Source organism: Nicotiana tomentosiformis, chromosome 2 (assembly GCF_000390325.3).
Source record: "Nicotiana tomentosiformis chromosome 2, ASM39032v3, whole genome shotgun sequence".
Taxonomy (NCBI): domain Eukaryota; kingdom Viridiplantae; phylum Streptophyta; class Magnoliopsida; order Solanales; family Solanaceae; genus Nicotiana; species Nicotiana tomentosiformis.
Window position 1 is genome coordinate 61,749,670 of NC_090813.1, and position 72,089 is coordinate 61,821,758.

Here is a 72,089-nt window from a genome sequence, read left to right on the forward strand (position 1 = left end):
ATATAGTTGCTCTTCCAAAGCCCTAAATTAATTTTGTACTACCAAATATTGTTATGATACTGGCTTCTTTCATAATTAAATAAGAGAAATATCTCTTATATTTTAATATGGTGTGCGTCGTAGTACAAGAAGGCATATTTCTTCTTTATTATTCATACGGCCAAATGAAAACTGGGAAGTTTTCATATTCTTCATAAAGAAAAAAATACATCATAAGTAATATTGAAAATTTTAAGAACAAAAGAAACTATATTTAGGGAGGTAAATACTAACAATATAAAAAGTTTTATTCAAAATATGAACTTCATAAAATAAAAAGAACAATTATTTTTATCATTTTTCCCAGTAATAAGTATTCAGTTATGATGCTCAAAGAAGTCTCCAGCTTCTAAATGAGTAATATCTGCAAGGCCTTAAAAAATATCCTCTTTATAGGCAAGGTTTGTTTCAACTTTATCATGATTATTCATACGGTCCGCCTCAAAATTATTCTGAAAGGCCAAGTGAGTCTCAACTTTATTTTATTTTCCCTTTTATATAGGCTTGATAAAGTTTGACAAATGTTCAGGCGTACGATAAATTCGTGCCCAATGATTTTTCACACCACATCGGTGACAAATATTACCTTTACCTTTTGAAGGATTATTATGAGAACCCTTATTGTTCTCTTGTTTATAACGATCACCACTATGGAGATTATTATTTCGTCCCTTGCCACGCCCATATATATATTCATACGGTCACGATAATTATTTTATCTTCTTTCAGACTTTTGATCTATCGCTATCACATTCGCTTCAGGGAATGGAGTTGATCCAGTGGGGCAGACTTCATGATTTTTCATTAATAGAACATTATATTTGCCTTAGCCATCATCATGCCATCAATATCATACATTGGGATTCAAACCCAATGTCTTAGCATCATGGTGCGCCAGGACTTAAACTTGGTGTCTTACCCTCATGAAGCGCTGGGACTTGAACCCACCGTCTTACCCTCATATAATATATATCGCAAGCTGTTTCATTCATTTTAAGGAATGTAACATAATTTTGTGTACCATAAATTTAATTTTTGATCAATTCGATACAGTGAAAACTATCATAAATAATCGAATTAATTTACATGATAAAATATTTTTTACAAGTGATAAAGGCATGTAAACAATTATGAATGACTAAACCATAAAGAGATATTCTAACCGTTCGAGACAAATACATCAATTAGTTTAGATAGACATTTATGTCAATATTAAAGAGGTACTGCATCTTTACGTTAGCATACTATAACTATCTTTGCGTTAGCATACTATAACTAAAAGATGAAGAATCTATAAGTATTACTCTAGTGATTGATCAAAGTAAGATGTAATCGTTTTTTATTTTATTTTAGCATATGTAAGCGTGCACATAAAAGTTACTAATTTGAAAGTTCAAATAATTCTAAAACTAAAAGTTACCCCTAATGCAAACAGGAAGCAGAACATGAGATGGCAGCATATTCTATGTAATTATATATATATATATATATATATATATATATATATATATATATATATATATATATATATATATATATGTGTGTGTGTGTGTGTGTTCAGGAGCATTATTGCACGCAATCTTTCAATTTCATAGCAAAGTTAATATTATTATAATTCTCATAGCAAGTCATGGTATAAGCAAATGAAAGTGTACCTGCACTTGAGAGAAGGTTATCTAATACTTTTAGGAAGAAGATAGAACCCGACTTAAACACATAATCTGAGTTGGTAAGAGTGCTGATAACGTGTTAAGAAATGAGAGCAAACTAGAACAATATAGTAATGGAGACAAGATATAAAGGAGGGAGAATGATTTTGTTATTTCTCTTCGTGGGGGTGTTTTACATAGGGTCAAAAGTTCCCTATTTATAAAGGTACAAATATACTCAAAGGTTATAAGTTAATGTACTTTTTAATTAAGTACATGAATAAAAAGTACGTTAAATGGACAGATAAATGCATTTATCTCAATCACGTGCATTCATCTCATAACAATTATGTAATATTTTTTCGAGTACTTGTTTATATTTCTGATTTGTATAATTCTACATTATTTCCAAAAAGAAACATTAATTTGCATTTGACATATATCGCCTAAAAGAATTCTAGAATATTCTCAGGAAGAAATTTAAAGACAATAAACTTAGGCTGGAAAATATAAAAGAAAATTTCCCTGTTGAGGTCTACAATCACGAGGTATCAAGTAGTAGTAAAAGCACCTCCACCCACGACCGTTAGGTCCTGGGTTCGAGTCACGCTGGAGGGAAAGTGTAAAAACACTATAGATCCTCCTAATTTGGGAGGGGTTTAAAAAAAAAAATCAAGTAGTATTATTTTTTATTGTTAGCATATAGATTAGATTGACTCAATAAAATATAAGGCATGAATATGAAATTAGAAAATGTAGAAAGCCCCTCATTAGAAACATACCGCAAATGATAATAAGATTTGCCAGCTGTCTTTATGCCACTGGAGCTATGATAACCCAAAAGGTCATCTTATATTTTAGAACTCGAATGTGCGCTCTTAAGCCTTAAAAATCTCATTTTTACCCTCCTCGATTTGCATGCGCAGTCCAGGCAGGTTTTCGGAAAGCTTTTATGTTGAAAACTAATAAAAATAAGAATTTTTGCCTTAAAAGTTGATTTTAGTTGACTTCGATCAATATTTTTGGTAAATAGGCCCAAATCCGTATTTTGACAGTTCCGGTGGGTCCGTATCGAATTATGAGACCTGGGCATATGCCCGAAATAGAATTCGGAGGTCCCTCGCTCAAGTTATGAATTTTTGATGAAAATTAAAAGTATGAAAATTAATTATTTTTAAGAATTGATTGATGTTTGGCATTGTTAGTACCGGGTCCGTATTTTAGTTCCGGAGCCTCCAGGTTCATTATGATATTTAAGACATGTCTGAGAAATTTGGTGAGAAACGGAGTTGATTTGACGTGATTCGGACCTTCGGTTGAGAAAATAGTAATTTTAAAGTGTTCTTGAGAATTTCATTCGATTTGGTGCTAAATTCGGAGTTTTAGGTGTTATTTTGGCGATTTGATCACGCGAGCAGGTCCGTATGATATTTTTAGACTTGTGTGCATGTTTGGTTTGGAGCCCCGAGGGCTCGGGTGAGATTCGGATAGGCTACGGGGTGATTTGCACTTAGAAAATCTGAGATTTTTGCTGCAGCAGCTATTCTGGTGTGCCCTTCTTCGCGTTCGCGTAGGTAGTGTCGAGAACGCGAAAGGTAAAATGGGGGCAGGGGAAATTTCTTCTTCGCGAACGCAAAGGACTGGTCGCGAACGCGAAGCGATGGGGGTGGTACCCTTCGCGAATGCAATCTGTCTCACGCGAACGTGATAGTTTAAGAGACCTGGAGGGACCTGGGGGAGGGGTCATGTTCTTCTACGCGAACACGTCCACTGGGTTGCGAACGCGAAGGCTTGGGGAGAGCTGCCTTACGCAAATGCGTAGAAAGACTTGCGAACGCGAAGGCCTTAGGCTGATGTGCATCGCGATCGCGACAGGCCTCTCGCGAACACGATGAAGACCTGTCCAGTGACTTAAAACAGACTCCAAACACGGTTTTAAGCCATTACTTCAATATTTTTCAAGAACCAAATGGGTAAAGGCGATTTTCAAGAGACATTTTCTTCCCCAAAGAGTTGGTAAGTAACTCTAAACCATTTTCTTTCAATTACCCATTACATTTCTTGAATTATCAACCTAAAATCTAGAGTTTCATGGTAGAATTAGAGATTAGGGTAGAAACTAGGGATTTCAAAAATTTGAGGATTTAGACCTCAATTTGAGGTCGGATTCCAAACTAATTACATATTCGGGCTCGGGGTGAATGGGTAAAAGAATTTTGGTCCGAACCTCGGGTTTTGACCAAGCGGGCCCATGGTCGATTTTTCGACTTTTTGGAGGAAAATTTAGAAAATTTAATTTATGAAATATAATTGATTCCTTTAGCAATATTTGATATTATTTTTGAATAGATACAAGTGGTTTGGAGGTGAATTTCAAAGGAAAATCTGTGATTGAGAATTAAGTGGCCTTCGGAGCGAGGTAAGTATTGTGTCTAACCCTGACTTGAGGGAATTAGGAACCTTAGATTACTTGCTAAGTGAAATTAATGTGAGCAGCGTATATGTGAGGTGACGAGTACTTATGCGCCGCCAATTTACCTATTTTTCATGTTTCTCTATTTTTTTGTATTGTCTCATTCCTATGCCTAATTGCTACGTGTTATACTAGTGTTGTTCAATTTATCATTCTTATTATGTTTACCGACTTTTTGGTGATAATTGAATTTTTATTTCAAGTTGAGATTGATATTATGGAACCAAATGTTGAAGTAAGGTTTGTACTTGTTATTCTATCTTCCTGTTGTTAATTATGCATTGCATTATGGTAAGGGAAAGTGTTAATGCACGAAGGGTGATGCCGTGCCATATTGTGAGTGTTAATGCACGAAAGGTGATGTCGTTCCATATTGTGAGTGTTAATGCACAAAGGGTGATGCCGTGCCATATTGTGAGTGTTAATGCACGAAGGGTGATTCCGTGCCATGATATGAGAGTTAATGCACGAAGGGTGATGCCGTGCAGTTTCTATTAATTTTATGGTGAGATTGAGAGTAAAAGCACGAAGGGTGATGCCGTGCATATTTTCTTATTGTATTCACTATTCCTATTGATTCATGGTATATTGACTGCTCCGGTGATCATTCTGTTGTAGTTCTTTATCTTGTATTCCCCTCAGTATGTTCCCCTCTCGACAATTCATGTTTAGTTCTTCATTTCTGTTATTTGTATATACACTGTTAAATTGTACAGGTTGATTTGTAGGTGCCTTGCCTTTGCCTCGTCACTACTTCGTCGAGGTTAGGCTCGACACATACCAGTACATGGGGTCGGTTGTACTGATGTTGCACTGTGCACTTTCTGTGCAGATTTTGATACCGGCTCAGGTTGATCGAGATTTTGTTATTGGTCCGCTGTCCGGAGACTCAAGGTAGATTTGTCGGCATTCACATACCTTGAAGTCCTCGTCTATCTTTTATGCCCTACTATTTTCTTTCATTCAGACAGTTGTATTTCTTTGAGACTATTACTTGTAGTAAATTCTAGAATGCTTGTGAATTGTAACTCCAAATCCGGGTGATAGTAATTAATACAGTTTTATGATATTCCGCACTTATTATATTCATCTTAGTTAATTATTGTTATTTACTGAATGGAAATAAGGAATTGGTTTAATGAATTCTCTAATATTGGCTTGCCTGGCAAGTGAAATGTTAGACGCCATCACGGTCCCGTCGGTGGAAAATTTCGGGTCATGACAGTTGGTATCAGAGCGCTAGGTTGCCTAGGTATCACGATTCACGAGAAAACTTAGTAGAGTCTGGAGGATCGGTACGGAGACGTTTGTACTAATCTTCCAGAGGCTATGAAGTTTAGGAACAAGTTTCACTTCTATTCTTCTCTGTCGTGCGATTTTTCTTTCTCAATGCTGATTGAACTCTTCTACTCTTATTCTCTCGCAGATGGCGAGAACACGTACCACTTCCTTAGCTGAGCAGCAGCTAGAGCCTCCAGTGACAGCTCCTACGCGGGGCAGAGGTCGAGGCCGATTTCGTGCCAGAGGCTGAGGTAGGTGCAGGGCTCAGTCTAGGGCCCGAGCAGCAACCCCAGCAGTGGAGTCTCAGATAGAGCTTGACGAGGAGGTTCCAGCCCAAACTGTTCCTATCGGACCAGCTCAGGTTCCGGAGGGGTTCATTGCTACCCCAGTACTTTTGGACGCTTTGGTCCGTTTGGTGGGCCTTATGGAGAGTGTGGCCTAGACTGGCACATTTCCCATGGCACCAGCAGTCTCTCAGGCTGGAGGAGGAGCCCAGACTCCCACCACTCCCGCTCCGGAGCAGATAGCTCTCCAGTATTAGGCTCCAGCAGCTCAGCCAGTCGGATTAGTTCAGTCGGTTATTGCGGCACAGGTCGGAGAAGGGCCAGCTATGTCTTCTGAGGCTTTATGGAGATTGGACAGGTTTACCAAGCTCTTTGCTATTCACTTCAGTGGTGCTCCTTCAGAGGATCCCTAGGACTATCTTGACAGCTGTCACGAGGTTCTACGGAACATGGGTATAGTGGAGACCAATGGGGTCGATTTTGCTGCATTTGAGATGACTGGTTCTGCCAAGAAATGGTGGAGAGATTACTTGTTGACCAGACTAGCTGGGTCGCCTGCTCTTACTTGGGACCAGTTCTCTCAACTCTTCATAGAGAAGTTTCTGTCTATCATATTGAGAGAGGAGCGTCGCCGTCAGTTTGAGCGTCTCCAGCAGGGCAGTATGACTGTTACTCAGTATGAGACCCGTTTTGTGGATTTGGCCCGTCATGCCATTCTTCTGCTTCCCACCGAGAGAGAGAGAGAGAGTGATGAGGTTTATAGATGGACTTACTCAGCCTATCAGATTGCAGATGGCTAAGGAGACTGGGAGTGAGATTTCTTTTCAGGCGGTCGCTAATGTCGCCAGACGAGTCAAAATGGTTCTTACTTAGGGAGGTCAGGGGTCTGACAAGAGACCTCGTCATTCCGGTGAGTTCAGCGGTGCCTTATCTAGAGGCAGGAGTACTTTTGGTAGAGGCCATCCTCCCAAGACGTTTCATTCAGCGCTTCAGGCATCCCACAGTGCCTCAAGTGGTCGTGGCCCTCAGATGCATTATTCCGACCAGCTAGCTTATAGTGCACCACTAGCTCCTATTAGTGCACCTCCACTCCAGAGTTATCAGGGTGGTTATTCAAGTCGACAGGATCAGTTTCAGGGTCAGCAGTCACAGCAGCCGAGGTTATGTTATACTTATGGTGATCCGAGGCACATTGCTAGATTTTGCCCTCGGGAAACGGGCAGCTCACAGCATCAGAGTTCTCGTGCCATGGTACCGGCACCAGTTGCTGCACCACCTACTCAGCCAGCTAGAGGCAGGGATCAGGCAGCCAGAGGTAGGGGCCAGACAGTTCGAGGTGGAGGTCAGGCCGTTAGAGGTGGAGACCAGCCAGTTAGAGGTCATCCCAGGGACGTAGTTCAGGGTGGTGGGGCCCGGGGCCCAGCCTCGGTGTTATGCTTTCCCAGCCAGGCCTGAGTCTGAGTCATCCGACACTGTTATCACTGGTTCTGTTTCAGTTTGCAGTAGAGATGCTTCAGTTCTCTTTGATCCGGGATCTACTTACTCCTATGTGTCATCCTATTTTGCTTTCTATTTGGTTGTGCCTCGTGATTCTTTGAGAGCTCCTGTGTGTGTGTCCACACTAGTGGGAGATGCTATTATTGTAGATCGTGTTTATCGTTCGTGTGTGGTCAACATTAGGAGTTTTGAGACTCGTGTAGATCTTCTACTTCTCGACATGGTTGATTTTGATGTCATACTGGGTATGGATTGGCTGTCACCTTATCATGCTATATTAGATTATCATGCCAAGACGGTGACCTTAGCCTTGCAGGGGTTGCCTCGATTAGAGTGGAGAGGGAATCTTGGTCATTCTGCCAGCAGGGTTATCTCTTACGTGAAGGCTCGGGATATGGTCGAGAAGGGGTGTCTAGCTTATTTGGCTTATGTCCGCGATTCTAGTGCGGAGGTTCCTTTCATAGATTCGATGACGGTTGTTCGTGAGTTTTTAGAGGTGTTTCCTACAGACCTGTCGGGGATGCCACCCGACAGGGATATTGATTTCTGCATTATTTTGGCTCCGGGCACTCATCTTATTTCCATTCCGCCATATCGCATGGCCCCGCCAGAGTTGAAAGAATTGAAGGAGCAGTTGCAATATTTGCTTGATAAGGGCTTCATTAGACATAGTGTCTCGCCCTGGGATGCACCGGTGTTGTTTGTGAAGAAGAAAGATGGATCGATGAGGATGTGAATAGATTATCGGCAGCTGAACAAAGTCACCGTCAAGAACAAGTATCCATTGCCGAGGATTGATGATTTATTTGATTAGCTTCAGGGTGCCAAGGTGTTTTTAAAGATTTATTTAAGATCTTTCTACCATCAGTTGAGGATTAGGGCATCCGATGTTCCTAAGACAGCTTTTCGGACTCGGTATGGGCATTATGAGTTTCTAGTGATGTCATTTGGGCTGACAAATGCCCCAGCAGCATTCATGGATTTGATGAACCGGGTGTTCAAACCCTACTTGGATTCCTTTGTGGTTGTGTTTATTGATCATATATTGATCTACTCCCACAGTCGAGAGGAGCATGAGCAGCACCTTCGGATCATTCTTCAGACTCTGAAAGATAGCTAGTTATATGCTAAGTTCTCAAAATGCGAGTTTTGGTTGAGTTCAGTTGCTTTCTTGGGTCACATTGTATCAGCAGAGGTGTATTCAGGTGGATCCTAAGAAGATTGAGGCAGTCCAGAACTGGCCTAGACCCACATCAGCTACAGAGATCCGTAGTTTCCTGGGTTTGGAGAGCTATTACCGTCGATTTGTGGAGGGGTTTTCATCCATAGCAGCCCCGTTGACCAGATTAACCCAGAAGGGTGCCCCGTTCAGGTGGTCAGATGAGTGTGAAGCGAGCTTTCAGAAGCTCAAGACTGCTTTGACTACGACATCGGTATTTGTGTTACCCACAGGTTCAGGATCTTATACAGTATATTGTGACGCATCTCGTATTGGTCTGGGTGCGGTATTGATGTAGGGTGGCAAGGTTATTGCATATGCTTCATGGCAGCTGAAGGTTCACGAGAAGAATTACCCTGTTCATGATCTAGAGCTGGCAGCTTGCTCACGCGCTGAAGATTTGGAGGCACTATCTTTACGGCGTGCCATGTGAGGTATTCACTGATCATCGGAGCTTGCAGTATTTGTTCAAGTAGAAGGAACTCAATTTGAGGCAGAGGAGGTGGCTGGAGCTATTGAAAGACTATGATATCACCATATTGTATCATCCCAGGAAGGCCGATGTGGTGGCCGATGCTTTGAGTAGAAAGTCAGTCAGTATGGTAGCCTTGCATATATTCCAGTTGGTGAGAGACCGCTTGCATTGGATGTTCAGGCCTTGGCCAACCAGTTCATGAGGTTAGATGTTTCTGAGCCCAGTCGTGTTCTAGCTTGTACAGTTGCTCGGTCTTCTTTGTTTGAGCGCATCAGAGATTGGCAGGATGACGATCTTCATTTACTTATCCTTAGAGACACAGTGTGGAACGGTGGTGCCAAGCAGGTTACTGTTGGAGATGACGGAGTTTTGAGGATGTAGGGTCGTATTTGCGTGCCTAATGTGGATGGACTTCGTGAGTTGATCCTTGAGGAATCCCACAGTTCCCGGTATTCTATTCATCCGGGCGCCGCCAAGATGTATCAGGACTTGAGGCAGCATTATTGGTGGAGGTGAATGAAGAAGGACATAGTTGCCTATGTAGCTCGGTGCCTAAATTGCCAGCAGATAAAGTGTGAGCATCAGAGACCTAGTGGTTTATTTCAGAGGTTAGATATTCCTGAGTGGAAGTGGGAGCGTATCACTATGGATTTTGTTGTAGGACTCCCACGGACTCAGAGGAAGTTCGACGCCGTATGGGTTATTGTGGATAGGCTGACTAAGTCAGCGCACTTCATTCCTGTGGCAGTTACCTATTCCTTGAAGCGCTTAGCAGAGATTTATATTTGTGAGATGGTCCGTCTTCACGGTGTGCCCGTGTCTATCATTTCTGATCGAGGTACGCAGTTTACCTCGCACTTTTGGAGGGCAGTACAATGTGAGTTGGGTATGCAGGTTGAGTTGAGCACAACATTCCATCTTCAGACGGACGGGCAGTCCGAGCGTACTATTCAGATCTTGGAGGATATGCTCCGCGCTTGTGTTATAGACTTCGGAGGATCGTGGGATCAGTTCTTGCCCCTTGCAGAGTTCGCCTATAACAACAGCTACCAGTCGAGCATTCAGATGGCTCCCTATGAGGCATTATATGGTAGGTGGTATCAGTCTCCAGTTGGGTGGTTTGAGCCGGGAGAGGCTCGGTTGTTGGGCACAGACTTAGTAATGGATGCCTTGGATAAGGTCAAGATTATTCAGGATCGACTTCGCACAGCTCAGTCCAGGCAGAAGAGTTATGCCGACCGTAGAGTTCATGATGTTGCATTCATGGTCGGAGAGAGAGTGTTACTTTGGGTATCACCCATGAAAGATGTAATGAGGTTCGGAAAGAAGGTCAAGTTGAGCCCTAGGTATATCGGACCTTTTTAGATTCTAGAGAGAGTGAGAGAGGTGGCTTACAGGCTTGCGTTACCACCTAGTTTAGCAGTTGTTCATCCGATATTCCATGTGTCCATGCTTTGAAAGTATCACGGCGATCCGTCCCATGGGTTAGATTTCAGCTCTGTCCAGTTGGATAAGGAATTGACTTACGAGGAGGAGCCGGTGGCAATTCTAGCCCCGCAAGTTCGTCAGTTGAGATTAAAGAGTTACCCTTCAGTTCGAGTACAGTAGAGAGGTCAGCCTATTGAGGAAGCTACTTGGGAGTCCAAGTCCAATATGCGGAGTAGATATCCCCACCTTTTCACCAGCCCAGGTACTTTTCTATGTCCGTTCGAGGACGAACGATTGTTTTAGAGGTGGAGATTGTGATGACCCAAAAGGTCATCTTATGTTTTAGAACTCGAATCTGTGCTCTTAAGCTTTAAAAATCTCATTTTTACCCTCCTTGATTTCCGTGCGTAATCCGGGCAGGTTTCCGAAAAGCTTTTATGTTGAAAACTAATGAAAATAAGAATATTTTCCTTAAAAGTTGATTTTAGTTGACTTCGGTCAATATTTTTGGTAAACGGGCCCGGATCCATATTTTGACGGTCCCGGTGGGTCCGTATTGAATTATGGGACCTGGGCGTATGCCCGGAATCGAATTCGGAGGTCCCTAGCTCAAGTTATGAATTTTTGATGAAAATTAAAAGTCTGAAATTAATTATTTTTATGAATTGATTGATGTTTGGCATTGTTAGTACCGAGTCCGTATTTTGGTTTCGGAGCCCGGTACAGGTTCATTGTGATATTTAAGACCAGTCTGAGAAATTTGGTGAGAAACGGAGTTTATTTGACGTGATTCGGACCTTCGGGAGAAAATAATAATTTTAAAGTGTTCTTGAGAATTTCATTCGATTTTGTGCTAAATTCGGAGTTCTAGGTGTTATTTTGGTGATTTGATAGTGCGAGCAGGTCCGTATGATGTTTTTAGACTTGTGTGCATGTTTGGTTTGGAGCCCCGAGGGCTCGGGTAAGTTTCGGATAGGCTACGGGGTGATTTGTACTTAGAAAATCTAGGATTTTTTCTGCAGCAGTTGTTCTGGTGTACCCTTCTTCGCGTTCGCGTAGGTAGTGTCGCGAATGTGAAAGGTAAAATGGGGACAGGGGAAATTTCTTCTTCACGAACGTGAAGGACTGGTCGTGAACGGGAAGCGTTGTGGGTTGGTATCCTTCGCGAACGCGATAGTTTAAGGGACCTGGGGGAGGGGGTCATGTTCTTCTACGTGAACGCGTCCACTGGGTCGCGAACGCTAAGGCTTGGCGGGAGCTGCCTTACGCGAACGCGTAGAAAGACTCGCAAACGTGAAGGCCTTAGGCCGGTGTGCATCGCGATCGCGACAGGCCTCTCGCGAACGCGATGAAGGCCTGTCCAGTGACTTATAACAGACTCCAAACACGAGTTTAAGCCATTTCTTCAATAGTTTTCAAGCACCAAATGGGTAGAGGCGATTTTCAAAAGTCATTTTCTTCCCCAAAGTGTTGGTAAGTGATTCTAATCTATTTTCTTTCAATTACCCATTACATTTCTTGAATTATCAACCTAAAATCTAGAGTTTCATGGTAGAATTAGGGGTTAGGGTAGAAACTAGGAATTTCAAAAATTTGAGGATTTAGACCGAGGTCGGATTCCAAACTAATTACATATTCGGTCTCGGGGGTGAATGGGTAAAAGAATTTTGGTCCGAACCTCGAATTTTGACCAAGCGGGCCCGGGGTCGATTTTTCGACTTTTTGGAGGAAAATTTGGGAAATTTAATTTATGAAATATAATTGATTCCTTTAGCAATATTTGATATTATTGAGTCATTTTTGAATAGATACAAGTGGTTTGGAGGTGAATTTCAAAGGAAAAGTTGTGATTGAGAATTAAGTGGTCTTCAGAGCGAGGTAAGTGTTGTGTCTAACCCTGACTTGAGGGAATTAGGAACCTTAAATTAGTTGTTAAGTGAAATTCATGTGAGCAGCATATATGTGAGGTGACGAGTACATATATGCCACCAATTTACCTGTTTTACATGTTTCTCTATTTTTCTTGTATTGTCTCATTCCTATGCCTAATTGCTACGTGTTATACTAGTGTTGTTCAATTTATCGTTCTTATTATGTTTACGTACTTTCTGGTGATAATTAAGTTTTTATTTCAAGTTGAGATTGATATTATGGAACCAAATATTGAAGTAAGGTTTGTACTTATTATTCTATCTCCCTGTTGTTATTTATGCATTGTATTATGGTAAGGGAGAGTGTTAATGCACGAAGGGTGATGTCGTGACATATTGTGAGTGTTAATGCACGAAGGGTGATGCTGTGCCATATTGTGAGTGTTAATGCACGAAGGGTGATGCCGTGCCATATTGTGAGTATTAATGCACGAAGGGTGATGTCGTGCCATGATATGAGAGTTAATGCACGAAGGGTGATGTCGTGCCGTTTCTATTAATTTTATGGTGAGATTGAGAGTAAAAGCACGAAGGGTGATACCGTGCATTTTTCCTTATTGTATTCACTATTCCTGTTGATTCATGGTATATTGACTGCTCTCGTGATCATTCTGTTGTAGTTCTTTATCTTGTATTCCCCTCAGTATGTTCCCCTCCCGACAATTCCTGTTTAGTTCTTCATTTCTATTATCTGTATATACACTATTAAATTTACAGGTTGATTTGTAGGTGCCTTGCCTTAGCCTCGTCACTACTTTGTCGAGATTAGGCTTGACACATACCAGTACATGGGGTCGATTGTACTGATGATGCACTCTGCACTTTCTATAAAGATTTTGATACTGGCTCATGTTGATCGAGATTATGTTATTGGTCCGCTGTCCGGAGACTCAAGGTAGATCTGTCGGCATTCACAGACCTTGAAGTCTCCGTCTATCTTTTATGCCCTACTATTTTCTTTCATTCAGACAATTGTATTTCTTTCAGACTATTACTTGTAGTAAATTATAGAATGCTTGTGAATTGTGACTCCAGATCCGGGTGGTAGTAATTAATATAGTTTTATGATATTCCGCACTTATTATATTTTATCTTAGTTAATTAATGTTATTGACTGAATGGAAATAAGGAATTGGTTTAATGAACTCTCTAACGTTGGCTTACCTAACAAGTGAAATGTTAGGCGCCATCACTGTCCCGTCGGTGGAAAATTTTGGGTCATGACAGTTGGTATCAGAGCACAAGGTTGCCTAGGTCTCACGATTCACGAGAAAACTTAGTAGAGTCTGGAGGATCAGTACGGAGACGTCTGTGCTTATCTTTCAGAGGCTATGAAGTTTAGGAACAAGTTTCACTTTTATTCTTCTCTCTCGTGAGATTTTGCTTTCTCAATACTGATTGAACTCTTCTACTCTTATTCCCTCGCAGATGGCGAGGACACGTACCGCTTCCTTAGCTGAGCAGCATCCAGAGCCTCCAGTGACAGCTCCTACGCGGGGCATAGGTCGAGGCCGAGGACGTTCCAGAGGCTGAGGCAGGGGCAGGGCTCAACCTAGGGCCCGAGCAGCAGCCCCAACAGTGGAGCCTCAGATAGAGCTTGACGAGGAGGTTCTAGCCCAGATTGTTCCTGTCGGACCAGCTCAGGTTCTGGAGGGGTTCATTGCTACCCCAGTACTTTAGGACGCTTTGGTCTGTTTGGTGGGCCTTATGGAGAGTGTGGCCCAGACTGGCGCATTTCCCATGGCACCAGCAGTCTCTCAGGCTGGAGGAGGAGCCCAGACTCCTACCACTCCTGCTCCAGAGCAGATAGCTCCCCAGTATCAGGCTCCAGCAGCTCAGCCAGTCGGATTAGTTCAGCCGGTTATTGCGGCACAGGTCGGAGATGGGCCAGCTACGTCTTCTGAGGCTTTATGGAGATTGGACAGGTTTACCAAGCTCTTTGCTATTCACTTCAGTGGTGCTCCTTCAGAGGATCCCTAGGAGTATCTTGACAGCTATCACGAGGTTCTAAGGAACATACGTATAGTGGAGACCAATGGGGTCAATTTTACTGCATTTGAGATGACTGGTTCCGCCAAGAAATGGTGGAGAGATTAGTTGTTGACCAGACTAGCTGGATCGCCTGCTCTTACTTGGGACCAGTTCTCTCAACTCTTCATAGAGAAGTTTCTGCCTATCACATTGAGAGAGGAGCGTCGCCATCAGTTTGAGCGTCTCCAGCAGGGTAGTATGATTGTTACTCAGTATGAGACCCGTTTTGTGGATTTGGCCCATCATGCCATTCTTCTGCTTCCCACCGAGAGAGAGAGAGGGTGAGGAGGTTTATTGATGGACTTGCTCAGCTTATCAGATTGCAGATGGCTAAGGAGACTGGGAGTGAGATTTCTTTTCAGGCGGTCGCTAATGTTGCCAGACGAGTCGAAATGGTTCTTACTTAGGGAGGTCAGGGGTCTGACAAGAGACCTCGTCATTCCGGTGAGTTCAGCGGTGCCTTATCTAGAGGCAGGAGTACTTTTGGTAGAGGCCATCCTCCCAAGCCGTTTCATTCAGCGCTTCAGGCATCCTACAGTGCCTCAGGTGGTCGTGGCCCTCAGATGCATGATTCCGACCAGCTAGCCTACAGTGCACAACCAGCTCCTATTAGTGCACCTCCACTCCAGAGTTATCAGGGTGGTTATTCAGGTCGACAGGGTCAGTTTCAAGGTCAGCAGTCACAGTAGCCGAGGTTATGTTATACTTGTGGTGATCTGAGGCATATTGCTAGATTTTGCCCTCGGGCAACGGGTAACTCACAGCATCAGAGTTCTCGTGCCATGGTACCGGCACCAGTTGCTGCACCACCTGCTCAGCCAGCCAGAGGTAGGGGTCAGGCAGCCAGAGGTAGGGGCCAGACAGTTAGAGGTAGAGGTCAAGCCGTTATAGGTGAAGACCAGCCAGTTAGAGGTCGTCCCAGGTACGTAGTTCAGGGTGATAGGGCCCAGACCCGGTGTTATGATTTCCCAGCCAGGCCAGAGGCTGAGTCATCTGACGCTGTTATCACGTGTACTGTTTCAGTTTACAGTAGACATGCTTCAGTTCTATTTGATCCGGGATCTACTTACTCTTATGTGTCATCCTATTTTGCTTCCTATTTTGTTGTGCCACGTGATTCTTTGAGTGCTCCTGTGTATGTGTCCACACCAGTAAGTGTTGTGTCTAACCCTGACTTGAGGGAATTAGGAACCTTAGATTACTTGCTAAGTGAAATTCATGTGAGCGGCGTATATGTGAGGTGACGAGTACTTATGCTCCGCCAATTTACCTGTTTTTCATGTTTCTCTATTTTTCTTGTATTGTATCATTCCTATGCCTAATTGCTACGTGTTATACTATTGTTGTTCAATTTATCATTCTTATTATGTTTACGGACTTTCTGGTGATAATTGAGTTTTTATTTCAAGTTGAGATTGATATTATGGAACCAAATGTTGAAGTAAGGTTTGTACTTGTTATTCTATCTCCCTGTTGTTAATTATGCATTGCATTATGGTAAGGGAGAGTGTTAATGCACGAAGGGTGATGTCGTGCCATATTGTGAGTGTTAATGCACGAAGGGTGATGTCGTACCATATTGTGAGTGTTAATGCACGAAGGGTGATGCCGTGCTATATTGTCAGTGTTAATGCACGAAGGGTGATTCCGTGCCATGATATGAGAGTTAATGCACGAAGGGTGATGCCGTGCAGTTTCTATTAATTTTATGGTGAGATTGAGAGTAAAAGCATGAAGGGTGATATCGTGCATTTTTCCTTATTGTATTCACTATTCCTGTTGATTCATGGTATATTGACTGCTCCGGTGATCATTCTGTTGTAGTTTTTTATCTTGTATTCCCCTCAGTATGTTCCCCTCCCGACAATTCATGTTTAGTTCTTCATTTCTGTTATTTGTATATACATTGTTAAATTGTACAGGTTGATTTGTAGGTGTCTTGCCTTAGCCTCGTCACTACTTCGTCGAGGTTAGGATCGACACTTACCAGTACGTGGGGTCGGTTGTACTGATGATGCACTCTGCACTTTCTGTGCAAATTTTGATACCGACTCAGATTGATCGAGATTTTATTATTGGTCCGCTGTCCGGAGACTCAAGGTAGATCTGTTGGCGTTCACAGACTTTGAAGTCCCCATCTATCTTTTATGCCCTACTGTTTTCTTTCATTCAGACAGTTGTATTTCTTTGAGACTATTACTTGTAGAAAATTTTAGAATGCTTGTGAATTATGACTCCAGATCCGGGTGGTAGTAATTAATACAGTTTTATGATATTTCGTACTTATTATATTTCATCTTAGTTAATTATTGTTATTTACTGGATGGAAATAAGAAATTGGTTTAATGAATTCTTTAACGTTGGCTTGACTGGCAAGTGAAATGTTAGGCGTCATCACGGTCCCGTCGGTGGAAAATTTCGGGTCGTGACAGGAGCCCGTCTAAAAACTCCTTAAATAAGGAATATTTGTAGTTAACTTTGCAATAACTAATAATATATTTGCAATGTTTCACTTTCCCTAATTTATTTTTATCAAGATTAAGACGTCTGAATCTGAATACATATCTGATTATTAATATGTGTATTAAGATTAAGACGTCTGAATATGAATACACATCTGAATATTAAGATGTTGTATTAAGATCTTAATACTAAATAATTAAGACTACTTATTTTTCTATATCTTAATATGTAAAACCTGTCTTTATTTAAAAATTAATAAGTATAAATTTAAATAAATATTTTAAAAAAATTATATAGTGGTCGTGGTTATGATGGCTAACAGTGGTGGTTGTAGGTGCCGACTGGATAGTTGTTGGTGGTGGTGTTGGTTGATAGTATTAGTGGTGTTTACGGGTAGTAACGATGGATGACAATACTAATTAACAGTGGTGGTTGATGGTGGTGATAACTGCTAACAGTGATGGGTGATAAATAGTGGTGATTCGTATTATTGTGGTAACGATGATTGGTAGCGATGGTTGTAAATGATAGCTAGTTGTAGTGACATCTGATATTCGTGATTGGCAACGATGGTGGTTGTGGCTGAGGATAGTGGGTAATGAGTGATAGCAGTTTATAATGATGGAGGGACAACGATAGCAGTGGTGATAGTGATTAGTGGTGAAAGTGTAAGAGTAATAGTAAAATATTATTTTTACATAAATTCTTGAATGTCTAACATCTTAATGATATTAAGACTCTGTTATGGATATTAATTATTAAGATCTATTCAGACCCATTGAATGATTGTAATTGAAAAAATTAACAGACTTATTGGTTAAGATCTTACTCCCTCCGGTCCATAATAAGTAATTTTTTAGCCTTTGTCACACCCCTTAAGAAAATACTAACTCCGAGAGAAAAAAAATGTATTCGCTAAATTACGTTTAATTAATTATTACCTTGACACTTGGGATATGTAAATAAGGGCAAATTTTGAAAAAATAAAATTAATTCCTTCTTGATTATGTAAAAGGACACTTATTTTGGACCAAAATAAAAAAAAAAACCACAAGATCACTTATTATGGACCGGAGAGAGTACTAATTAAGATTCATATCTAAAAAATAAATGCATTTAATGACTGAGATCTAAATGATTAAGATTCAGACCTTCATTAAGTGCAAACAAATGAAGGGGTCAAATGGTTTTTTGACCCATTACAAACTTGTTTTTCGATTATGACTCCATCTCTTTTTCTTTTTTATTTATACGTGAGATATTTTGTTTTTACACATAAAAGATTTATCTTCTACATATAAGAAATCTAAAAATATATTTTCTTAATTTCAATATTGTAAAAAGCCATGAAGGCCTATTTTCCCCAAATGGGGCCTTAGCGAACAGCCATTAGATCATTTTGACATCACCCAATGGCCAATACTGAGGGGTCAAAATTTACGCCCCGTTAAACTTGGAATTTTTTAGCTTATTTAATCATGTATATTAATTAAGGTAAATGACAGTGAACACCCTAATTACAATACAACTCGTTTTGAATAGTAATATCTTCATATGACAAGTTTGCTAAGTGTTTAGTTCTGAAAAACATGAGGTCTATCTGTAATTAAAGATATTAATACATATTTTAAAGATATTAAATTAAAATTACAAATAAAAAGTTCATCTGTATTTTATGAAATTTAAGAAAGTAAAGAAACATTTCTGTTGAACTTTTTCTTATTAACACCTTTGCTTAAAAATAAAATAATTCTTTTTGAAATACATATTTTTCATAACTATCAAATAGGACATGACCATAAATTATTTAGTACTAGTATATTATAGCAAACACCATAATAACTTTTAAAACTTACTGCATATTAAAATATATAGTTGTTTCTCAGTAAAAAATTAGTTTTATTGTTTCCTTTTCCGCTCATGAAAAATTCTATGTGTAGGATCTCCCTTATAAAAGAGGTTAAAATGTTTGATTAAGAAAAATATGAATAACAATTTTATATTTATGCATGATTTTCTTGATGTAAAAACTGTAGGCGGTTGATTTTAAAATACAATGGTGTATCTTAAGTTTAGTCATATTAGATGAGTGTTAGAGCAATTCAACCGATCAACTAAAACTACAATTATTTCTAGTTAATATTTAGGGAACAATTAACAAATTTATGATTGCTTATTTCTCCAAAGTAAATGATTAATTTTCATCAATCATTTTAATATTTAGAAACAATATTATTATCGAACCCAAAGGTACATATAACCGTTGCTCAGAACGGTAATCTAAGTTAAACCACAAAGGGTAGAAATCGGAAAAATGACTCTTGGCAACATGAGATGATGCAAAAGAACGATAATGTTCATAGGTTTATTATAGTTGACCTTTAAAAATTGTAAATAAAACAGAAATTGAAAGAAATTTGAAATGGATAACCTAAATTAGATGTCATATGCTCTATTATTGTCGTTCCAAAATGTTTTTATATTTAATTGACTGGAAATTTTTATTACAACGTGCATTAATCTAAAGGTATCTCCAGTCCCCATGGTCCCACGCCAATCCGGGGCCCAAGTGCTTTTTACGTGTGTGAAGAGTGAACCTTTTTTCAGATTTCACATTACTAAGTTATACAAGAGTAAGCACTGAATATGGTGTATTAGTAATTGTAAGATTAATAATGCTGGAATTAACAATGTTAGAATTATTTTTTATTCATTATTTGATTTGGTGTATTAAAAATAACATGCATATGGGGTATATACATGTTTATTCATGTATTAAAATCTATGGTATTACTAATGACATAATTTGCTATGTATTAGTTATACATAGGATAATATCAAATAAGGTGTATAACTAATAAATGTATTAGTAATATTAATAAATATATTAGTTATACATAGGTTGAAAAATATTACCAAATAAGAGATAACTGTCCATTTAAGATTTTAAGTCTTTAGCTTCTCAGAGTTATACCAAAAAGAAAGTAGAAAAAAAAAAAAAGAAGAAAAGAATCAGCAACATGACATGATGCAAAGAACGATAATATTTAGGCAATATAAATAAGTTGCCACCTAACCTATGGCCCAAATCTCCCTTACATACTTTCTGCGGACGATAATCATATTACACACGCAACCTTTCTAAAATGTATTTAGTACACGCCTCTTTTGACCAGATCCTGTAAAAAGTTCATCCGTGTATTTTACGCGTTTGACTTTAGTTTATAAACTTGACCCACTTATTTTTAACCCTTTATATTATATTAACCAACCCAACCCGATACCTGACCCATCTGTTAAAAAGGGTTAAACCTAATTTACCCCAAATTAACTCTCATTTATCCATACATCTCTACGGAGCGCTAGTGAAGGCGATTCCGGCGACTATCTCAAGCGAGGATTTCATCTTGTATGGGAGGTGGATTTATGCGATTTTAAGTTAGTAATTTTCTTCTCCTTATATTACCCGTTTATTTTAGTAGTGGGTGGGTTGAACTAGGGTTTTTTCTAAATTTCTTCTATTTGCTTTAGGGTTTTCGGACTTTTTAAAAGGGGAATCTTTTGTCATTGTCGATATTACTGTGAAGTTGTCGTGTTGTTGCCTTTACAGAGAGTTTTTTATAAAAAAAGATTTACTTTGTGTTTGCAAACCGTGTGTAAAATTAGGGTTTAAGTGATTATTGTAATAGCATTGATTTGAACAATGTGATATGCTCTTGTCTTTGTCTTCACTTTTGTATTTCATCTGTATTTCTTTATTTTCAGTTGTTGCATGTGGCAGTCGATTTATTTGTCCCCTTATTTGTTTACAGAAAAATATTTTTTTAAATTGATTACACTCAAGTGGTACCATGATGGGGTCTTAGTTCCTGGTAACTTTGCTAATTATGTAGGGGGTAGTCAAACATTGACTTTAGATATAGATATGGATTTACTGTCTTTTATTGAACTGATGAACTACACTAAGTTATATAAATTTAAGAATGTGGCTTAGCTGTATATTTGTCCAATGGATAGGACAGATAAATTGATAAATATTCTCACAGACAAGGATATATTAGATATTTATAATGAATTGGAAGATGGAGATACCTTAGATATTTATGTGACTCATGTTGTCCCTTTAAATGTTGTTGACATAAATGAGGCTAGTAAAGGGGCTGGTGGGAGTAATAGTGGAGCTTTTAAGAGCACGGTAATCTTAGAAGAAGAAGATAGTGAACCTGAACTTGCACCTGCCCCTGCTCCTGCACCTGCTCCTGCTCCTGCACCTTCAAGAGAACAAGAGAGTGAAGTAGATAGTGAATCAGATGATGATGTGGGTGAGGATGACAATGAGAATGATTCAGATTTTGATAATCCTGATAGTGATGAGAGTGATGGAGTAGACTTACATGTTCCTGATGATAATGATTATGGATCTGATGTTCATGAAGAATTTGCAGAGTGTAGGAATGAACTGGGGAAATATAGGAGGAAAAGGAGTGAAAGGCCAAAAGATAGGGGTGATATTAACCTAGGTGATGCAGGAGTTGATATTGGTTTTTGATGAATTAAGAACTGGTAGCAAGGAAAATAGGTACACAGGCTTAGTAGGACAGATGAGCCTTATTTTGGGTCTTCTGATGCTGAAAGCTTTCCTTCGGATGCTGAAGATGAATTTGATGAAGAACATAAGGAGAAAATGGCTGCCAAGAGGAGGAAAATAACCCTGATATTTGATCCAACTGTCAACAAAATAACCTTGGAGTTGGGGCTGATTTCTTAGAGTGTTGATGATTTTAGGTTGGCTATTACTAAGTATGCAATTCAGAAAGGAGTTCAAATTGAAAAGTATATTAATGAACCTGGTAGGGTGAGGGTAAAATGTATGCACCCAAAATATCCATGGCTATAAGAAAAGATGGTAGATCCATCAATTTTAAGGTAATAAAGTATTGTCCTATCTACAAGTGTTACAGAACAAATAAAAACAAGCTCTGCAACTCCAGATACCTTACAAAGCATTACAGGGATAAGATTGTGTCTCAACCAAATATCAAAGTTTGGGAGCTGAAGAAACTCATTAAGGATGAAATGGACATGTATGTTGGTAGGTCTACTGTCCATAGAGCTAGAGCAAAAATTCTGAAGGAGATATTAGGTGATGTGCATGTTGAGTTCAAGAGACTCTATGATTATAGAGATATTCTGTTATAGACAAATCCAGGTACAACTTGTATTGTGAAGGTAGAAGATCAAGGTGAAGGAAAGATTGTCTTCAATTCATTTTATGTGTGCTTCTATGCTATGAAAAAAGGATGGTCTGAAGGCTGCAGAAGGATAATTGGCCTTGATGGATGCTTTTTGAAAGGCATTTGTAAGGGTCAACTACTTGTAGCAGTATCAAAGAATGGCAACAATCATATTTTCCCTATTGCTTGGGCCATTGTAGAGTGTGAGAACAGTTTTACTTGGACATGGTTTCTGAAATGTGTGACTCATGACTTAGAGCTTCAAGATGGAAGGGATCTCACTATCATGTATGATATGCAAAAGGTGATTTCATTACTGTCAATATTTATTTATTTTTATTTCTATTTTTGTTGGTAACTAATATATTCTTCTTATGTTACAGGGATTGCTTAAAGCTGTATCAGAAGTATTGCCTGAATGTGAACATAGGTGGTGTGCCAGACATATATTAGAAAACTGGTCCAAAGATTGAAGAGGATTAGAGAGGAGAAACAACTTCTGGATGTGTGCTAGAGCATCATGTGTGGCAGAATTGAATTTCCACCTAGACAGCTTGAATATGCTTGGGAATGGGATGTGTAAGAACCTCTTGAGGTATAACAAGGAAACCTAGTGCAGAGCATACTTCAACTGTGATAGGAAATGTGATATAATTGACAACAATATGTGCGAGACCTTTAATGCTTGGATACTTGTTGCTAGACACAAGACAGACATGACAATGTTGGAGGAAATCAGAGTGAAGATGATGGAGAGAATAGGAAAGTTGAGGGAGTTTGCAGATACATGGATGTGTGATATATCCCCAATTGCTATAAAAGTATACCAGGATAACATGGCCCAATCTATTAGGTGTACAATCAAATGGAATGGTGAATATTGCTATGAGGTTGAGGATACCTCATTAAGAGTGATATTGAAGCACTGTGTGAATATGCAAACTCATACTTGTACCTGCATGTCATGGATGTTGAAGGGTATCCCTTGTGCTCATGCAATTGCTGTTATGCACTTCAAGAACATTGAGCCAATTAACTACATATCTCACTGGTACCACAAATCCACTTATCTGAAGGCATATTCAACATTTATCCAGCATGTGCCGAACATGCAGATGTGGCCAACATCTATCAATCCACCAATTGAACCCCCACCAATTAAAAAGATGTCTGACAGACCAAAGAAGAAGAGAAAAAGAGAAGAAACTGAACATCCTAAGTCTGAAAAGCTTTCAAGAAGGGGTATGAAAATGACATGTTCAAACCTGTGGTGGCTATAGACACAACAAAAGGAGCTGCCCCAAGAAACTAAGGCATGCAGATTCTACTCCAGCAAATGCTTCTTATAGAGAAAGATGTGGAGAAAGAGGCAGAGGAAGAGGAACAACTGCTCCTAGAGCTTCAACTTCAACTACTTCTGCCCATACTACTGCTGGCAGAGGAAGATGAACTGGTAGAGGTAGAAGAAGTAATACAACTTCAGTTTCAACTACTTCTGCCCCGGAATAGGAAGAGGAACTAGTAGAGGTAGTGGAAGAGAAACTAGAAATTCTGGGTTTGGACAGTTTCAATCAAGTAGTGGGTTCACAAATTTTTCTGTAAGTACTTCAAACTTAACTTTGTGTCTTGTTTGGTTTAATTACTTTACTAAATATTTTCTGTTTTGGCAGTCTGGTGGAGGTAAACCAAGAGTGATTTCTCATGGTGGTGAAAAGAGGTCCTCAGCAGATATTCATGAATGTGCCTACAAGCCAACAAGTGGAGTAAAATGGAATGGTAGACCATCCATTACTAGAAGACAACTTGAAAGAACTGTTGCATCCCATTCCAGAACTGTTGCATCCCATTCCAATCTAAGTCAAGCAAGTTCATCATCCCAGCCATCTAAGAACAACTATATGTAGTTGTGTATTGAATGTTGTTATTGTGACTGTTAAGTTATTTTGGAACTATTGTTAGGTTATTTTGGAACTGTTGTTAAGTGGTATATTCAATGTTGTTATTTTGTTAAGGCAGACTGTTGTTATTTTGGTATGCTGTTAAGATGTCAAACTATATTTTTGTTAAGGCGAGCTCCTATTAGGTGACTGTAATGAACACCTTTACTCTATGATGATATGTGTTTTAAATTAAAAATTTCTGGGCAGATTCATCTCTTTAGTGTTACTACTTCAGTATTTTAGCATTTGAGCTGTATTTTAGCCAGCAATTTTATCTACTATTTAACTATGTAAGCAGTGTATTATTTGCATTTTTAGCTCACATAGCAACAACCACAAACCAAACAACATTAACAGTTACAAAAAATTTCATTCATTTCTAACAAAGGGATATAAAATCCACCAAAAAGCTTCATTCATTTTCTTACATTATATAACAATCTTTAGAACTACCAAACATAATCAACTTCAATATAATTACAATTAAAATTAGCACACACAATCTCCTCCAATTTTTTTGATTCCTATTTTCCTTCAATAATGCATCAAACGCCCTCTTCTTCTTAAGCAGCCCCAAAATCACAATTTTCAAGTGTTCTAGAGTTGGGGGATCAAACCACACAAAGAAATTACATGCCGAGCGACTGTCCCTCTCAAAATCGAAGATAAAAAATTATTAAGGAATATAAAATCGATTATAAAAGTACAATTGATATTTACCTCATAAAATATACATCCGTAAAATCGACGACCAGGATTATCAACACTCCATGACTGTATCACCACAGCTTCTTCACCACAATAACAAAATTTTCTCAGATTATGCATTTCCCCTAACCCTAAAATTAGACCCTAGAAATAGAACCCTAATGTCAAAAACGAGAAGGAAGAAGTAGAAGAAGATTGTAATATTGGCAACAGAAAAACGCATAAGAAGATGTCAAGAAGAAGAAATTTTCTGCAACTTCGAGCTTTCAAGGAGGAAGATGAAGGTGAATACGGGTCCAATTTGAGAAGAAATGGGTTGATATCCCTTTTATTTGTTTAAAAATGACCGTTGGGATTTGTTTCTGGCCGTTGATTTAAGTCAGAAATTGTCTGCTTCTACTGTCCATGCGCTTCTACCGTTTTGTATTACACACGCTTAGACCTAATCAAAGGAGGTGTGTACTAGATACACTTTAGAAAGGTTGCGTGTGTAATATTATTATCGTCCATAGAAAGTGTGTAAGGGGGATTTGGGTCATAGGTCAGGTGGCAACTTATGTAGTTTGCCTAATATTTAATGTTTATTATAGTTGACCACAATAATTGTATATAAAAAAGAAATTGGGAGAATAGACAAAAATGTTAACCTTAATTAGATGTAGGATGCTGCATTATCTCGTACTAAAATATTTTTATATCTAATTGACTCGTGAATTTTATTACAACGTGCTTTAATCTAATGGCTTCTCCCATTCCTCACGGTCCCACCATCATTAACCCCGACCCCATTTCAGAAATCGACGTGTGTGATTTTATCAGAAATTAACATTTCTTAGAAACCCTTTAGTCGACTTTTTTATTTTATTTTAATATATATTATTAAATGATGCTCCATCTGTCCCAAATATTTGTCAAACTAAGCGTTCTTTGATTTCTTATATGCACTATTCACCTTTTCTAAATGAAGAAAAATTTAACTTACCTTTTTTCATTATAAGTTTCAGCATGCTTAAATTTTATCTGCAAAAAATAAAGGGAACCTTACAGAAATGTCTCAAATAAGTCATAATTTATCAACCTCTAATCATTAATTATAGACTTACCAAAACTAGCCAAACATATATAAAAATTAAAAATTCAAATAAATACGGTTCTTTCTCTCCCAGAATCACACGCAAAGATCTCATTTCATATTTTTAAGCATGATTAGCAACAGTAGATGCAAAACTAAAGGAAATTTCATGGATGAGGTATCAAATAAGGTGATGAATACAAAAAATATATATACATGATTCTAAAAATCTAAGCAAAAAATGATTGTTTTCAATGGGTATGGTTAAAATTTATTGAAAACACATAGATGAGTCAATATACAAATTTTGAGGAAGATTGAAGGTGGACTGATTTGGTATCAAAATTCATAGTTAAAATCGAGTTCAAAAATTTCTTCTGCGACGCATGTATCAAACATGCATCACACATGTATCTCACACACAGGTATATATGGATATACAAGTGATACACATTTAATACAAATATGATATATATGTGATACACAAATGATACACATATCTTTCTTTCTTTTTTTTCATGTTCATCTTTTACTTCGAATTTTCAATTCAAACTACCTCAAAACTCCATTAAACCATCCCAAACCTGAGATTCAAGCTCCTTAAGATGTACTCAATCTATTCAAATAACATCTACTCAAAAGAAAGCAAAACTTTGACATATTTTTGGTTGCAAATAGCTAATTGGCTAATATTAGTAATATTTTATGAATTTGTCAGTTTTTGTAATAAGCTACTTATAAATGGACATAGCTGGTAGTTTCCCAAAAATGAATTAATCTACGTTTGATTAACTTCCAAGTTAATTAATCAAATTGACTTTTAAAAAGGGAATTCCCAACAAATAAAGAAGGAAAGGACAAAAATTTGTTTTGGTTTCTTTTGTATTAGAATAGTGTGAAGAAGGTGGAGTAAAATTGTTGTGCAAGAAAAATTCAAGTGACATGATCATGTAATACCCTTGACTTAGACATTTTATGCATAGGGTTTGCCATGAAAATCATGTTTGGATATGGTTGAGTTAATGAAAAAACATGATCAGATCGAAAAGAAAAGAAAGTAAGTTAAAGAAGGATTGAAAACAAAAGGTCACACAGATCACAATCGAACTTCAAATAAGATATGTATATGATAGTAACGTGATTTGGTACTGTTTAAATGACTAATATGATAGGATGAGTATGTTATCTAAATACACATCGAGGGCGGATCCATAGTATCCGGTGTGGGTTCTCGAGAACCCAGTAACTCTTACCCGAGCCTTGTATTTGTATTGATAAATTTATTAAATGTATAAATATTTTTAATTTGAAACTCATAAGCAGAATCAGGTGTTGGTCCAGTGGCAAACGAAGCAACCAGATTAAGCTAAGTTCCTAAATATTTGGCATAAGGTTCAAATACTAGATCCGCCTATCTATATTGATATTGATTAACATAACGAGTTAATTAATTGCTCTATGGCGTGAGTACAAGGAAACAGAAAATAATTCCGTTAGAAGGAAAAAAAGATCATAATTGATGCTGGAAACTAAAGCCGAGAAAGGAAAACCAGAGAGAGAGAGAGAGAGTTGGGTAAAGAATAATGTAATGAAAATAATTGCTAAAACATTGTTGACTTGTATTATTAGGTTTATCCACCATGGGTATTATCGACAAATCAAATTTTGGTGGCCCCATATAAATACAGGAGTTGAAGGCCCTGTGTAGGACACACCACTCCTTAAATTGCCAAAGGCAAGTTTCTATTCATAATTGGTTCCTCACTCTTTGGAATACTAAGCTTTTCTCTTTTGTCCTGCTCTTCTTTCTCGGCCACTCTATTGGCACATAAATGTTGTGGTTAACAATCTGAACGTTTAAAAGAATTCCAAAGTATTTAGCAGGTAACATATCGTATTTTCTATATATGTAACTAATTTTACTTATTATGAATAGTTAGGTAACATTGTTTTACAACATATGCAGACATTGAAAGAAGATTTAAGGTATTGCTGGACGTGGTTGATTTAGTTAAGGTTGTTTTACTTGGAGGTCAACATGGCGGTTAAATGTGAATCATCAGCAATGCATGCTACCTCTAGCGGAGTACTTCAAGGGGATAATCCGCTGCATTATGCACTGCCTCTGGCGATTGTACAGATATGCTTGGTGCTTGTACTCACTCGAGTCCTCGCCTATATTCTCCGACCATTGAGACAACCGCGTGTTGTTGCTGAGATTATTGTAAGTCTCTCCTCTCTTTTGTTCTCTCTCATAACTAATTTTACGCTCTTCATCACTACAAAAGGAAAGGAAAAAAAAAGGAGAGAGATATTGTCTCTCCTTCTTTTGGTCCTAAATAATGTTAAGTTTTTATTAAAACAATACTTTATCTATTTCATTTTATATGATACTCCTATTTTTTTCTTTTTAATATGTTCTAAGAAGATTAATATTTTCTATATTTAATTTGGAAAAAGACCAAAATGATTTGCGTCCTATTATGACTACTTTGTTTGTTCAAAAGTCACATGAGACCAAGTCTTAATTCTCTAGTTAAAAGAAAGAAAAATACTCAAACTTAACTATAATGAGCAATTCTTAGCTCTACTTTTGGTGCTAAGTCTTGTTTAAAATACATCATACCGTTCAATTTTTAGTTCCACTCATTTACGTGCTGAGGCAAATAAGAGTGCTATTTCTATTAGGAGGGTTTAGTTTATTGGTTTCTTCTTTCAAGTGGAACTTATTTTGACAAATTAATTATTGTCGCCTCCAAGTTCAAAGGATAACTGGCGTAGAATGATTGGTATAACATTAATTCATGCATCCAAACTTTTCTTGTTAATAATATAAAGTCCACTTAAGCACACGTTCTCTATTATTATTATTATTATTATTATTATTATTATTATTATTATTATTATTATTGTTGTTGTTGTTTCTTTTCAAACGTAACTCGTGTAGGCTTTAACCTGGCTAATGCGAAGCAACTCTTAGGAAGATGTTGTTTAGAACATTAGATTTCATATATGAGATCATAATATCCAAACTAATTTAGTGATTGCCCCTCATGTTGACTTTAGAACAGGCACTTATAATTTGGTGAAGGAAATTATATAATAGTGTGATGCGAATCTTCAGGTTCCTCTCTGCATCCAATTGGAGAAATTATACGTTTAACTTAAAATGGAGGGAGTAGTTAAAGTTGGTGAACAGTTGTTCTGTCCTGCATCACTTTTGAATTTTGATCAGAGGTTGACGGAATGAAATGAATCAACTTAAAAACAATAAAACTATAAAAATTATACAAATTGCTTTCTGATTAATTTTCTGTGGAATGAGTATAACTAATTATTTCTTTCTTCCTTACTAATATATATACCGATAAACACATGTCGATTTTAGGAGTCAAGTTTTCTTATTAATAATATATGGTTTCGTGAAAATACTTCTCTGTGGTCGCAATATATTTGCTTCACCTGGAACATTACGTACTCTCCGGAGTTTAAAAGAATTTAAATTAAAATTTATAATCACGGGATTTAAAAGAATGTCATCGTATTATAAGTATAAATTTTAAATTATTATTATTATTGTATACGTACACATATATAGTTCGACATATTTAATCGAACCCAAAGTTCCCTCCATAAGTCCGCCATTTTTCTGATGCCATTTTGGAAAAGGAGACAATTGAATTTTGTTTTGGCAGGGAGGAATTCTACTAGGTCCTTCTGCTCTCGGCCGCAACCAAAAGTATCTGAATGCGATATTTCCAAAAAGTAGCCTCACAGTATTGGATACATTGGCTAACCTTGGCCTCCTATTCTTTCTTTTTCTCGTTGGGACTGAGTTAGACCCAAGGTCTCTTCGTCGAACTGGAAAGAAAGCTCTAAGTATTGCTCTTGCTGGAATCACTCTTCCTTTCGTATTAGGAATTGGGACATCTTTTGCTCTCCGAGCCACAATTGCCGAAGGGGTTAATCAAGGCCCTTTTCTAGTTTTCATGGGAGTTGCTCTATCTATCACTGCCTTCCCCGTTTTGGCTCGTATTTTAGCTGAACTCAAGCTTTTGACGACCGATGTTGGTCGAATGGCGATGTCCGCTGCGGCGGTCAATGATGTGGCTGCGTGGATTCTACTCGCTCTTGCTATTGCACTTTCAGGTCAGAGGCGTATGTAGCTTTTTGTTTTTGTAGTTTCAACTGAACTCGGTATTTTAAAACGGAAAACTACTTAAATTTATGTAAATATTAAATTCTTAAGAATCATAAACTTTGAATATATCAAATTTAAATTTTAGATCCGCTTCTATTTCAGGTTCTGGTTCTCCCATAATTTCATTATGGGTCCTCTTATGTGGGACAGGATTTGTCCTGATTTGCATATTCACTGCACCTCTTATATTCAATTGGATGGCAAGGCAATGTTCTGAGGGAGAGCCAGTGAATGAGTTATATGTGTGCGCTACATTGGCAATTGTTTTGGCTGCAGGATTTGTGACTGATGCAATTGGTATTCATGCTCTATTTGGTGCTTTTGTGGTTGGGGTTCTTGTACCAAAAGAAGGGCCATTTGCAGGTGCTTTAGTGGAAAAAGTAGAGGATCTTGTGTCAGGACTATTCCTTCCTCTATACTTTGTGTCTAGTGGATTAAAAACAAATGTAGCCACTATTCAAGGAGCTCAATCTTGGGGTCTTCTTGTTCTAGTCATTGCTACCTCATGTTTTGGCAAGATTGTTGGTACTGTTTTTGTCTCTCTCATGTGCAAGTTGCCTCTTCAAGAATCCTTAACTCTTGGTTTCTTGATGAACACTAAAGGTTTAGTAGAACTCATTGTTCTTAACATTGGCAAAGATAAAGGGGTAAGCTTCATTTTAACTATTTCATAATCACGTGCTCTTATAGGCATAAAAACACCATGGCATTAATTTTGTATATAGTATTTCTTTCTGAACCATTTTGTTCGGTCAAACATCATCATATAAATGAAAGAAACAGATGGCATAGATTTTTGTTATATTTGACCTTTCAAGTTGCACGTAAAATAATATCGTGGCGGATTAATTTTGTAGGTATTGAACGATCAAATATTTGCAATCATGGTGTTGATGGCTCTCTTCACAACATTCATGACAACCCCAATAGTTATAGCCATCTATAAACCAGCTAAAATGGCTGTAACAGAATACAAGCACAGAACAGTAATGAGGAAAGACACAAGCAAGGCGCAACTCCGAATCTTGACATGTTTCCACGGCACAAGAAATATCCCCACTCTGATAAATCTCATCGAAGCCTCTCGAGGAACAGAGAAAAAAGAAGGGCTCCGCGTCTACGCGATGCACCTCTTGGAGCTTACTGAAAGATCCTCAGCAATTCTAATGGTTCACAAGGCCAGAAAGAACGGGCTTCCCTTTTGGAATAAAGGACAAGTAGGGGAATCGAACCAAGTCATTGTAGCATTTGAGACATTCGGACAACTCAGTAAGGTGTCAATTCGACCAACAACTGCAATCTCCGCTATGACAAGTATGCACGAGGACATAATTGCTAGCGCGGAGAGAAAAAGAGTTTCAATGATAATTTTACCGTTCCATAAACATCAGAGAATTGACGGACAATTTGAAACGACACGAGCTGATCTTAGACTTGTCAATCGAAGAGTTCTACAACACGCACCATGTTCTGTTAGCATATTAATTGACCGCGGGCTCGGCGGAGCATCTCATGTATCTGCTAGCGAAGTTGATTATTCGGTACTGGTTTTGTTCTTTGGGGGTCAAGATGACCGTGAAGCGCTCGCTTATGGAATGCGCATGGCGGAGCACCCTGGCATTACTTTAACCGTGGTCCGTTTTGTAACGGACCCTGAGGTTGTTGGGCCCACTGTCCACGTGGACATCATCGATGACTCTGGCCCCGAGGGCGAGTCAACAGATGAAGAGTTCCTCGCGGACATGAAACAAAAATCAACTGGTGACGGTTCTATCATTTTTGAGGAGAGCACAGTGAAAGATGCTACAGAAACTATAGAAGCAATTCGCGCGTATAAAAAGTGTAACCTGTTCCTAGTCGGGAGAATGTCTGAGGGTCAATTGGTTTCGGCATTTGATACAAAGACTGACTGTCCAGAACTGGGGCCTTTGGGAAACTTGTTAATTTCCCCTGAAATTTCAACTACGGCATCAGTTTTAGTGGTGCAGAAGTATCGTAGTGAGTTACCTCAAGATTCGCTCAACACTTTGAATGAAGGAGCTTCAGCTAAAGGAGATGATGATGAAACTGAAATTTAATAAATTTCTTGCACGTTATGAATAAGGAATTACTTACCAAATCGAAGAAGGTTATGTACATATGTTCATCTCGTTTTTCCTTCTCATGCAATTGTTGTAGCTTGCAACGCAAAGCTGTAAATTCCCAGGTTTCTATTAGAAGTCACATGAAGCATATGCAGTTACTATTAAACTTCTTGCCTCATGCAATATGATATTCGTAACTAATTTTGCTTTAAGAAAAGTTGATTTTGATTGTATGATCACTCCATACAATTAATTAACGTCTGTTTCCTGTTGTCTAAAAACAAACTTCCTTATCCTTTCATTATACAACAACACAGACTGTTGAACATATATATTGTTCCAACAGCTGAAGCTAAGCAAACATCTACCTTCTACTACAAACTTCTACATGAAGACCAATTGGTAAAAAAAATCTTATTTTACCAAAAAAATTAAAAAGTTACTACTGGTTTTTCTTAACTAAGTAACTCAATGTAATTAACCAGTTTTTAATTCGTTTTAGCAAAATCAATTCATGTTCAACTAAGTAGTACTGTGACTTTCAAGCTCTTCTCTTGAATAGATAGTCATCGAACTACTACTACTACGACGAGGACGATTAAGTAAATTTAGAGAAAGGGAGCTTTATGTAAAACACATGACCTTCTTTACTTCAAATTTTATAATTCTATTTTATGATTTTTACCCATTTTACATTGTTTACCCTTAAAAATGGATAACAAATGAATTTGTACGCGGTTTTAAGGATATGTAAATTAATTCAATACAAGTGATTAATGATGTTAGATAAGCAAATAAAATATAGAATAAATAACCAAACCAACGATAACAGCAAGCCCGGGATTGGTTAAAGGCTTAACGAGAAGCTCGCCTTTGGTTCCGAACCAGTGTTTATGAAGAACTTATTAACCAAAGCAAGAACTTTGAACAATCCTTTAGAAACATAAAAAATAGGTGTATATTGCCTTGGTATCTGTGTTACACTTTCTCTAATGAATAATTAGTTTCCCCTTTATATAGTAGGGGAGTTTTATCCTAAGTACAATTCTAAAATAGGTAAAAATCTTCCTCTTCGCTAATCACTGATCTACCGCTGATACGGACCGAGATTCATGTCGTGATATCCGGTTAGACACGGATATCACGGTCCTTTATTAATCATGTGTGGTCGTTCGATAATGCTCCTTGAGGTCGTGGGACTCGAACCGGATCCGGGGGCATGGTCTCAATAGTTCCGAGGGCAGATGTTTTGCTCGGGCCTCGATGCAAAAGCCTCCTGGCTTCGATGCCAATTCCCTACAATCATTTCCTTGCTCCATTTGCCTCACCGGTAAATCGGGGTACTCACCGGCCTCGGTTTTTATCCGTATACGTACATATTTCGGTAATCTAGACAAAATTGTTTTGTTTGCTTAATTTGTAGTTAATCAAGTTTCATTTCAAACTTAATAGTAACAGCAATTGTTATATTAAATGAATCATGTCATATGTTATATTAATGAATCATGTCATATAAAATCATTTGGTGAAAGCATCAATCTATTATGAAAAGCATCAATCTATTACTCCTAATTATAACTATAAGTTGACTCTACTAAGAAAGAAATAAAGTTAATAGGGAGTGGCCAACAAGTGCTAACCCGTGACAATTTAGTCCCCTTTTCCTCCTTAATTATTGCATACTTTGACTTCAAACTCCTTTTGATAACAATATTAGTACATATCATTCAGCAAATTTTATCTTTAATATATTTCCCAAACATTATACAAGACATAGTTGAACTTTTAACAAAGCCCAATAATGGAGACAAAGTCCACTCATATCATTTCCATAATATATTAGTTGCACAACAATATGTTCATCTCTCGAATCAATTACGTATTCTTTTTTTTGCCTTTTCAATACCAAATCCATATTAAAATAAGAAATACCCGTTTATGAAGGAGTTAAACCTGAGATATTTGCAAATAATAGATACAGATTCCATCAGACTACGATGCCATTGACAAATTCACTATATGTTCAATATCTGTTTATTTTAATAGTAGTCCTCAATAATTTCTATCGTTAGTACAAGTCATTATTAACACGTGTCTGACATTTTGCTCTATCATTTTCTGATATCTTTCACCGGCCAATTGTGACATAAAACCTTTCTAAATAGGCATTATTAGATAAAAATGATGGTTTAATCGACAAGTGTTTATGAGGGTAACTTCACACCAGAAAAAGTAGTATACCAATTCAAAGAGAGTGATTTCTCTCTTTATAAGTATATAATATAAGTATATAATATATGATTAGACTTGGTAAATCAAATAACAGATCAGAGTACAAAGGGTTAAAAAGAAAGGGTCAATTAATCTTGTTGCGTGTTTGTTGATGGGTTTATTTGACATATTACATTGTGCTAATTTTTTTTTTGTGTGGTTGAAAATGGAAATATTATTGTATACGGTCGAAATCGAGTTCGTGGTGCATCCTAGCCTCCGACATGGTAAGCCAAGCTCGAGGCATGACAATAAAGGACCGAAGATCGACCCCTAGTCCCACCAGGCTGGAACCCGGGGGCAGCAATATAACGACCCGACTTGTCGTTTTAAGAATTAATGCCTCGTTCAGCGACTTAAGGTCTCGAGCAACTTAGTAATAAGTATTATGACCCGCTATATTTCGGAAGATTCGGAATTTTTAAAATAAACAATCCTTAATTAGAAGCTTAAATGGAAAGAGTTGACCGGAGAGTTGACTCTTGAGCAAACGACTCCGGAATAGAATTTTGATGATGTCAATAGTTTCGTATGGTGATTTTGGACTTAGAAGCGTATCCGGAAAATTATTTGGAGGTCCGTAATAGAATTAGGCTTAAAATGCCAAAAGTTAAATTTTTGGGAAGTTTGACCGGGGAGTTGACTTTTTGATATCGAGGTCGGAATCCGATTCTGAAAATTGAAATAGGTCCATTATGTCATTTATCACTTGTGTGCAAAATTTGAAGTCATTTCGAATTGATTTGATGTGTTTCAGCATGAGATATAGAATTTGAAAGTTCAAAGTTCATAGATTTTGATTTGAGGCGCGATTCGTCGTTTTGTTGTTGTTTGATGTGGTTTGAAGCCTCGACTAAGTTCGTATTGTATTTTGGGACATGTTGGTATAATTGGTTAAGGTCCCGAGGGCTTCGGGTGGATTTCGAAAGGTTAACGGAATGGATTCGGACAAAAAAGAGTTGCTGGAATTTTTCTGCTGCAGAAGCTGTTTTTGGACAGCAACTGGTACAATCGCAGAGCCGACTTTGGAAGCTTATATCTCGAAATGTATAAGGAATATGAAAGGTTTCAAAACATGAAAGTTGTAGCTCTTTGATTCTAGTTTCTAGAATATTAAACCACTAATCATTTGGACATTTGCACAGAAAGTTATGATGGATTGAATGAAGGCTGGTAGGGCAGTTTCGCCAAAAATTTTGCCAGAAATATTTTATGCGTGGAACCGACTTTGGAATCTTATATCTCGCAATTCATAAGGAATCAGAAAATTATCAAAACATGAAAGTTAAAGTATTTTAATTCTAGTTTCCAGAAAGTTAAACCATTCATCATTTGAACATTTGTACATAAAGTTATGATCGATTGAAAGAAGGCTAGTGCAAGCAAGTTCTGGTGTGGACTTTTAGTGACGGAAAATGGACTTTTAGTGACGGATAGGCAGAAATTTAAGGACAAAAAATGGTCATTTCCTTCATTTCGTTTTGGATTTTTGGAGCACGGTTCCTGGGCGATTTTCACGGGAAAATATTGGGGTAAGTGTTCATTATCCTATATTGATTATATTTCATGATTTCATACTCATTTACATCATGAATCCGTGAATTTATAGAAGAAAAATCAAGATTTTCACAAAATCTTTCAAAAACGAAAATTTGAGATTTTGAGGTCGAGTTGTTATCGGATTTGATAAAATTGGTATGGGTGGACTCGTAATTGAATGGGTTGTCGGATTTTGTGAGTTTCGTCGGATTCCGAGACGTGGGCCCCACAGACGATTTTTCAGTTAAATTTCGAATTTTGTTAAAAAATTAATATTTTCATATGGAATTAATTCCTATAATTAGTATTGACTAAATTGAATTAATTTGAATAGATTTGAGCTGTCCGGAGGATTTATTCAAGCAAGGCGGCTATTTTGAAATATCGGCATAACTTCAAAAAGGTAAGTATCTTGCCTAACCTTGAGTGGGAAAAATTACCCCTTAGGCATTGAGTCTTATGTGAAAATTGTGTAATTGAAAACCATGTACGCGAGGTGGCGAGTACGTACTTGGTTTATATGTGTATATTATATCGGTTGAAATTCGTAGACTCCCTTAAGTATTAAATTGGAAAATTATTATAACTTATTAAATCCCTTATTTGTCATGCCTCATTCCTTATTTGCCAAGGTTATTTTTATATGATAATTTGGTGTGATTGTCACTTGACTTTTACGTGAACTCTATGTTTGTTTGAGTTGCCATTTTTATGGAAAACACTTTCATTATTGATTTTACCTATAGATAATTTAAATAAAAAATTTAGTTAATAAGATGAATAAATCTATTTATTTCTTGAAGTTGTGATGTAAAAGAGGTGTTGTTCCTTGATGAATTACTTTTCAATTCACGTTGTTAAAAATTTGATATTGAATTAAAAATGTCGTTAATCATATTGAGGCAAAGTGCCAAATTATGAAATATTATTCGGTTGAGGTGTTCACTCCCGAACATTTTATTATGATGTTGTACACATAATGATCGAGTCGTGGACTCCTTATTATGAAAAAATAATGTATTGTTGATTTCTGTGGAAAGAGCACTTGATGTGCAATTTGTGATATGTTGTAAGATTTGAGCACTTGATGTGCAATTTGTGATATGTTGTAATATTTGAGCACTTGATGTGCAATTTGTGATGTGTTGTAATATTTGGGCACTTGAGGTGCAAGTTGTATTATGTTTTGATATTTGGGCACTTGAGGTGCGATTTGTGAAATATTGTGATATTGATACGTATGCGGTGAGATAAGGGTGGCTTGAAATGCGTGGCTAGTAGGAAAACTACTAGAAGTCATGCGGTAATATAAGGTCAGGGTGTTGAAACACATGCGGGGAGATAAGGGTGGCTAGAAACACGTGGCTAGTAGGGGAACTACTAGAAGTCATGCGGTATGATAAGGGTGGCTAAAACGCGGGATGCTATTTCGAAAAAAATAATTTCTTTAAAATTAAATGTGAAGGCTCCCGCAGTGATATAAGGAAATAAGATATTGTGAATTTATTTATGATTTGGGACTACGAGGTGGTACCTCGGGAGTACCCTGTTGATATTTCTTTATTTATGTTCTTGTCTTGGGTGATTTTGTTTCATTTAATATGTAAATTTTTGTCTTCTTCCGAGATGTACTAGTTGACTTTATTATTATGTGTTGTGTGCTCCTAGTTGTATTGTGTTGGCTTTAGCTTTTTAGCACGAGACTCTGAAGAAGTATATTTCTGATTTTTCTTACTAATTTTCGATGATTGAGTTGATTTAAATAAAATAAATTATTATTATGTTTTACATTAAATAGTTTTACATCCAAATCAGTAGTTTATCTGATGCTTTAATTTAGGTACAATGTTATTTTCTTCACCCAAATAATTTCTAAAATAAATTCATTTCTTTGTTGATTTCTTACTTGATTTAAAAATTATAAACTCAATTTAGTGGAAATAAATTGATCATGTGGATCTTATATACATTGATATTATTGGCACGTGAGTTGTCCGTGCAGTTATGATAGAAATATGGACACGAGGTGCCGTGGAAATATGGAAGTGGGTTGAGACCCGTATTTTTTTATGATTATGAAATGAGGTATCACACGGTGACTTTTATTTGAAGGAATTATATTCCTAAAATATTATTTGAAAGATTTATACTTGAAGTACTTACGTTGGAAAGACGTATATTTGAGGGACTTGATTGATTAGTTGTATTTGTGTTCCTTATTCGTTTGAGCAATATTTATGGTGTTCTTGTTGCCTTGTTGTTTACATCATTTATTTATTCTTGTTGTCATCATTGCCATTTGTTTCTATTATTATTATTATTATTATTATTATTATTATTATTATTATTATTATTATTATTATTATTATTATTATTATTATTATTATACTGCTACACTGCACAGGTTAATATATTACTGAGTGTCTTGATTGTACCTCGTCACTACTCCACCGAGGTTAGTCTTGATACTTGCTGGGTACCGACCGTGGTGTACTCATACTACACTTCTACATATTTTTGTGCAGAGCCAGGTATTGAAGCTATCGGACTCGGACAGAGTTAAAGTGTGATCGCAAGGATTCAAGGTAGAGCTGCTTGATCGTCGCAGTCCCTTGAAATCTTTTCATTTTATTGTACTGTTAATTATTAATCAAACAGTATTGAGTATTCGATCCTTGAGATCATTTCATGTATTCAGTTAGAGTTCGTGACTCAGTACTACCAGTCTTGGGAGGTTGTATATTCATTTTTATTCCTCTGTTAGTTTTGGTTACTTATTTAATTAAAAAAGGCTTTAAAATGTAATAGAAATCGGCTTACCAAGTCTTAAAGACTAGGTTCCATCACGACGCATGTGGTGGGATTTTGGGTCGTGACAAGGACGCCTACTTTCGAGAATATCGAGGCCATGATCGCGGAATCGGCCCTAGCCTCGAACGACTTCAAAGAAACGTTGTCAGCATAGCCAACAGAAGACTGAAATATCCGTGACCGGCCGGATGTTACGGTGGGGATCTTGACACATATCAATAAAGAATCGGTAATCAGTAAATCAAAAGGTTTTTTTACCTTTTATATAACTGTGACTAAAGTAGGACTCCTCTGCTATATAAAGCGGGTCTGATAACTCATAAAGGACATTGTAACACGCACTCAAAAGCAATACATTATTATTTTCTCTGTCTTTAAGCTCTTGTTCTTCTGTATCTTGATACCGATCATGGTAAATCTGGCTCGAGGGTGATTGTTCCTTCAAGGCTGAAATTATCCAATTCGTGTGGTTTGAATTTATTTAGTCATTATTTATTCAATTGCAACTTAATTTATTGCTTTGTGTCAAATTAATTCGCATATCCTTAAAACCACTTACAAATTTAATTGTTATCCAATTTTGAGGGTAAACAGTTTGGCGTCCACCGTGGGGCTAAGGATAATAGCGGCAATTTGATATAAATTTCCGTAACACACCCTATTATACACTTGTTCTTTGAAGTGTTTTTGATTCTAGGTTAAAATCAAAATGTCAAACCCATAGTGTGCCCCTTTAAACACGGACATGGAGCTCGGCCACCATGGCGAAAACAATAATGCAGAACCCGGTAACGAGGTACCCCCGGTCGATCCCGACGGAGTTCCGGTGGCGGAGCCCAGCGACGCTAGTTCGCATGTGGCCATCGATACAAATTTGCCTACCGATCTCAAGAATAGCATGCGCAAAGAGGTTCGATTAATTTCCCTGAATACGCACAGCGGTGAAAATGATATGATCAACATGCGAGTGATCTTCGAAATGTTACAAGCTAAATAGGCAGTGATAGATCAGTTGTAGAACCAAAGCCGAGCACCAAGCAGGGTTGAGCCCGAGCCACCCCGGGAAGTCACCCATAGAAATGAACCGATCACGGAAAGGATGAATGAAAATGAATCGGGGACTAATCCCGAGATTATAAAAATGCTCGAAGAGTTGACAAAAACAGATAGAATCGGGGGAGAAGAAAATCGAAGCCAATGACAAAAAGGTGGAAACATATAACTCCAGGGTCGACCAAATCCTTAAGGCACCTCCGATATTGAAGGGCCTAGATTCCAAGAAGTTTGTTCAAAAACCTTTTCCTCCGAGCGCGGCTATGAAGACGATCCCAAAAAAGTTCTGCATGCCCGAAATTCCTAAGTACTTCGGAACAACCGATCCGAATGAGCATGTGACTTCCTACACATGTGCCATCAAAGGAAACAACTTGGAGGATGACGAGATCGAGTCTGTCCTGCTGAAAACGTTCGGGGAAACTTTATCCAAGGGAGATATGATATGGTATCATAACCTGCCTCCCAATTCTATTGACTCGTTTTCCATGCTTGCAGATTCATTCGTAAAAGCGCACGCCGGGGCTATCAAGGTCGAGACCAGGAAGTCAGACTTTTTCAAAGTAAAGCAGAGGGGATAATGAGATGCTTAGGGAATTCGTGTCCTGGTTTTAAATGGAACAGATGGACTTGCCTCCGGTCGTAGACGATTAGGCCGTTCAGGCCTTTACCCAGGGACTCAATATACGAAGCTCGTTGGCATCACAACAATTGAAGCAAAATCTGGTGGAATACCCAGCTGTCACTTGGGCCGACATGCATAATCGGTATCAATCAAAAATCAAGGTTGAAGATGATCAACTCTGGGGCCCATCCGAGTCTGTTTATCCCGCCAAAACAGTTGACAAAGTCAGGAGAGACATTGATCGTGAACCACGGTCGAACAGGGATCGGTATCAGCCATACAATAGAGACCGGAGAGGTAGTGGATCTGGATGAAACCCCATAAAAAATGAAAAAAGAAGTGACCGAGGACAAAACAACCGGAGACTCATGAGCAAAAACGGTTTCGACAGGCCCATCGGGCCGAAGGAAGCACCCACATTATCAGAGTACAACTTTAACATCGACGCCACCGCCATCGGATATATTAGAGACACCAAATGGCCCCGACTTTTATAGTCCGATCCAGCCCAAAGAGATCTGATGATAGGCTATAATTACGTATTTTAGTTGCTTATTACACTCTAATTTACTACACTTTAGGTGTGTTTGAGCTTTAATCGCTAGTGTTTTGTACTAATTGGGTATTTTACGCCTTGTAGAAGTGATTCCGAACTATGTAGATGTTATGGAATGAATTCAAATGATTTGGAGCTTTGAAGTCTGAGTAAAAGCCCAAGGAATTAAGCCGGGATCGTGTTTGGGGATCAACAGATGACAGTTTAGAACAAACGAAGAATCGAGCAGGCATATTGCGCACTGTCTAGTAAAATGCACATAACCTTTCAACCAGAACTCCATTTGGGCTCCACAATATATGGTTGGAAAGATAATTCAAAGGGCTACAACTTTTATGTATTTTTTTTCAATTCCCAATAGAACAGGGTAAAAAGTGCGCGGCAAGTGCGTAGCCGCGCACTGACCGCGCATATGGGGCAGAAAGTGTGAAAAGTGCGCGGCCAAGTGCGCGGCCGCGCACGTCTTGTACGGGGAAAGTATCCTTTTTCGCGTAGGAGAAGGTATAATTGTTTGGGCCCGACCCTACTTGGTATATATACATGAAAAATAGTATTTTGAGGACTTCGACACCACTTTAGGGTAAGACAACATCCAAGGAGGCAAGAACACGCTAGGATCAAGGAGGAAGATTTAACCATGAGTTTTTCCCCTTCTTCTTCCTGCTTTTCATTGTTGGTTATGACTTTTAGTATTGTAGTATTATATACTATTATGAGTAACTAATTAATTATCTAGATTTTTGATGGAACCTCTTGGAGGATGAATTCTTATTATGTTTTAATATAATTTAACCTTTGAATTTATCTATTTGTCAACTACGTGCTTATTTCAGTTGATTGAATGGCCATCGATTGACTGTGCCTATCTATTATGTGTTTCTTGAGAAAGGATACATATTTAGGTGGTTGTTGAATAGTGTCACTCCTAACGTATGTGAGAAATCAATACAGCGGGTTTAAAGGTAGGTTTAAAAATAACAAAGCCTTGACGTGGTCATAGTGAGCAGTTTGATAAAGTCAACTAGCGTAGTTCGAGAGAATATACCTAGTAAATTATTGTAGTTTCTTGAGAGAGAATTACGACACCTAAAGTGCTCACGATCAGTAGAGAATACATAGGCGAAATTGTAGGAAACATAGCGGGAAGGATTCCGACAATTGGGTAAATCATAACTCTAGACCTCCTGAATTTAGTCTCCAACCCTTAGTATTTGTAGTTGTTAATTTACTGCTTTAGTTTATTAGTTAATTAGTTAGATATAAGAATCTTAATATTTATAACTTAGGAATTGTTCAAGCTTGTCTTCTTGGTGATAGTGAAGAGTTGTAGCTAAACCTTAGTTCTCTGTGGGATTCGACTCCGAACTCTTAGACCGGATTGTATTTGTAGCAATCGCTTATCCTTTTTAGGACTAGAGTTGGGCGTGATCAGGATCCTAACCTAATGTGCAAATATCATGGCACTCACGATCAGAGGACAAAAGATTACCGACAATTGAGAGAGGAAGTAGCCCGGCTATTCAACAACGGGCATCTCCGAGAGTTCCTGAGCGATCGAGCCAAGAAAAAATTTAGGAACAGAGATTTTGGTAAACAGAACAAATAGGAGGAGCCTCAGCACGTCATCAACATGATCATGGGAGGGGTCGATGTTCCCCAGGGGCCGATGCTGAAGCGCACCAAAGTATCTATGACAAGGGAAAAGCGAACTCGGGATTATGTGTTGGAGGGAACATTGTCCTTCAATGACGAAGATGCTGAAGGGATCGTGCAGCCCCACAATGATGCACTGGTAATATCGATACTTATAAATAAATCTCGAGTTAAGTGTGTATTACATGATCTAGGTATCTCAGCCAACATCGTCAGTTCGAGGGTCGTGGAACAGCTCAGTCTACAAGATCAGATTATGCCCACTATCCGAGTCTTAAACAGGTTAAACATGGCGTGTGAGACCACTAAAGGAGAGATAACATTACTGGTGAACACCGCCGAGACCATTCAGGAAGCAAAGTTCTATGTGATTGAAGGGGACATGAGATACAATGCTTTGTTCGGGAGACCTTGGATTCACAACATGAGAGCGGTCCCCTCGACTCTACACCAGGTGTTGAAGTTCCCAGTGCCGGAAGGAATAAAAACAGTTTACAAAGAATAACCGGATGCAAAAGAGATGTTCGCAATCGACGAGGAGGTACCGATATCCACACTTTCTACACCGAAGGGGCTGGATCTGGTTACCAAGGGAGAGACCAAATAGCAATTACCAACGCCAAATCCGTCCCGACCGGAAAGGCGGGAGATGGGTGATGACGATGACTACGGGGTTCCCAGGTCTTTCATAGCCCCCGATGATTCCGATGCTACTAAATAGATGGTCGAGGAACTGGAGCAAGTGGTATTGATCGAACGCTTGCCCGATCGAAAGGTATACCTGGGCACGAGGTTAAATCTCGAGCTCAGAAAAAACCTCATTCAATTTCTTATATCTAACGAAGATTGTTTCGCCTGGTCCCACCTTGATATGACCGGGATCCCACCGGAAATAACCACTCAGAGGCTGATCTTGGACCCTAAGTTCCACCCGATCAAGCAAAAGAGGAGGCCCCAGTCCAAGGTCAAACATGCTTTCATCAAGGACGAGGTATCTAAACTCCTTAAAATAGGGTCCATCTAGGAGGTAAAATACCCGGACTGGTTAGAAAACGTAGTAGTCCCCAAAAAGGGGAACAAATTAAGAATGTGTGTAGATTATAAAAATCTGAATAAGACGTATCCCAAGGACTCGTTCCCTTTGCCTAACATCGATCGCATGATCGATGCAACGGCCGGCCACGAGATTCTCAGTTTTCTCGACGCTTATTCCAGGTACAATCAAATTCGAATGGACCCGGGTGATCAGGAAAAAACTTCCTTCATCACCAAGTACGGCACCTACTGCTATAACGTGATGTTGTTCGGATTAAAAGACGTCGGCGCCATTTGCCAACGCCTAGTAAATCAGATGTTTGAATAACAAATAGGAAAATCAATGGAGGTTTACATTGATAATATGTTGGTTAAGTCTGTGCGAGCAGAGGACCATTTGAAACATTTGTAGAAAACTTTCTGCCTACTGAAGAAATACAATATGAAGCTGAACCCGGAGAAATGTGCATTTGGAGTCGGATCGGGTAAATTCCTCGGATTCATGGTGTCCAATTGGGGGATCGAGATCAATCCCGATAAGATCAAGGTCATCGAAGATATCGCTGTTGTGGACAGCGTGAAGGTCGTACAAAGGTTAACTGGACACATAGCCGCCTTGGGACAATTTATCTCGAGGTCGTCCGACAAGAGCCACCGTTTCTTCTCACTGTTGAAGAAAAAGAATAACTTCTCATGGACCCCTGAATGTTAATAGATCTTGGAGGAGCTCAAGCGATATCTATTTAGCCCGGCGCTGCTCCACACGCCGAAGACTAACGAACAACTATACCTATACTTGACAGTATTGGAGATAGAGCTAAGTGGAGTCCTGGTCCGAGAGGAGAAAGTACGAAATTTCCAATTTACTATGTTAGTCGGACCCTTGGCGAGGCCAAAACTAGGTACCCTTACCTAGAAAAGGTGGCGCTAGCTTTGCTAAGCGCCTCTAGGAAGCTAAAACCGTACTTCCAATATCACCCCATATGTGTCTTAATCACTTACCCCTTGAGGAATGTAATGCATAAACCCAAGCTCTCGGGACGGTTGGACAAATAGGCCGTAGAGATCAGTGTGTACGACATCGAATATCGGCCTCGGACCGCCATTATGGCCCAAATTTTGGCAGATTTTGTGGCCGCTTTCACACCGGCCTTAATACCCGAGGTCGAAAGAGAGTTGTTATTGAACTCGGGGACCTCTTCGGGAATCTGGACCCTCTTTACGGACGGCGCCTCAAACGCGAAGGGGTCCGGACTTGGAATTGTATTGAAACCGCCCGCAAGTAATATAGTTAGACAATTTATCCGTACAGTAAAATTGACTAACAATGAAGCCGAGTATGAAGTCATGATTGCATGTCTTGAACTGGCCAAAAGCTTGGGGGGCAGAGGTGATCGAAGCTAAGTGTGACTCCCTCCTTGTGGTGAACCAAGTTAATGGGACCTTCGAGGTCACAGAAGAACGAATGCAAAGATACTTGGATAAATTACAGGTAACATTACACTGATTCAAAGAATGGCCTCTACAACACGTGCCTTGGGAAAATAATAGCGAGGCTGATGCCCTTGCTAGCTTGGGGTCGTCGATCGAGGACGATGAGTTCAACTCGGGGGCGGTCGTGCAACTCATGAGATCGGTAGTGGAAGAAGGTCACGCCGAGATAAACTCAACAAACCTAACTTGGGACTGGAGAAACAAATATGTAGAATATCTCAGGACCGAAAAATTGCCTTCGGACCCTAAGGAATTGAGGACTCTGCGTACGAAGGTAGCCCGGTTCAGCCTATCCGAAGATGGTACATTGTTTCGGAGAACGTTTGATGGCCCACTCGCAATATGTCTAGGACCCGGGGACACCGAATACGTTCTGAGGAAAATCCAGAAAGGCAGCTGCGGAAACCATTCGGGCGCCGAATCATTAGTTCAGAAAATAATCAGAGCCGACTACTATTAGATAGACATGGAAAAGGATGCAAAGGAGTTCGTACGAAAATGTGATGGATGTCAAAGGCATACTCTGATGATTCATCAGCCCGTGGAACTACTACATTCGGTCTTGCCACCGTGTCCATTCATGAAATGAGGGATGGACATCGTCGGCCCCCTTCCATGGGCACTCGGTAAGGCTTAATTTATATTATTTATGACTGACTATTTTTCTAAATGGGTGGAATCCCAGGCGTTTGAAAAAGGCAGGGAGAAGGAAGTCATTGATTTCATCTGGGATCATATAATATGTCGGTTCGGAATGCCGGCCGAGATCGTGTATGACAACGGGAAATAATTCGTCGGCAGTAAAGTAAGCAAGTTTCTCGAAGATCATAAAATCAAAAGAATCATGTCGACGTCCTATCACCCTAGTGGGAACGGGCAAACGGAATCCACGAACAAAACTATACTACAGAACCTCAAAAAGAGATTGACTGATGTCAAAGGGAAATGGAAAGAAATCTTGCCTCGAAGTCCTGTGGGAATACCGTACGACCTCGAAGTCCAGTACCGGGGTCACCCCATTCTCATTAGTCTACGGCGCCAAAGCCCTAATACTGGTTAAAGTCGGAAAACCAAGTCTCAGGTTCCGATATGCAACCAAAGAATCAAACAATGAGACCATGAATACGAACCTAGAACTATTAGATGAAAGGCGTGAAGCCGCCCTCGTTAGAATGGCCGCCCAAAAGCAACGGATCGAGAGGTATTACAATCGAAGAGCCAAACTTTGACACTTCAATATCGAGGACTTAATGTTGAGGAAGGTCACATTAAACACTCGGAACCCGAACGAAGGAAAGCTGGGACCGAACTGGGAAGGTTCATATCAAATTATCGAGAACACCGAAAAAGGGTCGTACAAACTCAGAACAATGAACGGTGAACAACTACCGAACAACTGGAACGTAACTCACTTGAAATGATATTACTGATAAGGTACGATCCCGATCACTTCTTTTATTTATCTACATTTTGGACTAACACTTGCAGGTAGACATCAAAGAATGACATAATTTTCTAGGCCTGAAAGCACGCATTGCACTCTTTTTCCCTTGAACCGGTTTTGTCCCAAATGGGTTTTCCGTCAAGGTTTTTAACGAGGCAACAATGGATCGTGCTAACTTAGAATCAAAGACCGGTTATCAACAGTATTCGAGGCTTCTCTACGATCAACCCCGAACACTGGGGGACATTACTCTTAGAAAACCGATTTACGATTTTGGCAAGGAAAGAAACTTTGTGCTGGTCTAGGCTCGATCAATAGGATTTACTGTAAGGGCCAAACGGTCAAATGAACCGTGCCCACATAGATCACCAGAGCCCGAACACAAAACTTGAACACATGTATAACTTTGTATATTATTACGCACAAAATTGAAAGGAAGTTTCTACCTTGCGGATAAATATTTTGCCCTTTGAAAATTTTTCCTTTTACATTTGATTCCCCGAAGAAATCGATCCCAAGGGCCACTTCACGCAGGGATTGCCTCCCAAGGCCGGTTCGGACATCCCGTGATAATAAAATCCGGGGGCACAAAGTTTATTTGGCAGTGTCCGAACTTTAAAGGCTACGGCCAACCCTATTTGAGAATGGTTATCTCAGTTAAGCCCGGATGACTCGGTGTAACAAGCCCACTAGGTAACATCCGAACTAGAAAGGCTACTGCCGTACTAAACAGCTCGGAGACGTCCGACACCCGTAACAAAAAACAAGGCCTTCAAAAATTTCTAAACCGGTTCAAAATGCTACCCTCGGCAACTATAATCTAAAAAATTCTAAATACTTTGGGGAAAGCTCCCAGTCATACCGAGCACCCATGAAGTCTTAAACAAAATAATATCAAAGGCGAGGCCTGTTTGAACCTCCGAACATGACCTTAATTATTACATGCTAAGGTATTTCTATATTTTCAAACATAAAGAATAAAGCAAAGGGAAATAAACTTAAAAACTGTCGAAGGGAAAAAAGAAGCCTTATATATATTATATATGAAAAGATCCTTACAAAGGCCAAACGGCCTTGACAAAAATAAAAGGGTACAAAAATACAAAAGTATGAAAACAAAGGAAAATATACAAGGCACTTAAACGGCCTAGTCTTCACTGGAGCCCGCCTCGTAGCCAGGGTCTTCGGAGTCCCCTCCACCCTTGGATCCGCTCGAACCCTTGAAGTCTTCTTCATCCTCGGGTACGCCAATTTCTTGGCCTTGTCTTCGAGTCCCTTAGCACTGTCGATCTCAGCCGATAAATCGAATCCCCGAGCATGAATTTCCTCGAGGGCCTCCCTTTAGGACTACCGCTTCGCGTGTTCGACAATATCTTTCAGTTGGTCCTGGGCCGCCTCGGCATCAGCCTTATATTGGGCTACTAGCTCGTTGGCATCAGCTTTGGTCACTGCAACCACCGACTTAGCCGTTTCGAGCTCCTTGGCAAGAGTTTATCGATCGGAGATGGCCAAGCTTAGCTGAGACTAGAGCTCCTCAATTTTTTGTGCTAGCGCCTCGACCTTTTCCTTTGTCGCCCGAAGCTGGACCTCTGCCGAGGTCAACTGCGCCCGAGCAGTCTCCTTTTTTCGAGGCCATGCGATCCATCCTTCCTCTCCATTCTTCGGCCTCGGCCTTCACTGCATCCATCTCGGCTCGTAGTTGGTCGATCCGATCGATCTTCTGTTGGACCTGTGGATTCTGACCAATAGTCACCGTGTCTATCTCATCGTCACTAACTTCAAATATTTTTACCTATTCAACCAGATCGGCATGCTCCTTCCGAACCACCTCCAACTCAGCTCGGAGGCTCTTAGCCTCTCCTTCACGTTGTTCACTAAGGAGTTTGTAAGTATCTCTCTTCTTAGTGAGCCCTCAGACTTCGGCTTCAAGCTGGTTCAATTCGTCCCGATACCGAAGAAAAGTTTCATGGTGAAGCACCGAGGCCTACAAATACAAAGAAAAATGTTAGTGTTATCTATGAATTAGTCTAAGTACAAATTGAAGTCATCAAGAGATATCTGAAGTTACCCAGTTTAGCACCTATTGTGCTTCGTTGAACAAGCAGGTCGTGTCTACCTCAATCATCTTAGCTTGGTCTTTTTCGGTTACCAGACACCAAAGGTAACTGCCCACCCCTACGGGAGTGAAGATGACTCGGGCATCCTCCGGAATGGAGATGATGATAGATCGATTCCGGTCAGGATCCACACTCGGAGCTAGGAACCGATTCATTAGTTTCGGGCTCGAGAAAGGCCCGTTTACTCCCGAAGATGGACACTTCTTCAATACCTCTAAGTCACCCAATCCGGTGACGTCCTCCGTGGTGGTGGAATCCACGCCATCGAAAAAGCCGCGGAAGGGTTCGTCCGACCCATGGGCCCCCTCGTTAGGACATTTTTTTCACCGTTTGGGCCTCGTTATACATGGAATCAGTGAACGAGGGTGATTCAGTGATGTCTATCACACCGAGTACTTCCTTAAAGACACTGCCCGCTTCCCGGGAAGCCTCAGCCCCGGCCTCCTCATCGACCTCCTTAACTTGAGGCACATCGGTCTCGAGGTTCTCTGGTTTGGAGGCCCCTTGCCCTTCGAGCTGGCAAGGCACGCGAGCCACCAAGACAAAAGTTTCTTCTTCTTCTTTAGATTCATCTCTCCGCCGGAAGAGCGAATCCGAAGTCGGTGCTCGAGCACTGGTGCTTTTTTTGGATTTGCGCATCAACCTTCTCCTCGTTTTCTTTTTCTCCGAGCTCAGAGAACTTGGAGCCCCCTTCCTTTTCTTCTCTTCAGCCTATCTCGGAGTAGGGGACTCGGTAGGGAAGTTCTCGCCATCGGATGGAGGCCTCAGTTCTACATCCTTGGATAAACCTGCAAAAAGAAGTAAGGGTAGTAAGGACTTAACTAGGAATCCGAATATTACATACTCAGGGAAGGAGTCTCACCATGGGAACGGGACTCCCAACGGCCTTTCGAGAGCTTGCGCCACGATCGCTCGGAGTATGGCATTTGTGATACGATACACTCGACCCACTTCTTGAGTCGAGGGACAGCATCTGGGACCCGAGCGGCGGCTGCGACACCCCAAAGAACCGATAAAGAAGAAGGAAAAAAAGCATAAAATCGACTTTCGAAAGTAAAAGTGTACTTACGTGATATATTCCACTTCTCAGGGAACGGCATACGCTCAGTCGGAATCAAGTCCGAAGTCCTCACTCGGAAAAAATGGCCTTGCCAGCCCCGATCCCGATCTTCATCAATACTCGAGAACGAGGCTTTACTGGCCCGACGCACAAGCTTTATCAGTCCCCCCCCCCCTCCTCTCCCAGAAGATTCGGGGACTGTATAAGAGGATAAGATAGTCGATGGTGAACAAACAGCCATCGATCTTACTCACAAAGAACCGGAGGAGGATCGCAATCCTCCAGAGTGAAGGATGAATTTGATTGAGGCATACCTCGTATCTCTTACAGAAATCGATGATGACTGGGTCCACTGGGCCTAGTGTAAAGGGATAAGTGTAAACACTCAAGTATCCCTCGACATGGGTGATAATAGCTTCATCAGGATCGGGAACCACTATGTCCTTATTGGCCCAATTGTAGTCCTTTCAGACCACGGGGAGGACATCTTCAGTGATCGAGCAAATGTACCTCGAGACCTCCTCACACCGGCCTTGTACGGAGGAAAGTTTTTAACCTTAAAATTAATATTGATCGGGCATCCCCCAGGGATGAACATTTTCAAAGGGGGTTCCGGTACTGGTTCATCAACGGCAGTGCGTGAAACATTCTCCTCGGTCTCAGTAGCCAGCCGTGAAGTAGAAAGGTTTCTTTCTGAGGAACGATTTTAGAAGTCTTTGCCATTTCTTTAAAAATGAAGGGAAAATGGAGAAAGAAAGGAAATTGAAGGATTGTACTTGTTGGCTTAAGATGAAGATGGACAAGATTTCTTGCAAAGGATCTCAAATAACCGGAGTAAGAGTGCTAGAAAATATTGAAATCTTAAAGGTACGAGGGTAGAAGGTTTGGATGTAAAGTTAAAATGGACAAAGAAAGAGGTATTTATAGTATTTCAGCGACGGTTCGCATTCAGGAATGGCCGACCGGCGACTGGCATGCATTTAATGCCATTAAGACTTGATTGACGAGACGTTTTGGTTGTTTTGTCATTTATGTCACGGGGTATCGAAGTAAGGATCGGAATCTCATGTCGTTTCTCATCGTCTACTCTCCGAAAAACAAGAGGACTATCTGTATACGGTCGAAATCGAACTCGTGGTGCATCCTAGCCTCCGACATGGTAAGCCAAGCTCGAGGCATGACAATAAAGAACCGAAGATCGACCCGTAGTCCCACCGGACTGGAACCTGCGGGCAGGACGCCTGCCTTCGAGAATATAGAGGCCATGATCCCGGAATCGGTCCTAGCCTCGAACGACTTCGAAGAAACATTGTCAGCATAACCAACAGAAGACCGAAATATCCGTGACCGGCCGGATGTTACAGCGGGGATCTCGACACGTATCAATAAAGAACCCGCAATCAGTAAATCAAAAGATTTTTTACCTTTTATAGAATTGTGCCTAAAGTAGGATTCTTTTGCTATATAAAGCGGGTCTCATAACTCATAAAGGATATTGTAACACACACTCAAAAGCACTACATTATTATTTTCTCTGTCTTTAAGCTCTTGTTCTTCTGTATCTTGATATCGATCGTGGTAAATCCGGCTCGAGGGTGATTGTTCCTTCAAGGCTGAAATTATCCAATTCGTGTGGTTTGAATTTATTTAGTCATTATTTATTCAATTGCAACTTAATTTATCGCTTTGTGTCAAGTTAATCCGCGTATCCTTAAAATCACTTACAAATTTAATTGTTATCCGATTTTGAGGGTAAACAATTATATATAGTTTATATGTATCTTTACAAATTAGAGTACTAGAGGAAACATGTTCCACGGAAATATTACAGTGATCCATAGTTTGATCAATTTATGAACTATCCATAGTTTGAGTCTTATCAACCACATTTATGTGCTTTTGTTTCTCACAATCTCGAACTATTTTGAAATAGTTATTAATTTGTGAAGATAACAGATAAAGAAAGAGCACTCATAATTCAAATTATTGATATTGTAGTTTAATATTTAAATTATGGTCAATAATATACTTTTGTGCCATTGATGATTTGTTGACTCCGGTAATTATAAGTTGTGAGAAAGTCCTGACGATTCACGAAAAGTTTTCAGCAAGAATCCTGAAGGATCACGGAAATTCTCCAGCATTGTGGTTGGATTCCTGGTGCTTCAAAATTCTAGCGATTATCAAAATCGCTTTCGAAAATTCTAACCGCCGTGCTTCAAAATTCTGATTGGAGGCTGTTTTTTTACAATTTTTCTTAACTGGATCAAAATTTTAAACAAAGGTCAAGTTTAGGTTGTTGTCTAGCCCAAATTATCATGGATTCCATTTGAGAAGCAGTGCCATAATGGTGGATTTAGCTCTAACGAAAAGGGATTTCCGTCATAATAACTAGGGGTAAACGTGGGCTGCGGCATGAAGTTTGAGAATAACAAAAGACCAATCATGGTCCAAGTATTACAAATCTAGCTCTACTCCGGACTGGACTCAGGCAGCAAATGGGGTGATTTGCACAAATAGGACACTTTCGTGTCACTCTTAGTTATTTTACCCTTATTCCATGGGCACTTCAGTTTAACAATTGTTATTCATCGCTTGTCAATATTTTTTTATTTTTTACCTTAAAGGTTTGCCGATGAGACAAGCAGGGATCAAAAAATTAAAACTATACATTTTCAATGTCATTGGGTATAATTTCCTAGACTGGGCGCAGGCAACAAATGGCTTTCCGAAAGCCTTATACAACATATTTGTCTTTAAATTTTAGAAACTATAATAATAAAGTGCGCGCTTTCATCAAAATTTTATTCACTTTTTTCCCAAGATCTTAATTTATAGTTTTTTTAAAAAATAAAGTGAAAATAAGCTTAGTAAAGATAATAAACTAAACAGGTAAATCACTAGAAGCCCACACTAAAACCCAGTGAACGGGTATAAAGAAGTCAAAAATTAGTATTTTGATCCAGAAAACCTTTTCTTATTATGGTTTTTAAACCTCAAGCCGACAATGCATTAGTACAATAGTACATTTAGTAAATATTAAGATACAACTGCTGTATATTATCGAAACAACGTATCGAAGCAATTGCAGCGAAGAATTGATCTGAACTAAGAGTGAAGCTAATTCGTAACATCATTTGTCCAAGAATGAGGTTAAAGCACATTGATTTTGGCAAAATCTCAAGAAACATCATTGAGCTAATAACACACAAAAATTCCATAGAAAATTTCTTCATTAGTGGGACTCTACTTCATCAACATCATGATCAGAGGTTCTAATTTCAGCAGCATTTGCCAACAAACCATCAAGGTACTGCTGATACAGATATGATACAAAACCCCATAAGCCTAAAACCAACGAAACTAACTTCAAACCGCTCACACTATCATGCAAAAGTACAACAGCTGATATTTGAGTAAGAGGAGACCCTAGAATTAAAATCACATTGCTGAACAAGGAAGATACCTTGAAAATCAATCCAATAGAACCTAGAGTTTGTGCTTGAGAAAATATAGTTCCTAAACCCAAGTACACAACATATGACACTTTCCCTAATTTATACTCTTCCATTTCTTTCTCCAAATTCCTCCAATCCCCACTAGCAAAAAGCCCTGTTAAACCAACAAGTGTTGCAATAAAGCATTGACAAATTGTCATTTGCATAACAACTTTAAAAGATCCCTTCTTTAATATTTTCTGAAATGTTAATTCTGTTAAAGAACCAAGCAAACCAAAGCCAGCAGCTCCAACAATTGTAGCCAAAAAACCTATCAAAAATCCAGGTAAAGAGATTTCTTTTTCGTCAGTTGACGACTCATTTTGGAAAATAATGAGCACAGAGGATAAAGTAAGAAGCACGACAGAATTAAGTATAGGTGGTGTAATTTTTTGCCCATTGAAGAGGAAAGAAAAGATGGCGTTGAACGCTAACTGAGTAGAAGAAATTAAGGAATAAGTAGAAGCTGGAAGGTATTGTAAACCAACCGAATATAGCAAGCTGTTTGCTGCTAGAAGTAAACCAAGAAAGGCACAAACTAATGCAGAAACCAAATTATAACTAGAAGAAGGCTGCTCTATATTGTTAACTTCTTGTGGTTCTTTCTTATTAATATCTGTGTTGGAATAAAAGCAAAGGAGAGGGACAAGTACAGGGAAACCAGCAAAAGGTACAAGTGTAGCTATCCATTTGCTCTTACCACCGTAGTCGTAGTAAACTTTACCCAATAGTGTTACAACTATTTGGCCCGAGAGGACCAAGAATATAAAGATGGATATTTGGAGCCATAATTTGAGCTTATAACTTGAGTCAGGAAATGTGTCTGTGTTTTCATATATTGGCTCTATATCTTCTGCTTCCTCACCTGGTTGATTAAATCATAAATTTTGAAATAGTAAGATACTTTTGGAAACTAGAAAATGACTGAAAAAGAAGAAGAAAAAGTAGAGGAATTAATTTACTAGTAAAATGCAGCAGATTTTGGTGAGCTGATCCTTCCATGGAAAGCAACTTGCACTTAATTTTCTAACTAAAGATGTTATAAAGTATATGTTGTTTCTTATTTTATTTCTTGGAGCTTAATCGGGCTTCAAATAACTGGGAAGAAAATTCCAAAGCTTAAGATTGTCAAACAAATTGATAAGATTATTTATTGGAATTTATTACTACCTTAAAATTTGCTCAATGTACTAACTACTATCTACAAAAGCAAGCAATGCATTCTATTTAGGGGGTTCCACCAAAAACTGTCGGCACTAGATATTTTTCATGCTTTAATTAGATCATCTAGAAAAAGAAAATGACCACCATCAACTCGCCTCAAAAGATACTCGAAGGGGTCGTTTGATCAATGGGCTAAAATAATAATCCCGAAATAAAATTTGGGATTAACTTTATTCCATATTTGGTTTGAAATATTAGCTAATTGTGGGATAACTTTTATACTAAAATAGTGGGATTAGTTATCCCATATAGAAAGTGGGATAGCTAATCCCATGAAATATCCCGCCCAATGGGATATCCTGGAAAATCTCACCCTTGTGCCAAACGACCCCTAAGTATTAAAATTATATTTAAGATAATTTAAAAGTAGATGCTAAGGAGAAAAACATAGCTGAAGAATTTGAGAAACTTATCCGAGCGAGCTCATAATATACTAGGAATTTAGGATCAGCCTCCAACTACGTAAGAAATGGCAATTATAACGAAGAAACAACTCCTACAAGTGACATTTTTTTCAATTTTCTATTTGTCGTTTGGTTATGAACTTATGATTGGCATTTCTTAAATTGTTGGAGACTGATCCTAATATTTTATGAACTTGAATAGGTTTCTCAAATTGTTGAGCTATCTTGTAATCTGCCTTATCATCATGCTTTTGTTTTGATAAATAGGAAGATCAATATTGCCAGAGGCATATCCAATACATAAATCAGCAAACCAGACAAGTAAAACAGCACATACCCTTAAACTAATGGCAATTTTCTTGAAGTTTTGAGTTTTCACATGGTATAAAAACAAAGATGAAGCATCCGTTTGTCTGATACTTTCAATAGACATGACGACAGACATATACTGATATACAGATTAAAAAATAGATGAAGCATATGACTTTTGATACTTTTGTTTGATGAATATGATCATTAATATATTGCCAGAAGCAAATTCAATATACAAACACCAGTGCACGTGCAACCATTGTCTGGGAACAAGTTATATATGAACAGTTAATTAGTGAGTAAATCTTCTCTATTATAGCTTAGAGCTGTACCTTTCCATTCATCAGAAAGAATACACAATATACATACAGTAATATTTATTTAGAAACAGCTAATTCCAACAGTTGTTAGCAATATTACACATTGAACTAACATAGAGATCTTCAAATGTACAAGATTAAACTAGCATCCTAAATAATAAGCTAGAGGCAGAGATTTAAGTTCCTTGAATAAGGGAGGCCTCGAAATCATCATCCTCAACTGAGGATTTAGTTTCACCTGCTTTTGCCTCTAAATCATCAAGATAGTGTTGATAGATATATGATGCATATCCCCATAATCCCAATAATAGCGAAAACACCTTCAATCCAGTCATTCTATCTTTCAAGAATACCATAGCGAAAATTGGCACAACTGAAGATCCTAAATTGATGATCACATTAGAGAACAAAGAAGAAGCCTTGAAAACCAATCCAATTGAACCAACAGCATACATCTGCCAAGAAATGGCCGTAAAAACCAAGTTCATAACATATGACAATTTCCCTGATCTGTACTCTCCCATTTCCTTCCCCAAATCCTTCCAATTGCCACTGGCAATAAGCCCAGCTGTAGAAGTGAGTGTTACGAAAAGACCGATAAAAAACGACATTTTCATGACGACTTTTAATGTGCCACTCTTGAAAACCTTTTGAAACGCAAGTTCTGTTAGAGAGAACTGCAACGCGTAACCAAGAGACCCTATAGTGGTTGCTGCAAAACCTATTAAGAGAGATGCCTGAGATATTTCTCCGCTGACACTCGCCTCGTTTTGGAAAATAATGACCGAGGATGAAAAAGAGAGAAGCACGACAGAGTTCAATATTATTGGCGTGATCTTTTGACCGTTGAGGAGGAATGAGGTGAGTGCATTAAACGCCAATTGAGAACCGGAAATTAGGGAATAAGTAGAGGCAGGAAGGTACTGCACCCCAACAGTATATAACATAGAGTTTGCTACTTGAAATAAACCAAGGAAGATATAAACCGACGCACGAACAAATATGGAAGGCTGCTGAACGATAAGTTGTTGTTCATTGTGATTTTCGGTTGAAGGATAGCAAATGATAGGTAGAAGAATAGGGAAGCCAGCAGTTTGTACCAATGTAGCAATCCATCTACTTTGGCCACCTTGCTCATAGTATACTCTGCCCAAGAGAGTTCCAACTGCTTGGCCAGCTAGAGCAAAGAATGTGAAGATAAATATTTGGAGCCACAATATGAAGTTACTTGATTGAAATCTGCTGGTTTTTGCATTTTCAGATATCTCCGTTCCTTCTGCTTCTTCAACTGTCAAAGGAAACAGGGCAGTACAAAAACAGAAAGATATCAATCAAACAAATTGGCTTCCCATTCTTGTGAATAAATATTTTCATTATAGTCTTGAATCTTGATATTGAATTAATTCAAGTGCGCAAAAGGACAACTTAATGGCCACAATCTCAATAAAAATATAAGGGGTTAGAATTCTAGTGTATTACTCTACTTAATTGGAAGTCTTCTCTGTACCTCTATTATTAACCATTTGACATTTGAAGATTAAAACAGTGTCATAATATTAAGAGAAAGAGTATTAAAATGAAGTGATTCAGAATCATAGTGCATCCAGCATCTACCCGTATTTCGAGTGGTGCTCCCTAAACATTAACCTCTTACAAGATCCCCACATAATGTTATTGTAGGTCATTAAATCCAAACTTGATTCAAACATATAATGGAATTTACTGGACATGTTTTATAAGATATTTATCTTTATCTGAATGTCTTAATCATGGCCAACCTTTTTTTTGTTTTTTTCACTTTTTTTTCTAGTAAAGTTGTTGCCATGTGATCAGGAGATCACATGTTAAGTCTCTTGCAGAAATGCAGGGTAAGGCTGCATACAATAGACCTTTGTGGTCCGGCCCTTCCTCGAACCTCACGCATAGCGGGAGCTTAGTACACCGAGCTGTCCCCTGCCCTTTTTTTCTGGTGGGAGGGATTCTCTAACGTGGAGGCAAAGGAAGAAGGGTGTTTAGTGAATATCAATAGTTTCACCCCCAGGACAGCAAGGTTAAAACTTTACTATATTAACTAGTGGTGTTCTTGTCTATAAAGGAATCAACCCAATAAGGCAGTGATAGACAGACCGAAGATTCAACTAAAAGAACATACTTCCTTCGACTCAAAACAACTTGTTTTTTCAACTTCGACCCAAATCAGTTGTCCCTTTTCAGTCCTTAACAGTAACTAACTCATATTGGACTTATGCTTAACATTTTAATTTAACTTCTGTGACTGATAGTGCACATTTTGTTTATATATCAAGCTAAGATCAGCTATAACAACATCCCTGTTCATAGTAATTCTAATTTAATAGTACCTTTCAAAATGTATTAATCAGTTAAAATACATTGATTGTTTAAAAAATATTTATACTATCGATGGATATAAGTTAACTTCTGAGTACTAAATTCTAGTTTTTAAAAAAATAATAACCTTGTATTCGATATATAGTGTTGAAAAAAACTTATAGATTAAACTTATAGACGATCGATAAAAGATGAAACGATCTATTCAAAAGTTCTCATGCAAGACTTCAGAAATTGGATCAAAGTTAGAGATGGAGAATTAATTGAAAATATACAACAACAAAAAATTACAGCACTTGATTTGGATTCCTTTAGCCGTATCAGAAAAGATTAACAGCCAGAACACAGCATTTTTGCCATATTTGGAGAAAGAGAAATACCCAGGAGGGTGTGATGGAACAGCAAATTTTGGCTATGCGAATTAGTCGGGAAAAAACAGAAAAAAACATCTTTCATAATTCCCACTGATCAAGTTGGGGACTGACTTTTTCAACTCCAAGTTAATGAACGTAGAGTATTCACTCTTATCTTTTTCTTTCTTTTATTGATCTTTATTTACTCTTAATTAATATCCGGAGATGGCAATACAAACATGGAGAAAAAATTTATATGTACAAAGAATTACAACCTAGACTTTTCAGATGACAGGATTTTTCTGTTAATTAAAGGTTGAAATTGTGGAGTGGGGAGAAAACGAAAAAGGGTAAATAGACATGAAAAGTAGCTACTCCCCAAAATCTTGAAATTCCCATTTTTCTTATATACAGCTGTAGACGCCTAATTTAACACAGACAGTACAGAGGACTGATACGAAGAAGAAGAAGAAGAAGAAAAAAAAAAAAAAAGTAGAGAGTAACTGACAAGTGAGGTGCAGCAGCTTTTCATGAGCTCCTTCCATTGAAAGTTGAAACGCCTGAAAAGTTGGAGAAACCGGTATCTTCTTTGAGTGAAGTAATTGACAGCCAAATATAAGTGTAACTTATAGAAGCATAAAGATAAAAGTTTTATTATAAGTACACTAACATTTCCTTTTCTACATTTTGCTTCCCTAAAATATATGATATTGCTTTTATTTGCACTCTCTTCTTCTCTTTATTTTACAATGATTTGCCTCTTGCTTTACGCATATTGTTTTTATTTTCCCTTCTTTTTTTAATGATATGAATCTCACTTTATGCATATTATTTTATTAATGATTAGCTGAGCCAAGAGTTCATCGAAAATAACTTATCTACTCTCGTAGGTAAAAGTAAGGTCATTATTGTTATTTATGCTTTACGTTATTTATTCTTTTTCCCATTTGCTCTATAAAATATGCCTCCTTTATTTCAAAAAGTGAATTTCAATATTTCTAATCTTACTCCCAACCCGCCCGAAAACAAGATATGCATCCATTGAAGATACAACTTGAAGAGAAAGAGAAATAATTTGCAGAATAAGGTCTTGCCTGCACAATTAATATTTGACTAATCCAGATTGCAATCTGGCAATAGGAATAGTTTGCAAATTATTCATTATCGTGCAATATAGTTGCCAATTAAATGGAAATGTTTAATTAATACTTCCGGGTCAGCAATCATTATTTTTTATGCCACGTGGTTGTCTTTGAAATGTTCGATAGTTGAATCATGAATGTCAGCAATGCACATGGCCAGCCAGTCATGCCAAGTCAATGAAACAAGGCTGAATATATACATAGATAACTAAAGTTATTACGGTTTTAGATATTTTAATTAGGTCTTGTTTCGATTTAACACTTATAGAATGTCCAAACTATACCGATATACATTTTGCACTGACTTGAAAATGCTGGTCAACGTGTATTACTATAATAAATAACGAAACATTAATCTTTCTGAAACAGATAACAGAAACAGAAAGTTAGCAGCAACACAATATCGAAATAATATCTGAAATAAATAAATCGAGCTTACTGAATGCACAGTGTATTCTTAAAGAAATTATTCCACTCAAGTACCCGAGGTGCTGGAATATTATCCTCCCAGGATAGAACAATTTAACTCACCAGTGTATTGGTACCAAAAATTCTAATGAACTACGAACCACTCAATGGTTGTAAAACACACTAGAAAATTTTGTGCAGAAGAAGAAGAAGATTAGAAAATTTCGTAAAGAAAGTTTCTAGGATCAAGCCATATTTATAGCCATTTTCTGGCACTGTTTCTGAAAAGGTTTGCAGCCTTTCAGAACCATCCATGGCTGTGAAAACATTTCAAGTTTGAAATATTCCAGGAAAAAGTATTTAAAATAATCCGGGAAAGAACCATACCGGGTCGGGTCGCGGGTCCTAGGCTATTTCGGGTTGTATTTTCGTTAATTAATTAAATTAATTAATAAAATAATTGAAAAAAATTTTGTCCAAAAAGATTAATCAATCAATCTTTGACCGAAGCCGAAGCCGAGCCGAGCGAGCGAGCGACGACGACGCGAGGCTTACTTTCTTTCCAATCCATTTAACACCAACAAAAGTGTTTTCTCAATATAAGCACATTCATTTTTCTTTCCCACCACCAATGAGGGACACTTGCTCTTTTCAAAGCAAAAGGGAGCTCACTTTCTCTCCACTTTTCTTTTCTCCATTTCCCATTCACCAATCTTTAATCCCAACAATCCCCCACATGAATGGGGAATGTCTATAAGACAAAGGAATACGTGGATGAGTGTGTGATTTACATGTAAGGATTAATTTCATCTGGATAAGTAGGTTTCCATTTGAACTTTTCGTAGTGAACTTATATCGGATATACTTTGTCAATCGGTAGATTTGATATCTTTGAACCGTCGAGCTTTATTGTATACCTAGACAACATAAGTCACACAATCAACACTTAACCATCTATGGTTCTCACGGTTGTGTTAGGTTTAGCCATGAACACAGCATGTTTTCATGAGTGCTTAGAGAATGAGACTTTACTTTCATTCCCCTTGAAGCGACTTATACTTCACACTCACATAGGTGATTTCTAAACGTGTAATCCTATAGACACATTATCTGGTCATATCCTGCCAGACTTAGCAAATCATTAAAAAGCTTTAAGTTTTATTGACTCATCAAAAAGCCTTAATACTTTACCTTGATTTCTGAACATTGTCTTCATCACGAGAATGGGTTGAGTTATTTGACAATGTTGAACCGTCATTCATAACTTTGTTTGATCTCTTTGAACCTAGCTCTTGGGATCTCCAGTTTGCTAGGTAGAGTTACCGCCCATGATGACTTGTCGTAGGCCTTAACCTTATTTCCTTCGATGATCTTTTAACTGTCTCTCTAGATAGGCCTTTTGTAAGTGGATCCGACACGTTATCTCTTGACTTTACGTAGTCAATCGTGATAACACCACTGGAGAGTAGTTGTCTAATGGTATTGTGTCTCCGTCGTATATGACGAGATTTTCTGTTATACACAATGCTCTCTGCCCTGCCTATTGCCGCTTGACTGTCACAATGTATACATATAGGTGCCAAAGGTTTGGACCAAAATGGAATATTTTTCAAGAAATTCCGAAGCCATTAAGCTTCTTCACCGGCCGTGTCTAAAACTATGAATTTAGATTCCATTGTAGAACGGGTGATGCACGTTTGTTTGGATGATTTCCAAGATACTGCTCCACCCCCAATTGTGAAAACATATCCACTTGTGAATTTAACTTTAGATGATCCGGTAATCCAATTTGCATCACTATATCCCTCGATCACCGAGGGATATTTGTTATACTACAAAGCATAATTTTGGATATGTTTCAGATACCCCAAAACTCGTTTCATTGCCATCCAATGTATTTGATTGGGATTACTTGTAAACCGACTCTGTTTGCTAATAGCACATGCTATATCTGGTCGCGTATAATTCATGATATACATCAAACTTTCCAATACTCTTGCATAGTCCAGTTGTGAGTCACTTTCACCTTCATTCTTTTGAAGTGCATAACTCATGTCAATTGGTGTCTTGGCAATCTTGAAATCCAAATACTTGAACTTGTCAAGTACTTTTTCAATATAGTGAGACTGTGATAATGCTAGACCTTGTAGAGTCTTGTGAATTCTAATTCCTAATATCACATCAGCAACTCTTAAGTCCTTCATGTCGAATTTGCTAGCCAACATACACTTAGTAACATTTATATCTGTAATATTTTAGCTCATTAACAGCATGTCATCAACATATAAATAAATAATGACTTCATGACCTGGAGTATTTTTAATATAAACACATTTGTCTCACTCGTTGATTTTAAACCCACTTGCCAACATTGTTTGGTCAAATTTGGCATGCCATTGTTTGGGTGCTTGTTTAAGTCCATAAAGCGACTTAACAAGTTTGCACACTTTCTTTTCTTTACCTCGAACCACAAAACTCCCAGATTGTTCCATGTAAATTTCTTTCTCCAATTCGCAAATGAATTTCAAGACCATATACGGCCGCCAGTGCCACTAACACCCTAATAGATGTTATCCTCATTACTGGAGAGTAAGTTTCAAAGTAATCAAGGCCTTCCTTTTATCTATAACCTTTGATAACAAGTCTTGCCTTATATTTGTCAATAGTACCATCAACTTTTATTTTCCATTTAAAGACCCATTTCGAACCTAAAGGCTTATTTCCTGGAGGAAGATCAATCAATTCCCATGTATGGTTATCCAAAATTGATTGAATCTCACTATTGACTGCCTCTTTCCAAAATACTGAATCAGAAGATGACATAGCTGCTTTGAAAGCTTGATGCTCATTTTCAAGCAAGAATGTCACAAAATCTTGTCCAAAAGGAAGTAGATGTTCTTTGACGTTTACTACACCTTGGATCTTCTTTACTTGGAGTATTTTCCTTTGGTTCTTCCCGTGGTCGTTTAGGTTTTTCACTTAAGGACTCGCATTCAGTTTTATACGGATAGATGCTTTCAAAGAATTCAGCATTATCTAATTCAATTACCGTATTAACATAAATTTCGGGATTATTAGATTTATGAACCAAAAACTGACATGCTTTATTGTTTGTAGCATATCCAATAAAAATAAAATCCACAGTTTTTTGTCCGATTTTTACCCTTTTGGGTAAAGGTAATTGTACATTTGCTAAACACCCCCACACTTTGAAATATTTCTAGTTGGGTTTTCTTCCTTTCCATTTTTCATATGGAATAGATTGTGTTTTGCTGTGGGGGTACTCTATTGAGTATTCGGTTAGCTGTAAGGATAGCTTCCCCCCACAAACTTTGCGGTAATCCGGAACTTATTAATAAAGAATTCATCATTTTCTTTAATGTCCGATTTTTCCTTTCCGCAATTCCATTGGATTGAGGTATGTATGGGGCAGTAATTTGATGGATAATTCCTTATTCCAAACATATTTCTACAAACGGAGATTCATATTCTCCACCCCTATCACTTCTACTCATTTTGATATTTTTATTCAATTGATTCTTCACTTCATTCTTGTATTGCTTAAATGCTTCAATTGCTTCATCCTTACTATTAAGCAAATAAACATAGCAATATCGAGTACAATCGTCAATAAAAGTTATAAAATACCTTTTCCTACCTCGAGATGGTGTCGACTTCATATCACAAATGTCAGTATGAATTAAGTCTAAAGGATTTGAATTCCTTTCAACAAACTTATAAGGATGTTTTACAAACTTAGATTCAACACATATTTGATATTTTAATTTATTACACTCGAATTTAGGCAATACTTCTAAATTAATTAACTTCCGCAAGGTTTTGTAATTGACATGTCCTAAACGGATATGCCATAAATCATTTGACTCCAATAAATAAGAATAAGCTGAAATTTTATTCATATTGTCAACAACCATTACATTGAGTTTGAAAAGGCCCTCTGTGAGGTAGCCCTTTCCAACATACATTTCATTCTTGCTTAGAACAACTTTGTCAGATACAAATACATATTTGAATCCATTCTTTACAAGTAAAGAAGTAGAAACTAGATTCTTTCTAATAATAGGAACATGAAGAACGTTGTTGAGCGTTAACACTTTACCGGAAGTCATCTTCAAGAATATCTTCCCATAACCCTCAATCTTGGTTGTTGCAATATTTTCCATGGAAAGATCTTCTTCGAGGCCAGTAGTAGAGTAAGTCGCAAATGCTTCATTGACATCACAAACATGTCGAGTGGCTCCAGAGTCAATCCACCACTCCTTCGGATTTTTAACTAAGTTGCATTCCAAAAGCATTACACACATATCATCAATGTCATCATTCTTCTCCACTATGTTGGCATGTCCCTTCTTTTTATCCTTTTTCGGGAGATGACAATCAGGAGCTTTGTGACCAGCTTTTCCGAAAATTATAGCAGTTGCTCTTAAATTTTTTCTTGTTCTGCTCCTTAGTCTGTCCAGAATACCTCTTCCTCTTGTTACTTTTTGGAGCAGTCTCCTCAATGATGTTAGCTCCCATAATCGTTGAATTTCCATGAGACTTTTTCTCGGCTGTTTTGTTGTCTTCCTTAATCTTGAGACGAATCACAAAATCTTCTAACTTCATTTCTTTGCGCTTGTACTTAAGATAGTGTATGAAATCTCTCCACGAAGGAGGCAGTTTTTCAATCATTGCAGCCACTTGAAATGCTTCATTCACGACCATACCTTCAGCAATAAGGTCGTGAAAAATAAGTTGAAGCTCTTGAACTTGGGTTCCAACGTTTTTGCTATCTATCATTTTATAGTGTAGAAACTTGGCAACCACAAACTTCTTCAAGCATGCATCTTCAGTCTTGTATTTCTTCTCAAGTGCATCCCATAATTATTTAGACGTATTCATAGCACTGTAGACATTGTACAAGTCATCCTCCAAAGCACTTAGGATATAGCCTTTGCAAAGAAAATCTGCATGTTTTCATGCCTCAACAATCATAAAATTCTCGTTGTCTGGCATGTCCGCGACAAGCACTGGAGGTTCTTCACTGATGAACTTCTGTATACCAATCGTGGTAAGCCAGAAAAACACCCTTTGTTGCCATCCTTTGAAATTGGCTCCAGAAAATTTCTCCGGTTTCTCGGCCGGTGGAACAATAGTTGGGCTTGTTGCTGCAACAGTCGCAGAAGGATTTCCATTATCAATTATCATTTCTCATTGTCAACAATAAAAGAATTCAATTAATGGCGAAAAACAGAATAATAAACAGTATTGTAATTAACGATAAACAGTACGTTTAATAAATAAAAATCGAAGTTTTTATATATTGTTTTACATAAAACGATGAAGTTTTTATGTTCTTCAAATCGTTTCTGAATTTTAATACTCTGATGAAGTTTTTATATCTTCAAATGAGAATAGAAAAATTTAGAAGGAGTAGAAAATCACACAGGTTTTAATCTCCAAAACCAGAATACAGATTACAATAAAATAATTTCCTTAAGATTGCTAGTCAATCTGTATTACTATAATAAATAACGAAACAGTAATCTTTCTGAAACAGAAAACAGAAACAGAAAGTTAGCAACAACAGAATGTCGAAATAATATCTGAAAGAAAGAAATCGAGTTCACTGAATGCACAGTGTATCCTTAAGAAAATTATTTTTCTCAAGTATCCGAGGTGCTGGAATATTATCCTCCCAGGATTGAACGATTTAACTCACCAGTGAATTGGTACCAAAAACTCTGATGAACTGCGAACCACTCAATGGTTGTAAAACACACTAGAAAATTTTGTGCAAAAGAAGAAGAAGATTAGAAAATTTTGTAAGGAAAGATTCTAGGATCAATCCATATTTATAGCCATTTTCTGGCATTGTTTCTGAAAAGGTTTGCAACCTTTCAGAACCAGCCATGGCTGTTGGAACAGGTAGGAACATTTTACGTTTGAAATATCCCGGAAAAAAGGATTTAAAATAATCCGGAAAAGAACTGGACCGGGTCGGGTCACGGGTTATTCCAGGTTGAATTTTTGAAAGATTAATCAATCAATCCTTGACCAAATCCGAAGCTTCCGCCGAAGCCGAGCGAGGCTTACTTTCTTTCCAACTCATTTAACACCATGAGAAGTGTTTTCTCAATATAAGCACATTCATTTTTCTTTCCACCACCAATGAGGGACACTTGCTCTTTTCAAAGTAAAAGAGAGCTTTCTTTACCTCCACTTTTCTTCCCTCCATTTCCCATTCAAATTTTTTTAATCCCAACAGAAAATACCTCAAACACGAATCTGGAAGCGCTTCTTACATGAAAATAATTAATCAATTAAATTGTTGATTACATTTGAAATTATTATTTTCACACCTCTTTTGGACAACTTTCTATAATTCTTCTTAGGTTCTTCTTTTATATCAAAATGATTTAAATGATTAATTATTCCACGCAAACACAAGCTTAAGGTATTTATAAGAAGTGCAAAATATGTTTGATTGGTACACTTTTGATATATATGTTTAATTGAAATAAAATCTACTTAAAATGTCTAAATAAAAAATAATGACACTGTAGATTTCTCCGTATATATTCAGCCATGAAACGAAGGTAAAAAGAAGAGCAGCAGAAAGAGGCCATGGACGCAAAGTGAAAAGGTGAGAATAATGTAACGACAAAAAAGAGAAATACAACCAAAAAGGGGCTAAAAGAAAATTACTCCACATTAGTCTCTATCTGCTTTTCTGTTTGTTTTCCCTTTTCTTCTTGTTCTTAAAGAATTATTGCGGAAAGATAAAAACGAACAAAACAAAAAGTCGAGCAAAAGTTATTAGCAAACGACACCGTAGTTCAAGTTTTTTTTCCCATATGAGAAAAAGAGAGATGATAGTGCAATAACATGTTTAATTATTCTAATCAAACATTGAGTGATAAGACGTATTTAATTAACGAAAAGATTTTAAATCAAATAAGTTCAGAGTTCAGTTTCTTGTGGCTAATTAACGTATTGTTAGATGCCAGGGAATGAGTTTTATGAGGGTATTTTTAGTGGTTTAGAACGCACGTTGGGTACCACTGGTTAGTGGGGTGCCATTTCATCTGAATATTTGACAAAAGGGCTTGAGTACTTATTGAAAGGAAAAACAAATTCGATAAATTGATTTTAAGAAAAAAAAAAGCTCAAGAGAGTGTAAATACCTGGAGTCAATCGGAGCCAAGATTTTTACGAAATAAATTAGGAATATTAAAAAGTAAATACACAAACATGACAAGGGCATACAATATCTACTATTTATACATAAAAAATAAATTTGACTTTATGTATATAGTATAATTTTTCGACAAAACAAGTTTGGATCAATCCCCTTCCACCAACCTAGTTGAGAATGTTGATGAATATTTACACTTAATAAATTTGTAATTAATGAATGTTACTTTAATACTTTGATAAGTGACAATCTTTGTAATCGTAGATGAGTTCATGTTTGCTCTATCTATGCCTTCTTTCCCGCTGAAGGAATCTTTTCATTTTATATTTTTATCACACCCCACCACGACCCCCACGAAGGAAGCTGATTCATAGCTTATTAAATTTCAGTTTTCTTAAGACTGGTTAGTTTATTCAGACTAACAGAGAACAACGCAAAATTTGCTATAAATTAATCAACTTGGTTTAATTCATTAAGGTGGGAAACATTGCAGTTGCCCCAATTAATTGTTCCTTTTCATTTATTGCGAGTCGACTTTACTGATATTCAGTGGCTCAACTGGGCATAAAATATGTGGCAAGGTTTTATTGAAGAAATCACTTTATTTGACTTCATTGGATACTCGAAAACACAGTTCTTTTTTATGGTTTAAACTTTGAGATAATTTCACGGATAATCACTTAAGTTTTATTTTACTATACTAAAGTTGCTGAACTATTTTACTTGTAACAAAAAAAGTCACTAAATAAATTTTTATAACAAAAAAATCACGCAACTTTTGCGATACGTGAATAAGTAAAGTAACTTTTTCATTACTGTCGGAGTTGAACTAGTTAGATATTATGATTCCTACAGATATCAACAAGGAAAATATCTAAGGCTGGAATAGGAGCTGCAGATCTGAAAAGTACGGTTGCGATGGGTCCCGAGCAGGAAGGAATCTCAAGGGAGTGTATCTTTGAAAAGATTCTAAAGTTGTTACAACTTATACTCCACTCCCACTATCTTTTTGGTGATGAGTGACAAGCTGACAATTACATGGTAAAACCTTATCGTATTTGATGTTTATACAATATCAATAAATGTACGATATGGGTTTTGGAGTCCAAAATTAAAGTGTGGTTCTTTTGTATTCAAGCAATCATAATATGTGGAAAAAAAAGACTAGCACCATAATATGTATAGCGCGGTCAATAATCGCGCTATACATAAAAGTTGGGTCCACCAATATTTCTTGTATTGAATTAACTGAAATATCAATAATTTATAAGGTATAGCACGGTTAATAATCGCGCTATACATAAAAGTTGGGCCCACCAATAATTTTCTGGACTTAACTAGCACACCAATAATTCATAGGGGTATAGCGCGCATATTTAAGGCACTATACATCAAATAATTGTACCCCCGGACTGCTTTTTTCCTTATTTAAAGAGTTTCAGGATTTTTTAAAAATGTATTCAGGATCCTTCAAGTCTTCTGAAATATTTGTTCGTTAAGTTATTTTGCATTTTATCATAATGTCTGAAGAGCGAAGAATTATGGTTTCATTATATTGGGGGGTGAGGTTGTGGTGGAGAATAACTCAATACGATATAGTTGTTCTCCACAGTGTCATGTTAAGTTGCCATTTACAATGGAGTACGATACATTGGTATCGTTATTATGTAAAAAATGAGTGTGAGCAAACGTTCGATGAATATTAAAGTAACCGGAAGATATCTGTATTCTGTTACTCCGCAATGGGTTGCTTGTTATGCTGAGTTTAACATCGAAGACGATGAAACTCTGAGAGATTTTTTGAGGACTCCGGATGAACACTGGGAATGTCTTGTGATAAAAATATTGAAAATGTACGTCAAGGCGGAAGACGCTCGCAATAATGAGGTTCCGCAAAGTAGGGATATCCCTCAATCATCGGGTGGTTATTTTGGAGCAATTTTAGCTGAACAGGTTCCGAGTGAAAGAGTTTGGCCTGATCTAAACCTATCTCCATGGGCGAATGAGGAGCGAGGAAATAATTTCTCCCCAAGTTTACATAATCCACAAGCCGAGTGGTAAACTTCAATTTTCCTTTGTGTTACGATGTTTATTTTTATGTATTGAATTTGTATTAACACTCATATATTCCCCAGGGGGTACCGACCAGATATGAATTTTACAAGTTATGAACCAACGGCCAGTTGGAACATTCCTAGTTTTTATGTGTTGGATTATGGTAGTCCATCCGGGAGTCATCATCAATAGAATAATGTGCATCATGGGATATCAACACATTATAATTTGTAAGTGAAGTGATAAAGTTTATATGTAAAGTTTGAATCAATTTGAGAAACTCATTATTTTATTGGTTGTGCAGTGAAAAAGGGCAACTTGAAGGTCCTGTCCTTACTCAATTGCCCGAAGACGACATATTTAATCGGGATCTAGCAGATGCGCAGAGTCAGAAAGAGAATAGTGATTATGACATCATAGGCAAATGGGCGAGAAGGGCCATCATGAAATAACTCGAATAAAATATAAGGGAATACTAGACATAGAGCGACCCAACATGATATAGAAATTTATACACGTGACATACGGGCCTATAAGGCCGACATGATCATTTGTACACTCAAAAAATAGGCCGATAAATCCATATAAGTATCCATATACATGACATCTGTCTACAAGTCTCTAAGAGTACATAAACGTCATAAAGGTCGAGATAGGGCCCCGCCATACCAATCAATACATGTCCAAATCATACTGATCAAATAGGCAATTTAGGAGCAAGTGGAGTGCACCAACACTTCCGTAGAGCTGATAGCCTACTAGGAGGACTGTCAACCTATCTATCGGGACCTGCGGACATGAAACGCAGCGTCTCCAGGCAAAAGGGACGTCAGTACAAATAAAGTATCGAGTATGTAAGGCATAAAGAAACATGCTGTAAAGAACTCAACATGTAAGTCTCAATATCTTTGTGAATCGTGAAACATTTATAATGTCATGCATATGCATGTAAATATCATACCATGCATAGGTATATGAGTACATAACATCATCAAGCCTCTGAGGGCATCCCATCATATCATCTCGGCCTTTGTGGGCGAAATCATCAACGTATACCAGCTGATCAGGTGGTGATGCATATATAACACCATAACCTTTCACCATACCCCATGTACATATAATATACGCGTATATAACGCCATCTGGTCATGGGTCAATGTACATGTATAAATAAATACAATAAATGAGAAGTAAGTCAATAAGATCTCTCGGAATGTCATAAAATCATTATGCCTTCGATTAATATCATGAAATAAACTTTATCAACTTACGTATTTTCTGAGACCCATGAACAGACGATAGAATAATATGACACATGGATAATCAAGAACATAGGAACCTCTAGTACTTTTAAGAATAGTGTCATTTGTGAAAGTTGCGTGTTTACTCGTTTTGTTTGTATCATATGGATCATGTCAAAATGAAAGAAAGGATAGCCTTAACATAATTGAGTCAATTCGTTTGACAACTCATCCAACGCATCTCGTAGTACATCAATCTTATATGCCAAGAAATCCTCTTCTTTTACCTTACTTCACTTTGGATAAAATTCCGATTCAATAACGCAATACAACAGAACAATTAAGTCAAATCGATGAGGACGGTCCGTATCTTAATTGAATAACGTTGCTACGGTTAATGAATTTTCTGCCACAATTCAAGTAAAAGAACTTTTTCATAGCATAGGAAAGAACTAACTTTCGTTGCTGCCTCTATTCTAACTAAGGAATTAATCTAATTCAAGTAGTATTTTCAGATAACTCATAACCCCTTGGACCATGGGGTCTACTTCCCCTATATAGTACATATGAATTGTTCACCTCCTACATACATCCATCAGTTCACTTATGTACAATGAATGAGTCATTCCTTCATTTGGTGTTATGCATATCCACGTGGAAAGGTGCCCACACCTAATTATGATAAGGTCCCTTTTTATCTTTAGCTAATTCTTTTTTTCTTTCATTACACTCCAAAATTTAACTAATGCCCATAATTAACTTTTGACCTCAATTTGATTATATACCAAATTATTTTTAACACATTTCTTATACTCATTATCAAGGTAATTAGCGTTAGTCTGTAGCCTATTTTGTAAAACACCAACTATTATTCCCAACCATCATCATCACACTTATAAGTACAAAATTATTTCGGGACCTTTTCTAAACTATATTTAGAAGAAGTAAAATATGTATTTCCTCCACACTTACTAAAACGTTGTTGATTATAGCTATACATATATTTTTCACGATATAAGTTTATCCACTAAAAAGTAAATATAATAGTTATAGTTTGTGGACAGTAGGGTCCAACCCCATTTGCCACCATTCTGAAAATCATGACTTTTCCTATAAATGTCACCCTTTAATACACATTAGTCACATCTTTCTTTAGTTACCATGATCCCACGTGGAAAACACAATTTTTACACTTATCCACTTATAACTATTTTCATATTCTCCAACTTTAGACCAACAATTAACCAATTATCCACACAATTAATTTCTAGATCTCATTTTACTTAAATACTAATATACTTCATGCACCTTACCATCATGGTCATGTGGTATAATACTAGTCCATAAATACAGGGTAGTATAGATTGGACTGTTTTTCATCCAAAAATATCAAATTTCGACAAAACTCATTTCCTTCGATTCGTTTACCCTCTCACCTTCACGACTTTACTTATCACTTGTCTCAAATAACATGATATTTATAACCTCAAAAATAATCTTGTCCTTGAACTTATATCAATTATCTTACGCCAAATCAAATGTACAAAAGTACGGTATGTAACATCCTCCCCCTTAGAAACATTCGTCCCAAATGTTAACTCTTAAAGGCTTACGAAAATGGTGCGTAACATCATTAAATCATTTTATATACTTTCAAAAAGGATCTCATTTCCGAGATTACATCAATTGACTTACGACGTACTTTCACGTACAAAAATATGGGGTGTAACACCGCTGGTAATGTGTCCTAAGCCAAGCGGGCGGAGTAGGTACAAGCTACGATCGACCAAACTGGCGAAAGTCTTGCTCGGTAGCATGATGCTCGACAATATCGAGACACATCAATGGGACAGAAGAGCTCCACATAACTCGGCCGCTCGAGCAATAATCGAGCAAACTAGCTATTAGCTCGTTGCTGT

The 72,089-nt window shown here is 38.0% G+C and overlaps 4 protein-coding genes and 1 long non-coding RNA gene across 5 annotated transcripts; 2 read left to right on the forward strand and 3 right to left on the reverse strand.

Moving 5' to 3' along the window:
- The first annotated feature begins 21,636 nt into the window (after positions 1-21,636).
- LOC138904919 (uncharacterized) lies at positions 21,637-22,477 on the forward strand. The gene is made up of 3 exons (XM_070193415.1): positions 21,637-21,918; positions 22,000-22,308; positions 22,388-22,477. Exons 1-3 carry the CDS (start codon positions 21,637-21,639, stop codon positions 22,475-22,477), a joined length of 681 nt encoding a protein of 226 aa, XP_070049516.1.
- Positions 22,478-24,304: 1,827 nt separating this feature from the next.
- Positions 24,305-25,030, reverse strand: LOC138904720 (uncharacterized). The gene is made up of 2 exons (XR_011413468.1): positions 24,665-25,030; positions 24,305-24,596 (listed from the first exon to the last, which is right to left on the reverse strand). It is a non-coding gene; the product is annotated as an uncharacterized lncRNA (long non-coding RNA).
- Positions 25,031-27,449: 2,419 nt separating this feature from the next.
- LOC104102536 (cation/H(+) antiporter 18-like) lies at positions 27,450-32,175 on the forward strand. Its single transcript, XM_009610267.1, has 5 exons — positions 27,450-27,608; positions 27,691-27,948; positions 29,420-29,873; positions 30,028-30,572; positions 30,783-32,175. The coding sequence occupies exons 2-5, from the start codon at positions 27,763-27,765 to the stop codon at positions 32,001-32,003; spliced, it is 2,406 nt and encodes an 801-aa protein (XP_009608562.1). The 5' UTR covers positions 27,450-27,608; positions 27,691-27,762; the 3' UTR covers positions 32,004-32,175.
- A 20,707-nt stretch (positions 32,176-52,882) lies between these two features.
- LOC104102537 (probable purine permease 10) lies at positions 52,883-54,325 on the reverse strand. The gene is made up of 2 exons (XM_009610268.4): positions 54,127-54,325; positions 52,883-54,029 (listed from the first exon to the last, which is right to left on the reverse strand). The coding sequence occupies exons 1-2, from the start codon at positions 54,164-54,166 to the stop codon at positions 52,903-52,905; spliced, it is 1,167 nt and encodes a 388-aa protein (XP_009608563.1). The 5' UTR covers positions 54,167-54,325; the 3' UTR covers positions 52,883-52,902.
- Positions 54,326-55,396: 1,071 nt separating this feature from the next.
- On the reverse strand, positions 55,397-58,780 carry LOC104102538 (probable purine permease 10). The gene is made up of 2 exons (XM_009610269.4): positions 58,635-58,780; positions 55,397-56,712 (listed from the first exon to the last, which is right to left on the reverse strand). The coding sequence occupies exons 1-2, from the start codon at positions 58,669-58,671 to the stop codon at positions 55,601-55,603; spliced, it is 1,149 nt and encodes a 382-aa protein (XP_009608564.1). The 5' UTR covers positions 58,672-58,780; the 3' UTR covers positions 55,397-55,600.
- Between the last annotated feature and the right edge of the window lie 13,309 nt (positions 58,781-72,089).

Coding starts and splice junctions, on each gene's coding strand:
- LOC138904919 (XM_070193415.1), top strand. CDS start 21,637: ATGTATGCACCCAAAATATCCATGGCTATAAGAAAAGATGGTAGATCC. Junction 21,919..21,999: donor TGAAGGAGATATTAGGTGAT/GTGCATGTTGAG, acceptor TGTATTGTGAAG/GTAGAAGATCAAGGTGAAGG. Junction 22,309..22,387: donor TCATGTATGATATGCAAAAG/GTGATTTCATTA, acceptor CTTATGTTACAG/GGATTGCTTAAAGCTGTATC.
- LOC104102538 (XM_009610269.4), bottom strand. CDS start 58,671: ATGGAAGGAGCTCATGAAAAGCTGCTGCACCTCACTT. Junction 56,713..58,634: donor AAAGCTGCTGCACCTCACTT/GTCAGTTACTCT, acceptor TTCCTTTGACAG/TTGAAGAAGCAGAAGGAACG.
- LOC104102536 (XM_009610267.1), top strand. CDS start 27,763: ATGGCGGTTAAATGTGAATCATCAGCAATGCATGCTACCTCTAGCGGA. Junction 27,949..29,419: donor GTGTTGTTGCTGAGATTATT/GTAAGTCTCTCC, acceptor TTGTTTTGGCAG/GGAGGAATTCTACTAGGTCC. Junction 29,874..30,027: donor TCTTGCTATTGCACTTTCAG/GTCAGAGGCGTA, acceptor CTTCTATTTCAG/GTTCTGGTTCTCCCATAATT.
- LOC104102537 (XM_009610268.4), bottom strand. CDS start 54,166: ATGGAAGGATCAGCTCACCAAAATCTGCTGCATTTTACTA. Junction 54,030..54,126: donor AAATCTGCTGCATTTTACTA/GTAAATTAATTC, acceptor TTAATCAACCAG/GTGAGGAAGCAGAAGATATA.